At 46.2% G+C, this 72,089-nt stretch overlaps 1 long non-coding RNA gene and 1 pseudogene across 1 annotated transcript; both read right to left on the bottom strand.

The window, feature by feature from the left end:
• Positions 1-34,478: 34,478 nt before the first annotated feature.
• Positions 34,479-41,960, bottom strand: LOC142558277 (uncharacterized; annotated as a pseudogene).
• An 8,764-nt stretch (positions 41,961-50,724) lies between these two features.
• Positions 50,725-55,615, bottom strand: LOC142592546 (uncharacterized). The gene is made up of 3 exons (XR_012830718.1): positions 53,928-55,615; positions 53,481-53,743; positions 50,725-52,510 (listed from the first exon to the last, which is right to left on the bottom strand). It is a non-coding gene; the product is annotated as an uncharacterized LOC142592546 (long non-coding RNA).
• Positions 55,616-72,089: the final 16,474 nt, after the last annotated feature.

Consider the following 72,089-nt stretch of genomic DNA (forward strand, 5'->3'; position numbering starts at 1 on the left):
CCGCGAGCGGAGCGAAACGTAAACCCGCTGAGCTAAAACTCTCTACTAAAGGCCACGCTGCCTGCCGGCACACAGTGCGATGAGAGCACTCCCCGTCCAAGAGAGAAATATGCGAGGCTCGGAAAAAAAAAGCAAGCGCAGACCAACAGTGACGTTTGCGCTTCGCACATAAGAGGGAAGTCAAGTTGGCAGGCTTTTTTGCACATTGTTAAGATCGACGAATTCGGACCTTGGGAGGATTCTTAGATCAACGTAAAGGCGGATGAGTCGGAATTCGAGACATAATTCGACACGCAGCTGCGAGGAATGGCGTTCGCGGAAGCAGCGGCGACAATAGCGTCGTCAGGTAGCCGAGTCAGGAGACGATACCCCCTATTCCTGACAATGTGGCGAGAAAAAGAAAGCAATGAATATGGCGGCATTGAAACTTATATGAATCCGCCGCGATGGCTCAGTGGTTGGAGTAAGCTACTTCAGCCATTTCTATGAAGGCAAAATTCTAGAGGCCCGTGTACTGTGCAGTGTCTGTGCACGTTGAAGAACGCCAGGTGGTCGAAATTTCCAGAGCCCTTCACATTGGCGTCCCTCATAGCCCGAGTCGCTTTGGGACGTTAAACCCCCATAAACCATAAACCATTCCGTTAACCTTCGCATTAACTAAATTCTCTACCAGCACTTAACTTCGGCATGGACTATGAGACATGCTAGAAATTGACCGAAATACGACCTTCGGCATTTCAGACCGCAACATCTGTCATTTCCCTGTCATACCTTTCAGGAACGAGTGATTGGACCTTTGATGTTTCTATGGTTCGAATTTTTCTATGAAAACTCCGTTCACGTGTGAACTTATTGGCTGACATGTAGATAAATCATTTGCTTTTTGTTTTCTTTCTTTTCGGTGAATCGTTGAACAAGAAGCAGCGGAAAAACAGCACGAAACCAGGCGATCAGCGCCCGCCGCCGCAGAAACAGGCGGGCAGAGAGCGGTTCCTAGCAACAGGTTCGTCGCGCCCCTGGCGGCGGCGAAAGGCGTAACTCTTGGAGAAAAAACTCCCATTGCTTCCGCGGCGAATGCGAAGGCCGTAAGAAGGAAAGCGCGCGCTCCCCTAGAGACCGGCCGTGACACGTCACGCCTAGTTTCAACTCCATCCGTTAGTTGACGCGAACATCAGAAAAAAAGGATGTGAAATAAACTTCCAGACAACGTTTTCTTTTATTCTTTCCCAGTAAAAGTGAACAAGTTTCGCGTGTAAAAGAACTTATACTTTGCAACTTATTTTTGTTGCGTTGCTTAGCAACAAGCTAGCGGCACGCCAGACGCGCATGCATACGTCATGCGCCAGACAAGCCGCAGGAGTGAGCGAGGCCCGCTGCGCATGCGAAGCTCGCGTGCTCGGCGACCCGTCTTTTTGATGTAACCCGTTTTTTGGGCTCCCGGGGTTCTCTTGTGTTCCGTCTGCATTTAGAAACGGTACCGCTGCACTACTGGAACACAGCAAGGTGAGGAATTTTGTTTGACAGTCTGCGACGCACTTCAAGCCCATTTAGGATTACTGCACAAAACTGAACCTATATAATGACGCAGTTATCGAAAAACAGCTCCACAATGCAAGCCTCGTTAATATGAGTTAATTACTCGTACTGGGAGATGTTTGCGACGCTTTCTATGAGCCCAAGCATAATAACTTATTTCGGTAGTTTTTGGGCACGCTCGCCGCACCTGGCTTTCTGACGACAAGCACCTTGGCCGTGTGACGCAGTTTCGCGTGTATTGAATCCTACTGGTAGAAGTTCGTGACGCATTCTCTGACCCGAAAAAGTAATGTAATGTATTTGGTAGCATTTTGGGATATCTTGAGGCACGCTCGCCGCGCCTGGGGTTGTGAAGCTGTTAGCAAAAAAGCAAGCCGGCGATAGTGAGTTAGTTTTGCGTGTACTGAATTTTAGTGGGACAAGTTTGTGAGGCATTTTATAGCCCTGCAACAACATATACCTTATTTCGGTACTCACGCTTGTCGAAAACGCGACGAGCGATTGCCGAGAGTGATAACACGGGAGTGTTGCATGCGCCGGCAGGACGCGTAAAAGATAACACGGAGGAGCTCAAGAACATGACATTTATGTATTCTGAGCGACTGAAAGCAGGCTTTGCACCCACGAATCTGTGTTGAGTGCGACTAGAAGGCATTCTGCGAGCGTGTAACATGGTCTGGCTGAGCCTGTGTTGTAGCCACCTCTGTGTACTTGGCGTACCATTGCGTCGACTGAGGCCAAGTTGTTTTGGAAACGCGCAGTCACCCGTGTATTTGTGCACTTGAAGTGCCGGAAATAATGCCTCGGAAGGGAGGGGCGCTTGAAAATCGGATGTTCTGTTAAGGTTTTATGGCATTGTTTGGGAGGAGTCTTTGCTGCGAAATGTACCTAAAAGTGAATTTATCTGTAATGCCGCTCATTCACCACTGACGCACGAAGTTTCGCCTCCACATGCAATACTCCTGTTAGGTCAATATACCAAAATAATACATGCTTGTAATTTACTTTCTTTCAGCTGATGGCATCCGGTGGAGCTTCGAACGGCAACGACTGCTGCTTACCTGGTGCCCCAAGATTGGATGAATGTAGAAGAAGCCCGGAACGAGTATTTATATAGAGCAAAATAAACATTTCATCATTTCAGAAGACGACTTGCGTTTTCTTTATGAAATTGCACCTGATGGATTCGGCGGAGTCTTCTAAAGGTCGTTCGCAATCATTTTTACTAAATAATGAAACGATTCCACGCCAAGGCCACACGGGGTTCAGCAGAAGCGAAAAGAAAAAAAAAAATGCCGCGCCGAACAGCGGAGCCGGCGCGGCATGTACCAACTGATGTTGAAAACGCGCGCGCCCAAAACCGATACCGGAAGGAGTTAATACCATCCGGTTGGTGTGCTAGAGTCAATTCGGCGCTGGGCTCTATGGGAGTGTCCGCTCTTGTTGAAATTTCTTTCTCTATGGAAATAGATTCATTCCTTGTCTGGTCCCCGACTGAAGCAGTCCGGCTCTTCCTTGCGGCGCTGCGCGCCTCGGCCGTCCGATTTACGCTCGAGCCGCCCATCGCCGCAAGCCAAAAGCCTGTTTCAAGCCTGTTTCACATGATGCGATTTTCGTCGCACCGGAAGTGCGATTTCCGTCGTTTGCGAAGAAAATCGCAGTCGCAGTGCCGACCCCGCGATTTTCGGCTGCGACCAACCGGTTGCGATTTTCCGTCGAAATTGCGCGGAGAGCTGTCAACGGAGCTATTTCGCCGGTTCGTTTTGGAAAATGGCGTCTCGCACGACAAGTGCAATGGGCGGAGACGTGGATCGTCGAATTCGGTACGTACGCGAAGGGAGAATAAAAAACTTGTACCACAGATTGCATTCTCCGTTTGCTATGCGTTTGTTGACAGGCTACACAGCAAATGAAGTGCATTTTCACGTTTGCTTCGTACGCCTTTGGGAGTTGTCAGTGTTAGGAGGTGTTCGATACCCAGCAGACGACGAGGTCGTCACAATTTTCTTTTGTTGAGTAGCATGCAAAAATCGCGCTTACGAAGCAGCTTGAATTATTTCAACCTCGGCAAGGGCAAATGAAAAGACAGCAAAGTACCCGAAGTTTCAACGTTGCGCTGAACACGGTACCGTTCAGTTGCATTTTCTTGTCGCTTTTCAAGCACGAATTTCCCCATGCATCTTGAAAGCTTATCTTGCCTCTTATTAAATTTGACAGAGCAGAAGTGTAGGCTATCGTAATGAATTTGCTACGATAGCATTAAATCCGTGGTTTGTATAAAATATTACATGCATGTTAAGTTGCACCTCTTCTCTGGAGAATTTTTTTTTTCTTGCACAGAAACCAATAAACATTGACTATGTTGCGGACTTTGTATCCTTACTGCATCTGTATGAACACTTGCTCTGCAAGGTAATTAACTGTACAGCTAGTAGATTAAGTAAATTGCTTGCTATATATAGTGGCACAGTGACAACGTACCCTCCTGCACAATTGTGTAGAACTCGTGCAACAATGCGAAAAGCAGGCAAACGGCCTGTTATTGTGGGGATAAAACAGTATAAAACGACACGCTGAAGAAAAGTAAATCAAAACTGTGCAGTGAAGTCAGCCAGTACAAGCAGTTCTTGCACGTTCACAGCTGATCAAGTGTGCAGAAACATTCATGCCTTGCATGTTTCTACTAAGTTTCTAATAAGTTTGTGATCACATATATTAGTGTGTCAACCCATATAACGATATCCGCTGCGATTTATAAGTATTACTTATAAGTAATACTTACGATGACTTTATAATCGTAAGTATTAATACGATTACTTTATAAGTAATGAAATACCATGCTACTTGCAAGAACATATACCACCTGAGGATTTAGAACAAATTTCTGCATTTCAACTATACACAATATGTGTTTTATTCAATAAAAGACCACAAACTGGGCTTTTTTGCAATGACAAACTTATTCCAAACTTTACTTACATACAGGCTAGAAAAAAAATTATAGACAGAGATATTGTTCTTCAATTTGTTCACCTGCCACTGTGGCTATAGCATTCTGCTGCTAACACAAGGCGAGGGGTTGATTTGCCAGCCATGGAAGTCGCATTTCCCTGGGAGTCATAGGTGAGAAAAAAAGCTCTTGCACTTAGATTTAGTTCATCACCTTTTCTTGAACCCTTACACTTCAATGTACTATTGCATAGGGGGGCATGCTTATGCAAAATCTAACACCAATAGAAAGCAAAGGGCAGAATGGTAAAACTACCATCTTTCGTGATAATTCGAGTGTGTAAATATTCATTGCATCAATATGTATTGTTCAACAGCACTGCACAAATAAGCATGATCAGGTATAGCAAGTACTCTGTCAGGAAGCTGGTTCTACAGATGTATAAATGTCAAGGCATGAATGCTCATACTACGTCGCACACATAGCACAAAGAAAACCTTTTTCAAGAGTTGTCCCTTCTGGCAGATATGAGTGGGCAATAAGCAGCAGAAACATTATTGCAGGACATTGTGTAATACCGCTTATGAAAGAATGAAGAGAGTGAAGAGGCTTTTAACAGCAGTACCTCATGCTGCTCTAATGAGAGGAACGATGAGCAAAAACATTTCTGGTAGAGCACTTAAACAGTAACTTTCTGAAAGACAGAAAATTCCAGGTGAGAGTTGGTGGTACATTTGGCCCACACACACCAACAACACAGGCATACAAGAAACACTACAGCCTATGGTGTATTGCAGTCTATGGGAAAGCTATCTTATACAGAAATCAAGAATGATGCAACAAGCACTCGACAACACTGCAGACTTTCTTGGCCAGTCTGGCCTCTCGCTTTCTGATAAGTCAGCTTATATCGACGTCGGCAAAAAAAGAAAGGCTAGAATCAAGAACTACCCCAGATTGCACATTGTGATCCACATAGCTGGACAAATATACCCGCAAGTCAACATCCACAAATCCTCAGCTAGTGTAAGCCCATGACGGCAGAGCCAGCACGTGGGTGAAACAATTATGCAATGCCTGGACGCAACTTCCACACCTGGTGAAAAGAATAATCTCGAAATAATGGGGTTGGACGAGTGGATACTATAGAAAATCGCAGATGCTGTGCTTGTGTCCAAGGTATGATACGGTATGAATTACCAGCAGCACACAAAAAAGATAACTCATCGAATACAGGCATCGTGTAGTAATAACAGGTATTTCCAAATGTACCATGCTTGAAGACCTCTATGCGAAAGAGCTAACGAACAAGCACCTAGACAGAGTAGAGTTGCAGCCTGCAACACAAATTCTTTGTCTCAAGAGCTCAGAACTTCGTCCCAAGATACTATGCCAGCTAGCATATGAGATGCAAAGACGACTACCCCTCCCTTCAGAAACACAACCTCGGGAGTACCTGAACTTGAAACACAACAGGCCCATACCGTGGAATATGGGGGCAAACAATTAGGCCAGGAGACTATATGCAACTGCCAAACACACAGAGGAGGTTGCTAATCATGAAGATGCAAGCAAACATAAGGCACATATAGTACACTGATCTAGCAATAGCAGTGTAACAGTAGTATGACACTGCATAAAACTAAACCCCATTTAAGTGAGTACCATTCCAGGTCATCCTACACCTAGAATAGCTGAACTGAAAGCAATCAAAGCAGCACTTGTAGTACAGATTACACCCTGCACAACACCCTGCATGGCTTCACCAGAAACTGTCTGGGCCTGCACATCAAACAAGATTGTCAGCAAAATCAGGAGATTGACACGCGACTTGTAAGCACATGGCCAGAAATTAAATTACAGGATACATAGCCGTTCAGATATTCTAGGACACAAGCGGGCTTATAAGCCTGACATAACTGAAAACTGCATGAGTTGGTGTGTATTCATTATTAACTAAAGTGTAACAGAGAGACAACAGACAAGAACGAAGCGCTCTGTGTGTTCACTTCGTTCCTGTCCATTGCATTTCTGTGGCACTATAGTTAATAAATTCATAAGGCTGCACAGGAAAAGAATGATACCTCTGCCCAAGGGCCCGATCTCACATCCAAATCCACGCGTGTGCACACACACACACACACACACACACACACACACACACACACACACACACACACACACACACACACACACACACACACACACACACACACACACACACACACACACAAATGTTGCAAGAGTGCATAGCATGAAGCAGTATCAACAGGATGACACTAGATATGGATGAGGACTAACTTTCAACTGAGGTTCATTTGTAAAAATGTGGCGAGTTATATAAATTACCAGAAAAAAAAGCACGATGAGCAAAACGAGAACAAGGTGAAAGCAGGAACCAACGTTTCGACAAGTGGACTTGTCTTCTTCAAGGTCCACCTGTGGAAACGTTGGCTCCTACTTACACCTTGTTCTCATGTTGCTCATCGTCTGGAATTTCCATCTCCTGCCTTGCCCGAGTTTTCCCCAGTAAAAGAAAGACATCTTTGAAGGATAGATAAAAATTGGTGCTTGATGCAGCCAAACATAAATAAAAATGCTACAGAAAGAAAATAGAGAAAAATTCCAAGTGCAGGAAAAAATCATTACAATTGCCAATCCTGCATGCCAGCGCCTTTCAAGAAACACTGTTGTTATTCCAATAGACAGACTGACAGCTTGCTTATGCAAGCACATTCTTCCAGTTCCATGCCATTGGGAAAAAAATGAGTTTCCTGGAAGGCAGCCACATGCACACTTGGTGATTACAATGTTTTTTTCCCTGAACTTGTATATCTATATGTATTTTCTCCCTTTCCTACTTTTATGTTTGGTTTCATCAAGCACTAGTCTTTATCAGGTTTTATTGCTGTACTACTTTGTGGTAACCTTTATAGATCACTGCATTATCACAATAAACCTTTTAATTAGAATTAGCATACCCTCTTCTTACTGCTTCACACTGTACATTCTTGCTACATTGGCCAAATAAAAGATTTTATAAGGTATCATGAGGACCATTAAAGCGACTTGTTGCAGTCTAAAAAAAGCGAATAGCCTGGCTGCAAATGGCACAAGAGAACACATAAGACAAACAAGAAAACCGAGATGATCTAACAACCACACCGTAAATGTACACACCGAGTAAATGCTCGCTGACAAGCAATAGACTGAACATACACAAAAAGGAGAAGCAAAAATTCATGTGCGTTTCCTGACAGGAAATGCGTCCATTTCTAACGGAGGCCGTGCTGACAAGATTAACCCAGCATTTTTAGATCTACAGCTTCCGTAATTTCTCTAGGCAGCCGATCTGCACAGGATGCTAGCTTCTTCCTCTACAATGCACGCTCAGATGTGGAGATTGCATTGTAGAGGAAGAAGTTAGCATTCTGTGGAGATCGGCTGCCTAGAGAAATTATGGATGCTGTAGTGCAAATACACTGGGACAATCTTGTGTCAGCATGGCTGCTGTTACACTTTCAGAAATGGATGCGTTTCCTGTTGGGATCTGTATGGACACACATCAGATCTTGCTTCTGTTTTTGTGCAAATTCGATTTATTGCTTGTAGAACAGCATTTACTCGGCATGTTCAATAAACTTTCATTTGTTAATACACATCATGATTGTCTTGATCTCTAGCAGAAAGGTGTTCGTTCTTTTTACAGTGAAGCTGTATATGCCTAGGCGAAACACACATGGTCCGATCCCAAAAACCCTAGTGTAGGGGTATGAGCCATTGTTTAAGGGGGTGTGAGCCATTGCATTCGTCTTGCATGATGGACGGAGACATTTCTTGTTGGGTAGACATAGAAATGCTTATGCATTTCAAACATACATTTATCTGCGTATTATTGCAGGGAAGGGACACAGAGGGGGACGGGGTTAGGACAAGATCATGATGTCATTATTATCTCACAGCAAAGGTGTGGTGGGCCATTGGCTAGCGCGATAGTGACGTCGTTTCTCTCTGGCAGCAGAGCGCGCGTGCAGCAGTCTCTCTCCGACTTCCCAATAGGTTTGAAAATGTGTCCCTGTATTTAATTAAATGAAATGTGCAGCCCCGGTGTGTCACTTCGTAACTACAGTGCATAACTGAGTCTTAGACATTATTATTAACGCATTACAAAACACAAGTGCGTAACGTAATTCATAAAGACTTTGATGGACCCGCTGGATTAACACAATGAACCACTCATTGCACTTTCCATGATGGTGATCTTGCAAAATGCAATATGTGGCATTCCAAATAAACAATGTGATAAACCCAAGCCAAACAAGTGCATAACCTCATTAAGAAACACAGACATGACCAATTATATAGAAAGACTTGAATAAACCATTGGAATTAACCCAGTGATAAACACCGGGGCTGCACATTTCAGCTTCGCTGGTTTACCGTCTGTACAGCGTGCATGGGCAGTAACTTTTTCAGTTATTGTTTGTTAAGTATTGCATAATGTTGTGCCAGTAAAACACGTTGGGTTAGTTGGTGCAATGTATTGGTACTGCTTTCTTTGCTGGGTTTTTTCTTAATGTTGTGCCCTTCTTCCTTTTGTAACAACTTTTTTATTCCCCCTTGCATAATACTCCAACCTTGCAGCCTGCGAGGTATATAAATAAATAAGTACATAAGCACGTCACTCATTCATCTGCATACACCTCGCACCATTCCTTGCTCAACAAACGTCACTGCGTGGATGTCTCGCAGGGTGCATCTACATTAACTGCCGTTTGCGTTTCTGTATGGTTTGTGAACAGTGCAGTGCATAAACATTACATGACATTAAGGCAGTGCATAAGCAAACCTTGCAAAAGATGACATGTTAGATTGTTGAAAATAAGACAAATTGTATATATCGCAGTTACTTTAACAGCAGTTAATTGACCACTTGGCAAAAACTTCACTTCGCATAGATTCCAACACGTACACTGAATCTGCAGTTCTGTTTTCGCTTATTAATGTAGTCGTTACTGCATGGCCACATTGTAGGTTTGAAAACAAAGCTAAGTAAATTTGTTTGTTGCAATATAACAATGTGTGTAGATCACTGCGATTGCAACACCAGAACTTGATACAAACATGCACACTATAGGATGCAGACAAATGCTCAGGACAAACTCCAGAATGTTTGCATCCTGATACTTATGAAAGTGAACGGTTTCATTCCATGGCTGTCAATGAGAGGTAGAGAGAAAACTTAATTGTGTTCGTGGAACAAAAACGCATTGATAAGCTTAGACATATAGTTATTGCTTAACACTTTCGAAATGAATAATTATAGTTTGCTATCGACATTGAAGCAGCCTTTCCACAGCAAGAAAAGGAATAAATTTTTCCAGCTCTGAACATTGAATTGCAGGAAATGCAAGCAGGCATAAAATTCTGCCAATATAATCCGTTTAGGAATACCAAATTGGAATAAACATTGAGGCTTGCATTTGTACTTCCTCTGGCTGAGCAATCTAGTTTGAAATGACTCCCATAAGCATGTCGTAACAATGTTGATCTAATACAGGTTAAATGCATGACTAGCTTAAGAAATCTGGATGATTGCTATAAATTACAGTGAAGAAACTATAATATCTAATAGCATTAAGAATATAATAATAATATTTATTTCCACAAGACAGGTTAACCGTGAGAGGCGTGCGAGGCTGAGCAGAAAACTGAAAAAGTCTACGGCAAGTGCGCCTGCCGTGGGCCTACGATCCTGTATTATGAATAGCGCGTATTGCTATGGTCTCCTTGTTAGAAGTTCCGAGTATACTACCAGCGCGAGACACGGGACAACAAAGTGGACGAGAAGCGTGTCTTTTAGAATGCTATGTTAGAACGTACAGGTTTCTACAAAAGTGACGGTAACTGCTCGAAACATTTGATGCGTCGGCTTTTGCGCCTTTAGAAATATTTAGAGAGGGCTCCCATATATCTATACGCAGCGCAAGCACGGCGATGGACAAACCAGGCAAGCGCTAAGGTTGAATTTCACAACAGAATTTTCATTCTACGTCGTAATCACACAGATCATTTGAGGCTTCGTCCAGGGGCACACGCGAACTCTCGGGTTCGTGCTTCTTGTTGCGTTTGGCGTAAGAATATGGCTAGGAGCAGGCACCACATATGCGCAATGACGGGCAATATACACGCATCATTTCTCTAGAAGCTGACGTCGAGCACGGGTAGCGCGAGGATCTTGTTGGGCTGACACGACGACTTCGTGGCAGCCGAATTCCGAATACTACATATGCGGTGAGGGCAGCTATATGAACTTGTCGATAGGTCATCTTGTAGATTGTTTTAGCGCACGCAAAACGAAACGGTTATAGAAGGTAGATGAGACAACACACAGCGCTGAACCATAGAATAAAGAACCGCTGAACCACCTGCGAACAGCTGTTTACGTGCGCGACGTCGCACTGAACTACAGAAACCGCCGTCGCGCACTCCAAGACAAATCTTAACTAACGTTTTTAAATTAGTAAACGTACATATTATTTGCTCATAATCAAGATAAGTCAATAGTATTATAGCGTAAACGTTTTATTCACTACACTAAAATAATTATGCAGCGTGTGCCACGAAACCTGGCAGTAAGCAACCCTGGGCGTCGCACCAGTCGCATTGTTGAAATCGCAATCATGTGAAATGAGCCCTCTAAAAATCGCATTGCGACGCGTGCGACAGCAACGATTTTCGTCGTTGCAGTCGCAGCATGTGAAACAGCCTTCACGCGTGCGGTCGCGCGAAAAATTGCACGTATCAAACACTTGTGTATCAAACACTTGTGCACAAATTTCGGTTTACAATGTGTAAGGTATACACTGTGCACACAGTGTAAATGGTAATTTGTGCACAAGTGCTGGATACGTGCAATTTTTAGCGCGACCGCAAGCGTGCGGTGCGGCGTGGGCGGCTCGAGCGTAAATCGGTCCTTAGGCCTCATGCCGTAAATCCTCCGTCCGGCCGCCCCGTCGAAGCTACAACTGGCGACGAGGTAAACCGCTCACTTTACTTTTTACGTCCCCTTGCTTTTCTACTTCTGCTGCTCCTCTGCTTCCGGCATGCAAGACGCTACGTCCACTTCGACGTCGTCCACCGCAACTCCCCCGCCTTTGTTCTCGGTGCCCACCATGGCGTTCGCACCCCCCCCCCCATGCCGCCTTTCCTTGCATTACCCGATACTCCTTCGGTACCGTGGCTCACATGGAAACGTTCTTTTTGCACGTCTCTCCAGGCGACCGGATGCGAAGCACAAGACGAGAGGAAGAAAGCCATTTTACCGAGTAATTTAGGCTTTGAGGGGCAGCGTCTCTACTATGACCTCGCGTCGCAAACGGACCAGACGGCTACTACGTTCGAAGACATTCTTGACGTTCGTCTCCGACCTTCGCACAACCAGTCTCAGCAAAACTGCGTCCTCTACCTCTGGTTCTCAGGGGGCAAGTCTCCGCCAAGCTGCAACGCCTGGAATCAGATGATGTCATCGAACGAGTGACTGCGTCCGAGTGGATTTCTCCGCTCGTCGTCGTTCGAAAGAAGGTCAATTCCATTCGACTTTGCGTCGATGTGCGTGGCCACAACAAGGCTATCATCATCGACACCTTTCCACTACCGAGAGCTGACGAACTGTTGCATTGACTCGCTGGTGCTACTGCCTTTAGTAAGTTGGACTTGCAGTCAGCTTATCATCAGGTTTTATTGTCCGAGAAAAGCCGTGAGCTTACCACTGCCTTTAGTAAGTTGGACTTGCAGTCCGCTTATCATCAGGTTTTATTGTCCGAGAAAAGCCGTGAGCTTACCACTTTTATAACTCATGACGGTCTTTTCCGCTTCAAGCGTGTGTGTTTCGGTTTGGCATTTGCGCCATCCGCTTTCCAGCAGATCATGTCATCTGTTTTGAAAGACTGTCCAGGCACCTTGTGCTACCTTGATGATGTGCTTGCATGGGGTCACACTCAACGTAACCACGACAGAAATTTGCGAACAGTCCTGTTTAAGATAAGTAATGCAGGCATGCAGCTTAACCACAAGTGCGTATTCAGTGTCCCAGAATTTACTTTCCTAGGATATAAAATTTCCGCAAACGGCATTTCGCCGATGGATAGTAAAATTCAGGCAATCGTGGAGGCACCACAGCCTAAGGACAAAAAGGCTATACATTCATTTCTGGGCCTCACGGGATATTATGCTAAATTTATCCCGCAATATGCCGACGTAGTGGAACCGCTAAGGAAACTCCTAAGGCAAGGACAAGCCTTTGTCTGGGATCGGGATACTGAATGCATCTTTCAGGCTATTAAAGACATACTTGCACCATGCCCGGTGCTACGCATGTTTCAACCGCATCTGCCTATTGTTGTGACGGTTGATGCTTCTGACGTTGGCATAGGAGCCGTCCTACAGCAAAAATGCAGAAATGAGCTCTTTACAGTAGCTTTGGCTTCTCGTACGTTATCTTCCGCAGAACGACGGTACTCCGTAGGCGAACGGGAAGCATTGGTATGTCTGCTTGCGTGTGAACACTGGCATGTCTACTTGTGGGGTCGACAGTTCACTCTGCGAACTGATCACCAAGCCCTAGTCGCATTGCTATCTTCAAAGGGTCCTGGACAGCAACCATTAAGAATTTCAAGGTGGAATGCAAGATTGCTATATTACAATTTCTCCATTCAGTACTGTAAAGGTGACCAAAATGTCATTGTGGACGCATTGTCGCGCCTACCTGTCCCTCCCGAATGTGAACCAGCACTAGATGAGGAAATAGTGTCTTTAGTTTTATCTTGTATTACAAAGGAGGAATTCCAAGCAGCCACACAGGCAGATCCAGTGTGCCAAGCATTAAAAGACAAAATAGTAAAAGGATGGAGAACTGTGGCGGACCTTCCGCCAGAGTTACATGCGTATGCTGCTGTACAGTCTGAATTGTCCTACATGGATAATCTGCTTCTCCGAGGTGAACGTATCGTTCCTCCTGCTTCCTTGCGTCAGACACTCCTGTCTATTGCTCATGAAGGTCACTTAGGCATCACAAAAACCAAGCTCAGATTGAGAGGCATCTACTGGTGGCCTCACATAGATAGGCAAGTTGAGGAACTTGTGGGAAACTGCTTTGTGTGCCAACAAGCAGATAAATCTGCCAAACCATCTTTTGCCCCATTACAACTTGTCGAATGGCCATTAAGACCATGGGAAAAGTTAGCCATAGACATAATAGGCCCTCTTGATCGTGCTCCACGGTATGCACGTTTTGTTTTGGTCATGGTTGGCTGTCGTTCCAAGTGGACCGAAGTTGCTTTTATGCCTTCCATCACATCGGAAGCCATCATGCACAGTCTCATGTCCATATTCAGTAGAGAAGGATTTCCTGATGCTATAGTGTCCGACAATGGACCACAGTTTGCTTCTACACAGTTTGAAAACTTCCTGAAGGAAAGAGGCATTAGGCATTTCTTCTATCTTTACTACCCACAGGCCAATGGCCAGGTAGAAAGATTTAACCGTGTCCTTAAAGAATTCATACAGATTTCTATTTTGGAACAGCAAGACCTCAGACTTGCGGTCTTAGAATACTTGGCAATTTACAAGTTTACTCTACATATGACTACCGGTGTGTCTCCAGCTATGCTGCTGCATAGTCGACAACCACGAACTCGGCTGGACGTTGCAAACATGCCTCCAATTCATCCTAAATTTGCTTCTCCAAATTTGCGCCAGGAAGTGCAGAGCATACGTGAAAAACAGGAAAATACTAAAAAGTATGTGGATCGTCGTCGCGCAACCAAATGTCCTCAGTTTCAGCCAGGCGATCTGGTTAGGGTACGTACTTCACGGAAATTTGGTCCTAAATACGCCGGTCCGTTCAAGCTTTATCGCAAAGTAGGTCGAAGTACTTTCCAGCTTGAAAATGGCAAGCGTTGGAATGCGTCTAAACTGGTGAAGTACTCGGTACGTCAGGGTGAAACAAATGAAAGGACTCATTTCAATGACGGGACATCCTTTAACGATAGTTTTCCACCTTTTCTTCCAGCTTCTACTGGTACTCATTTTCCTGGTGCAACCCCTTCTTTGCAACCACCTGTCTCACCACCACCACCACCGGGTTCACCCCGTGCAGAAAAGTCTCCTGAACGTCCGTGTGACACTCCTCCCCAAGACACTGCCCCTGAAGGCACTCGGGTCTCTGACACACCTTCCAGTCCCGGTACGAGTAACACTTCTGCGGTTGCTCCTCTACAACCTGAACCAGTCCTCCGTAGGTCTACACGCCATAGACAACCTTTCGAACGGTTTAAGGATTATATTTCCAAGTAGCTTTTTGCCTTGGGTTACTGTCTACAGAGGTTTCAACCCTCCCATGCGAATTGGGCTCTTAACGCCAAAAGTATTTCCTTTCATGTTTGTTAGGTAAATAGGACATAAGTAGTACCCTTAATTCAAATGGGGGGATTTCTGGCAGCATAAAGGGTGCTATGCGCACGCTGTACTTACTGCTATACTGTAGATTTATCAGTGGATCCTAGTGGTAGGAACACTTTTCTTCATTTCTTAGCATCCCTGCAGAAGGGATACCATACATTTCTTGTATATAACGTTTCTTGCAGCATAAATGTGTAGCATGCACATTTTCACTAAGGTAGTAGCCGCCATACTAATTTGTCTTTCATGCCAGAAAGCTTTTTAACATTAAAAATCGTTAGCATTCTTACGGGGGGACTATGGAGTGTAAAGTGCTTTTACGCACAATGTCCAATCCACGACAGCCACAGAGACTGTCTTGAGTCAGGCTGAGGGCGAATGAGCCACTCATCAGTGCTGTCCCAGGGGGCACACTGATGTTTGCACTCTCTACTTTTGCACTGATTTTTTTTCATGCGTGACCAGTGTGTGCAAGCCTGCATCTCATCGCCTTCCCAAGAGGGGTACTGAAACTGCAGAACTGGAGTGCAATCATGTTCATTTTCAGTTTTCATGTGCGTTTTTCTTAAAATCGGGAAGCCAAGATGTCATTTTCTATTGTGTAAAGATGTCACTAAACACGTGTGCTACATTGCTAACATGTGTTCTTCTGTGACTCATGACTTACTTTTGTTTCAAGGGAGAGGTGACATCGTATCCTGTGTTGGTTTCTGGTTTCGGTTTTGGATCGTTTACGTCAGGGCGCCAATGAGCGCCAAACGCTGTAAGTTGCCTCCTGTGTCTCCTCGCAGAAATAAAGATTCATTCCTTGTCTGGTCCCAGACTGAAGCAGTCCGGCTCTTTCTTGCGGCGCTGCGTGCCCCGGCCGTTTAGGCCTCATGCCGTAAATCCTTCGTACGGCCGCCCCGTCGAAGCTACAACCTCTCAAATGAACACAACAATCAAACCCCGGCCCTCAGTCCGCAGCAGCTGCGAAGCAACTGACCACGGCGGCGATCAGACCTGCGACGCAGCAGAGGGTGCTAAGAATCCCTGGCTCCGAACAGGCCGCCATCGGAATATGAACCTGGTAATGTTTAACACTAGAACGTTATCTAGTGAGGCGAGTCTAGCAGTGCTATTGGAGGAATTAGAGCGCAGTAAATGGGATATAATAGGGCTCAGTGAAGTTAGGAGGACAAAAGAAGCATATACAATGCTAAAAAGCGGGCACGTCCTGTGCTACCGGGGCTTAGCGGAGAGACGAGAACTAGGAGTCGGATTCCTGATTAATAATATAGCTGGTAAAATACAGGAATTCTATAGCATTAACGAGAGGGTGGCAGGGCTTGTTGTGAAACTTCATAAGAGGTACAAAATGAAGGTTGTACAGGTCTACGCCCCTACATCCAGTCATGATGACCAGGAAGTCGAAAGCTTCTATGAAGACGTCGAATCGGCGATGGGTAGAGTAAAAACAAAATACGCTATACTGATGGGTGTCTTCAATGCCAAGGTAGGCAAGAAGCAGGCTGGAGACAAGGCAGTGGGGGAATATGGCATAGGCACTAAGAATAGCAGGGGAGAGTTATTAGCAGAGTTTGCGGATAATGAATACCTTCTTCCGCAAGCGGGATAGCCGAAAGTGGACGTGGAGGAGCCCGAACGGCAAGACTACAAATGAAATGGACCTCATACTCAGCGCTAACCCTGGCATCATACAAGATGTGGACTTGCTCAGCAAGGTGTGCTGCAGTGACCATAGGATGGTAAGAACTCGAATTAGCCTAACCCTGAGAAGGGAACGGAAGAAACTGGTACATAAGAAGCCGACCAATGAGTTAGCGGTAAGAGGGAAAATAAAGGAATCCCAGATCAAGCTACAGAACAGGTATTCGGCTTTAACTCAGGAAGAGGACCTTAGTGTTGAAGTAATGAACGACAATCTTGTGGGCATCATGAAGGAGTGTGCAAAAGAAGCCGGTGGTAACTCCGTTAGGATACCAGTAAGCTATCGCAGGAGACGGAAGATCTGATCAAGAAACGCCAATGTATGAAAGCCTCTAACCCTACAGCTAGAATAGGACTGGCAGAACTTTCGAAGTTAATCAACAAGCGTAAGACAGCTGACATAAGGAAGTACAATATGGATAGAATTGAACATGCTCTCAGGAACGGAGGAAGCCTAAAAGCAGTGAAGAAAAAACTAGGAATTGGCAAGAATCAGATGTATGCGTTATGAGACAAAGCCGGCAATATCATTACTAATATGGATGAGATACTTCAAGTGGCTGAGGAGTTCTATAATGATTTATACAGTACCAGTGGCACCCACGACGATAATGGAAGACTAGCCTAGAGGAATTCGAAATCCCACAGGTAACGCCGGAAGAAGTAAAGAAAGCCTTGGGAGCTATGCAAAGGGGGAAGGCAGCTGTGGAGGATCAGGTAACAGCAGATTTGTTGAAGGATGGTGGGCAGATTGTTCTAGAGAAACTGGCCACCCTGTGTACGCAATGCCTCATGACCTCGAGCGTACCGGAATCTTGGAAGAACGCTAACATAATCCTAATCCATAAGAAAGGGGACGCCAAAGACTTGAAAAATTATAGACCGATCAGCTTACTGTCAGCTGCCTACAAACTATTTACTAAGGTAATCGCAAATAGAATCACGAACACCTTAGACTTCTGTCAAGCAAAGGACCAGGCAGGATTCCGTAAAGGCTACTCAACAATAGACCATATTCACACTATCAATCAAGTGGTAGAGAAATGTGCGGAATGTAACCAACCCTTATATATAGCTTTCATTGATTACGAGAAAGCGTTTGATTCTGTCGAAACCTCAGCAGTCATGGAGGCATTATGGAATCAGGGTGTAGACGAGCCATATGTAGAAATACTGAAAGATATCTATAGCAGCTCCACAGCCACCGTAGTCCTTCATAATGAAAGCAACAAAATCCCAATAAAGAAAGGCGTCAGGCAGGGAGATACGATCTCCCCTATGCTATTCACAGCGTGTTTACAGGAGGTATTCAGAGACCTGGATTGGGAAGAATTGGGGATAAAAGTTAATGGAGAATACATTAGTAACTTGCGATTCGCTGATGAAATAGCCTTGCTTAGTAACTCAGCGGACCAATTGTAACGCATGCTCACTCACCTGGAGAGGCAAAGCAGAAGAGTGGGTCTAAAAATTAATCTGCAGAAAACCAATGTTTAACAGTCTCGGAAGAGAACAGCAATTTACAATAGGTAGCGAGGCACTTATAATTAATACTCAATACTCAAGCACTTAATACTCAACTACAGAGCAGAAACCTGGAGGCTTACGAAAAGGGTTCTACTTAAATTGAGGACGACGCAACGAGTTATGGAAAGAAGAATGATGGGTGTAACGTTATAGGATAAGAAAAGAGCAGATTGGGCGAGGGAACAAACGCGACTTAATGACATCCTAGTTGAAATCAAGAATAAATGGGCATGGGCAGGACATGCATGAGGAGGGAAGATAACCGATGGTCATTAAGGGTTACGGATTGGATTCCAAGGGAAGGGAAGCGTAGCAGGGGGCGGCAGAAAGTTAGGTGGGCGGATGAGATTAAGAAGTTTGCAGGGACGACGTGGCCACAATTAGTACATGACCGGGGTTGTTGGAAAAGTATGGGAGAGGCCTTTGCCCTGCAGTGGGCGTAACCAGGCTGATGATGATGAAAAAGCAAATGAATAGCGTTTCGAAGATATACTGCTGCGTAACATGCATAGTTGGTTATATGCAAAAAGATACTACGTACAGTCTCGCCACACATTTCTGGTGAACACAGGTTGTCGCCATTGAATGAAGAAACACATCTGACCACATAATGCCGTCGCACGCTGGTATGCTGCTAAAGTTCCTCCACTTTTGTAGCTGAAGATGTCAAGTCACTTCGCACACAATATTCATAAACTGCAACTTGATTTGAGCCAGTGCTTCCTGTTTGAGCGAAAACACGTAGCTTTCACAAGGGTGAATTCTGTCGCGACAGTTTGACTTCTGGTCGAGAATGCCTGCTCTCTCGCAGTTCACCATTTGAGAAGTCACGTTATAAAAATTTTCAGCATTTAAGCCAAATTTGTTTCCAAAGGTTTATAATTTCAGATAGAAATAGTTTATTGTACGTGCTGGTTTGATGAGTTGCAAATAAAGTTTGCATAATAAAGGCTTAGCTGGCGTTTTGATTACCGCTGCCAGTGGTGCGCTGTCGTCGTTTCGATGGCGGTGCCACCCCAAGGCTTGGACGCGAAACACGCCACATGCCACAGACTTGCTAGCGCCACCACTGATAGGCCAGATGTATTCCCAATGGGCGCACCGAACGCAGCAGCAACTAGACAGAGGAGGCACAAGAGCAAGCCGCCATGTTGGCTGTCTGCATGTTTAGTCAATAAACGCTATTATTCACATTATGACAACTGGCGACGAGGAATAATCAAGTTTGGAGCTGGGCGGTGAGAGGCGACCAGTCGCGACGGCGAAGTTGGAGCCATTTACAGGGGAAGGACACGAATGGGAGGAGTACGTGGAAGCGCTGGAGCAGCATTTCATCGCCAACAGCATCGCAGTAGACAAGCAGCGTGCAGTTTTTTTGAGTTCGTGTGGAAAATGACGTACTCGTTGCTGCGACTATTACTGGCACCTCGACGACCAAGTGATGTTCCGCTCATGGAAAGTCTGCAGCTGCTTACCAATCATTACACGCCGAAGGCGTCAGCGATTGTAGTACAACGGTATTATTTTCATTGCCAGACACAAAGGGATGGCGAAGCAGTCAAGGGCTTCGTTGCGGAGCTGCGTAAGTTGGCGGACCCTTGTGCGTTCGGCGGGGAATCAGAAAACAACCTGAGGCACCGAATCGTACATGGTATTCGGGACGAGGCAATGAGACGGCGCCTGCTAGAAGAGTCTGAGCTAACACTGGACCGCGCTGTCAAGATCATTACCAGCATGGAAGCCGCCGTTTCTGGCGCCAAAATAATGACTGGCCAGCCGGATGGGGTGGCCATTAACCAAGTGTCGAGGACTGGCGAGGTTGTCGGTGATTGTTATCGCTGGCGACGGACGGCACCACGAGCGGTCATGTAGGTTCAGGAATCTGCGGTGTTTTTGTTGTCAGAAGAGAGGCCATGCAGCAAAGAAATGCGCAAGTAGACAAGAAACGGGAACAAGTCTGCAGGGCACGGAACATAAAGATGGACGGCAGGGAGTCGGACTGGCCAGATCTCAACCTGCGTGCGGTGATGGTCGTGGACCCGGTAGACGCGGCATCCGACGAAGGAATCGGAGAGACAGACGTTGGTAATTTGTGGTCGCTAGAGGGTGGTTAGACGAATGCCGCTGTTCCAGTCTTGCGTTGTGAATGTTCTGGAGCCAAAGGTGCCCCCTATTTTCGCCACGGTACTTGTGGAAGGTCAGTCGCTACGCATGGAAGTTGATTCAGGGGCCGTCTACCCGGTGATTGGTGAGGCGGAGTTCACGAGGCTGTTTCCGGGGATGGCGCTCTAAAATTCCGACCTCAAACTGAGCGGCTACTTCGGCCATCAATCAGCGGTCGTGGGGAAGGCGACAGTGATTGCCAAATTCGGAGGAAAGCACGCTCGACTGCCGTCGTTCGTCGTCAAGGGCAGCTCGCGGGCCTTGCTGGGGAGGAACTGGACAAAAGCTTTTGGTATGCCGCTCGACAGTCTGCTGAATGTGCACTCAGTCAATGATGTGAAGGACCTGGTAAGCCGATTTCCTGATGTGTTTTCAGAAGGTCTCGGTAACTTTGCCGGAGTGAAAGCCAAGATAAGAATGCCAGAGGACACGACACCACGTTTTTTCAGGCCGAGACCAGTACCATTTGCTCTGCAGGACATGGTGGCACAGGAACTACAGCGGTTGCAGCAAGAAGGTATCCTCAGGCCAGTGCGGACTGCGGAATGGGCAGCACCGTTGGTTCCAGTTTTGAAGAAAGACGGGAAAATCAGATTGTGCGGAGACTTCAAAGTCACAGTAAACCGGGCAGCAGATATCGAGACGTACCCGGTGCCACGGATCGAAGAAATCTAGGCACAGCTGGCGGGAGGCGTGACGTTCTCAAAGTTGGACCTTCGGGATGCATACAAGCAAGTGGAGTTGGATGAGGAGTCTAAGAAATTGGTGACTATCAACACACAGCAGGGACTATTTCAGTACAACCGATTGCCATTCGGAGTGACATCGGCACCTGCAATTTTCCAGCGCGAAATGGAGAGTCTGCTTCGCGGTTGCCGCCAGACTGTCGTGTATTTTGACGATATACTTGTGTCTGGGGTCTCCGAAGAGGACCATCGCAACAATCTGAAGTGCTGCGGCAACTGAGTGGCGCAGGGTTAAGGTTGAAGCTCCAAAAATGCGTGTTCGAGGCAACAAGCGTGGAGTACCTGGGATATGTCATTGACAAGCGTGGTCTGCACCCAGCACCTGAGAAGGTCAAGGTCATCGTACGAGCACCTGCCACATCTGACACACGGGAGTTGCAGAGCTACCTTGGGCTCCTCAATTTTTACCGAAGATTTCTGCCAAACTTGTCAGCGGTGCTGCATCCATTGCACGTTTTGTTTAAGAAAGGCACGTCATGGCACTGGGGGGCCAAACAGGAAGCAGCATTTGCTGAAAGTAAGCAGTTACTGACATCTGCAGAGGTGTTAGTTTATTATGACCCCAAGTTACCTCTATTACTGTGTTGTGATGCATCGCCTTATGGCATTGGAGTTGTGCTGGCACATCGGCTGCAGTCCGGAGAGAAGCCTGTAGTATTTGCATCAAGATGACTAACATCAGATGAAAAGAACTACAGCCAGTTAGATAAGGAGGCGCTGGCAGTGGTGTTCGTTGTGCTAAAGTTCCACCAGTTGGTGTGGGGAAGGTCATTTGAAATTTTCACCGACCACAAACCGTTACTGGAACTTTTCGGCCATGACAGCCGCATACCCCATCAGAGTTCACCAAGTGTGCTGAGGTGGGCTCTGACACTGAGCGGCTACAACTACCGATTATGCTACGGACCAGGAGCGAGCTTGGGAAACGCATACGCTTTGAGTCGGCTGCCGCTTGCTAGGGCACCGCCGGAGGATTCCAGGATTCAGGATGTGTTCATGTTGGAAGGTGTATACCCAGGTGTCCTCTCAGCAGCTGTGGTGGAGTCTGCAACCGATCAGGACCCAGTGTTAGCTCCCTTGCGTGTGGCGTTGTGGTCTGGAGAACACTTGCCACCAGGGCAAGAGTGGCGGCCTTTTGCAAACCGAATGGAGGAATTCTTGGTGATGGAGGGCTGTGTGCTACAAGGGAGCCGGGTGGTTGTTCCAGTATCACTAAGGGCGGCAGTGTAGGACCTTTTGCATGAGAGCCATCCTGGAGTTGAAAAAATGAAGTTGGTGGCCCGTAGTCATGGGTGGTGGCCGGGCATTGATGAGGACATCGCTACGAAGGTGGGCAGGTGCATCGGAAAGCTTCCAGGGCAATTCAGCAGGCGCCATGCCCATTCCCAGAGCGAGCGTGGTCTCGTCTAGATGTTGATTTTGGTTGGCCGTTTCAAGGTGTGTACTTCTTAGTACTCGTGGATGCATACTCTAAATGGGTGGAAGTGGTCAGAGTGGCATCACCGTCGGCAGAGGCAACCACTGCATGCCTCAGCACCATCTTTGCTAGCCATGGATTACCGGACGTCGTCGTGAGCGACAATGGACCCGCCTTCACAAGTGCAACCTACAAGTCATTCTTGGCTCGCAATGGGGTGTATTGTATTTTGATCCCTCATCCAATGGGGCCGCTGAAAGGGTCGTACAAACTGTAAAAGACAAGCTGAAGAAGACGCAGCCTGGGGATTTTGAATGTGAAATTGCTAGAATTCTGTTAGCATACAGAAGCACACCCCATGCCCTCACCGGTCGTTCCCAGGCTGAACTATTGATGGGTCGACACCTGAAGACAGCGTTAGATTTGCTGAAACCAGACTTGCGCAGCAAGATGCAATTCCGAGAATTGCAGCAGAAGGTGCACAGTGATTTTGCTGCTAGAAGGGAACCAGTTTCCCAGGTTGGTGACACTGTCTGGGCGAAGAACTTCAGGTCCGGACCCAGGTGGGTGACTGCAGTTGTCGGAGCAGCCACCAGTTCATCATCAACTGAGGTGCAGATGGCACAGTGTGGAACCGACATGCAGACCACCTGCGGCGTCGCATCAGAGGCACAGAGGAGTGGCCTATATCTGGAAGGGGCGGCGGCGACGAGCAGCAGACCCAAGCGTTCATGCAGCCATTATTGGACGACAAAGAAGCAACGACGCCAGTGCGTTCCGCCACTGTGGGATGTGACGCGCAAACAAGTGTGCTACCTTGGCCGGTAGAACCGAGTGACCAAGCAAGTGCCAGTCCTTCTGGCGCTCCAACTATTCCGCAGACACCGGTGGTTCGGCGGTCGATCAGAGCACGCCAACTCTTGCAACGGTATTCACCGTAGCTCGAACTTGGAACGGAAGGGGTGTTGTGACGGAAACTAGCGCCACCACTGATAGACCAGATGTACTCCCAGGCGGCGCACCGAACGCAGCAGCGACTAGGCAAAGGAGGCACAAGAGCAAGCCGCCATGCTGGCTGTCTGTACGTTTAGCCAATAAACGCTATTATTCACAGTATGACAGATACTACACGATCAATCAGCCCCTGATGCCGCCGGCTGCCATCCTAGTGGCAAAAGAGATAACTGTGGTCGAGCATGCCCTGCCAGTATCGGACGCCGAACACTTGACGGTCGAGGTTGTGCCCAACAAGCGCGGCCGTGCAAGCACCTTTATCATAAATGTCTACAAGACCCCCAAGCCTAGGAAAGGGGACTTCATAGATCTACTATTGGCTGCCTCTCACAAAGAGCAGTGTAATCAGCTCGTGATCGTAGGAGATTTGAACGCGCCCCACGGAGAGTGGGGGTATTGCGATAACACGGCAAGAGGTCAGTCTATAGTGAAAGCTATACGCACGATAGGATTGGAACTCCTAACCAACCCTGCCTTTCCCACACAAGAGGAAAACCGTGTGACTAGAGACTCCTGTCCTGACCTCACCATGGTCAAGAACGTAAGCCACACGAAGTGGACCAACCTAATCGAAACATTGGGGAGCGACCACTGCATCCTAAGCACCTCTATCACTTCATCCAAAACCCGGAGACGCATTGGACCAGCCAGAATAACGGACTGGCCAAAATTTAGCAACTCAGAATTCCCCACGAGACATATAGAATTTATCCAGGATTGGAGCACGGCCCTTCGCCTGGCTCACAGCACCGTCACCGAAGTCGTACAGCGCAAAAACGAGGCACCTGAAGTAGACAGGCACCTCCTCAAATTATGGGATCAGCGCGCGAAGCTCGTTCGCTGAAGACCCAAAAGCTGAACCGACAACTTCGAACCCGTATAGTGGAGCTCACGGAAGAGGCACAAACGTACGCCACGCAACTCTCGCATCAGAACTGGCAATTGAGTGATTGATGGATAGTGTTTCTTGGCGCAAGGGCCAGAAATTGCCAAAGAGTGCCATGACATTTGGTGATGAGTGGCAGTGAGTATCGATGAATATGGCGGTAATCGAGTGGCTGTATATTGGCCTAAAATATTCGCTATAAATGGTGTAACATATGTATCTATTAAAATAATGTCAATGAAAAGCGAGTCCTGTGGTTGTAAAAGTACGTTGTGAAGGATTAGATACTAAAACTTGTTAATTTATAGCAGCACCAGTGCCTCTGCATAGCCCTTCAACGCAAGGGCTGCGAGGCATGTGCTCTGTAAGTGATTTCATTGCAGCTACAGCCTCTAAGCAGAGGCTGTGCTACAAATAGCCTGGCCAAATGATTTCTATGGTATTAGTTTCTTCTAAGAACTTGAGTGCTGATTTAAAATTAAATGCAGGGTCATTGCCTAAAAAGAAGACTGGGTGCAGAGGTATATCGTGACGGTATAAGGAAGGGAAGAACTTTTTTCTCTCCTCTTCCAATAATGAACACTGAACGAGAACATGAAGGACTGTAAGTCTACTTCCACACCTAGTGCATGTCGGAGGGTTAGTTCGTTAGAATATACGAGTGAGTGCTATAGGTGTGCCCAATTCTTAACCTGCTTAGCAGTACTTCCTGATGTCTTGTTGTTTTCTCAGAGATCCAGTTTCCTATTTTCGGTTTGATTAGGTGCAGTTTGTTGGATACCTCAGTGTCCCATTGCCGTAACCAATATTTCCGTAGTTTATGCTGTAAAAATGGCTTAAGGTCTGTGTAAGGTACAGGTATATTTATGTTTGCATCACAAAACGGTACGGATGTAGCCCTTTCGTTAGCAGCTACGTCGCCCTCTAGGCCTCTATGGCCAGGCACCCAAAAAAGAACAATCATTTGGTTAGACATGTATGCTGAACATGGAAGGTTGTAGACTCATTAAGGATAGAGCTTTTGTGTTTTCGTAGACTTGATATGCAACTAACAACGCTTAACGAGTCTGTGAATATGACAGCCTTTGTTATACCTGTTTGTTTTATATGTTTCACAGCAGAGAGGATCGCGTATGCCTCCGCGGTGAAAATGCTGGTGTTTGAATTTAACGCACCGGACGTTGAAAATGAAGGTCCGAGCGCTGCATAAGCTACACCATAAGTAGACTCTGAAGCGTCTGTGTAAAACTCCGCGCAGGAGTACTTCGCCTGGAGTTCGAGAAAGTGTGAATGTATATGCACCTCAGGCGCATGTTTTGTTATTGCGACGAGAGACATATCACATTGGATAGTCTGCCATTCCCAAGGTGGCGCAAGGTTAGTGGGAGTCATTAGGACTGTTTCTCGATGTTGAATACCGGTTTCATTAGCCAGTTGTCTAAGCGCAGAGACAGAGTAGGTCGAACAGATGGGTGGTTACGGTGAAGTCTTGCAGAAGACATGTCAAGTATAGTTGAGTAACACGAATGTTCGTTAATCGACTTACATTTTAAAAACTAGCAGAAGCTTAGATATGTTCTGCGTAGGTGTAAGAACCATTCGTTCGCTTCGACATACAGACTTCCCACAGGGCTTGTCCTAAATGCGCCTGTTGCCAGCCGTATACCTAGATTGTGGACTGGGTCGAGAATTTTGAGAGCACTGACCGATGCGGATTGGTACACCACGGCTCCGTAGTTGAGGCGTGATTGTACAAGGCTCTTATAAATGCTAAGCAAACACTTCCTGTCATTGCCCCAGTTTGTTCGAGAAAGTAGCTTCAGCAGGTTCCTAGTCTTCAGGCACTTCGCTTTAAGATATTTCAAGTGGGGAATGAAGTTAAGTTCTGTGTCCAAAACAATACCTAAAAATTTATGTTCAAGGCTGACCGATAGCCGTTCTCCGTTAAAGTCAATGGCGGGTTCCGGTGACATGCCTCTCTTGTTTGAGAAGAGAACACATGTGCTTTTCTGGGGGTTAAATTTAAAACCATTTTCTTCTGACCACCTTGAGAGTTTGTTTAGGCCAAGCTGTAGCTGTCTCTCACAGATGCCAAGATTGCACGACCTAAAAGCTATCTGTACATCGTCCACATAGACCGAGTAAAAGAGTGTGCGAGGTATGATGGTATACGCAAGGAGTTCATTTTCACAATAAAGAGTGTACAGCTCAGCACTCCACCCTGCGGTACACGTGTCTCCTGTGAGAATGATCGAGACTGCACATTGCCAACTCTAACGCGAAATGTTCTGTCAGACAGGTAGCTCTCAATAATGGTCAGCAAGCTGCCGCGTATATCCATTCCAGAAAGATACCGAAGGATCCCAAAGCGCCACGTAGTGTCATATGCCTTTTCCATATCAAGGAATACAGATACAAGTTGTTTGTGGATAAAGGCTTCACGTATGTACATTTCCATGCGGACAAGATGGTCTGTCGCCGACATAACTTCCCTGAAACCGCATTGGTATGGGTCTAATATTTTGTTGGTTTCAAGATAGTGGAGCAAGCGTTTATTCGCCATCTTTTCAAAGAGTTTGCATAGGCAGCTTGTCAACGCTATCGGCCTATAACTCTTTGCCAAGGAAGGGTCCTTACTCTGTTTCAGAATGGTAATTATAATGGCCTCTTTCCAGACAGTGGGAATCTGGCCGGAAGACCATATAGCATTGTAAAGAAACAGAAGGGTATTTTTGTGTTTCAGATGGCAAGTGCTTTAGCATTTCATATATTATGCGGTCAGAGCCTGGGGCAGATTTGTTGCAGCCGTTTAGTGCTGCTTGAAGCTCTGCTATGCCAAATGGTCTTTTGTATACCTCACATTTTGCACTTTTTCGTACTAATGGCTGCCGTTCTATTCGTGTTTTTTGTCTTTGAAATGTGTCAGAGTAGTGCGACGAACTGGATATGCGTTCAAAATGTGCGCCTAGAAAGTTCGCCTAGTCTTCCATACTATCTCCCTGTGTATTTACTAACGGTAGCGAGTAAGGTTGTCGACCTTTTATTCTGTGCACTCTATTCCAGGCCTTTGTCTCATCCGTGTAAGAGTTAATTCCTGATATATATTTTTGCCAACTCTCTCTTCTAGCTTGTCGGCGCGTTCTCCTTCCCTGAGATTTGACATGCTTGAAATTAACAAGGTTTTCTGCAGTCGGAGAATCGCGGAGCAACCCCCATGCTTTGTCCTGCTTTTTACGCGCGTTACGACACTCCTCGTTCCACCACGGAACACGGCGCTTTTTAGATGATCCCTTTGTTTCTGGGATACATTTGGTCGCAGCATCAATCAGAAAAAAGGTGAAGTATTCAACCACAGCGTCAAGACTTAAAGCAGAAATGTCAGCCCACGATATGTAATTTTTCGGAATTGTTCCCAGTCGGCTGAATCAGTTTTCCACCGAGGAAACTGCGGGGGACATTCATTCATCTTCGGTGTAGACAGCACGATTGGGAAATGGTTGCTCCCGTATGGATTTCTAATAACGTTCCATTTATGATCAGGTAAAAAGGTGGGAGATGCAATACTGAGGTCTATAGAGGAATAGGTTTTATGTGTAGTATTATAATATGTAGGTGCCTTACTATTCAAGACATGCACCAGATGAAAAGAGTAACTGTTCAATCAGTCGACCACGCACATCGCAATGGGAGTCACCCCATAGGTTGCTGTGTGCATTTAAATCTCCTAGAACCAAATAGGGTTGGGGTAATTGATCTATTAATGTATGCAATTTATGTTTATGGAGCTGATAATGCGGGGGTTTGTATAGAGAGCAGACGGTAATAAGTTTGTTTATAAGTATGGCTCGAACGGCCACTGCCTCTAGGGGCGTTTGTAGTTGTATATGTTGACACGCTATACCTTTGTCGAGTATAATGGCTCACTGCCCGATGATGCGATTGCATCGTCGCGATCTATGAGAAAAGTAACATACTGTCGAAAAAAGCTTGTGCATTTTGGCTTTAAGTGTGTTTCCTGTAAACACAGCACTTTTGGATTGTGTTTGTGGATGAGTTCTTGAACATCATCAAGGTTTCTAAGGAGACCTCTGACGTTACATTGAATAATTTCTGTATCCATTGAAAGTAAATGGGTGCTGTGTGTACGGAAACGGAAGTGATACCTTAGATTACAGAGCTCTTTTGAGGCCCTGTAATCGGGGTTTTGCCCTTTCTGAAGCGTTCGACGGAGCCTCGCCGCTCCTTAGGTGTTTGGTGCGCCTTAAGGACAGGTGTAGTGTCCATTGCCTCTAGTGAGGCTCCGGATACGTGCTCTTGCGAGCGAGAGGTTACCAGAGAGAGTCCCGCCTTGGATGGCAAGACCTCTGCGCCCACCAGCCCGGAGGTCGATGGGGCTCCCTGAGGGATTTGGCTGCACCGGCTGTTGCCAGCGCTGGAAGGGGCCGGGGAGGTTGGGGCAGCCTCGGCTCCGCCCACCTTCGGGGTCGATGGTCCCTTCTGCTCGGTTGGCGGAGCAGCGCTAGCTGCAACCACCGTGGGGGCAGATGGCGTAACTGCCGACTCACTGCTTGTGGGTCGGACAGCCGCTGGAGACCGTTGTGGCGCTGCGCCCTGACGCGCCACTTCGGCAAATGTGTTTGTGGGCAGGTAGGATACCCGCCTGCGTGCCTCCTTGAAAGTTATGTTTTCCTTTACTTTGATCGTGATAATTTCTTTCTCTTTTTTCCAGGATGGGCACGACCGCGAGTATGTGGCGTGCTCCCCTTCACAGTTTACACAATGGAGAATGTTCTCGCAAGCTTCAGAAGTATGTTCGTGGGCACTGCACTTCGCACAGGTTTGACGGCCTCGGTAGCTCTGTGAACTGGAGTCGAAACGTTGGCATTTGAAACATCTGAGGGGATTTGGCACATATGGCCTAACACGGAGCTTGATGTACCCAGCTTCTACAGACTCGGGCAGAATACTTGAGCCGAAAGTCAATATAAGGTGTTTGGTCTTGATTTCTTTGCTGTCACGCCAGATCTTTATTCCTTTAACATTGATAACATTCTCGTCACTAAAGCCCTCCAAGAGTTCATCCTCAGTGAGCTCCAGCAAGTCATCATCCGAGACAACACCGCAGCTTGTGTTCATCATACGGTGTAGGGTTACAATTACTTGGGTTTCCCCAAATGACACTAGTTTTGTCAATTTTTCATAATGTTTCCGATCGCCGAGCTCCAAGGGGAGATCACCGCTTGCCATCCTCGACGCCTTATAACCTGGACCAAAGACTTCAGTCAGTGTCTTATAAACAAGGAATGGTGAGATTGTTCGCACTGGTTTAGCTGGTTTTTCAGAATGGATCACGTGAAAACGAGGGAAGGATTTTTTTTGCCGACCAAAAAACTGGAATACTTCATCGGTGCGCCCTCTTCTCTGAGGGCGATCAGGAAGCGGATGGAAGGAGGTTGCCATAAAGGAATTGAATTTTCGGCAATAACGCCAGCCACCGACCGTGGAGCCCTACAAGGGGACGTCACAGGGACTGTAAAAACAGGTCCTGCAAACGCCAGCTGTACGTTATCACTATAACCAAATATGAGATAACCTAGGTTGGTTATTTACACAAGGTTAACCCTTGCTGCCTTTAAAAATTGGGAGTAAGCGGAAGCTAGAAGACAGAATACATGAAAAGTAAGAGAAATACGAACATTGGAGGTAGAGAGAAGCAGGAAAAGGCAACTACCGATTTCCTCCAGGTGGGTCAGTCCCGGGGTGCTGTCTACGTGAAGCAGAGGCCGAAGAGGTGTGTTGCCTCCGCCGGGGAGCCTTAAAGGTCCAAACACCCGGCATCGGCTCAACCCCCAGGACCCCCTTTCCCCGGACACGGCTAAGCTACGCACGGTTAGACGCGGGAGGGTCGAACCCTCGTGTGCTGGGGTACGTGGTGTCGCAACGCACCAAACGCCTGCTGATGCAGACGCCCCTGCGGGGTCAGAACTGGCAAGTTCTGCGAGGCACTTTGGCCACGCCTCGGACATGGGCAATTCTCAGAAACTTGATAAGAACCAAGTCCATGTCCGAAGCGACCCGTACACTCAATCGGATTTCCCACGTGTTCCCAGGTGACGACGCAGCTCTTCTTGCAGCGCTCCGCGACAGATACATAGGAACTGCGACCACAACACCTAGCACGATGACCTACCTGGGCACCACAAATCGAGCTTTGGATGCCCCCATAACGACAACAGAAGTATACGCTACGGCGCGACCCTGCGCTCGTAATACAGCGTCAGGTGCGGATAAAATCACCAATGCAATAATACGCAACATCGGCAAGGACCAAATTCAGGATCTAACTCAGTACTTTAACGATGAGCTCTGGGAAAAAAATATCATCCTTCAAGAGTGGAAACACTTCGAAATCATCGTGATCCCAAAGCCGGCGAAGCTGCCCACACTTGAGGCGCTCCGCCCCATTTCGCTCACGTGGGCAAGCTATACGAGAGGGTTATCCAAACTCGTCTGCAGGACTATATCAAAGAAGACAACAGCCTCTTCCCTCCTTCCATGATCAGCTTCCGATCCGGGCTATCTGCCCAAGATGCCTTTCTTCTACTCAAGCAGGAGGTACTGTCGCACATTCCAAGCGGAGGGGAGCACCTTGTGATGGCCCTTGATCTCAAAGGTGCCTTCAACAACATGTCTCACGATGCCATCCTCACAGAACTGAACAACCTAAATTGTGGGAAACGTGTCTTTCACTACGTCCAAAATTTCCCATCCAACAAAACAGCTACGATTGGCATAGGAGGTACACGCCCGGACCCCCAGGACATGCCGCACAAAGGCACGCCTCATGGTTCGATTATCTCCCCTCTCCTTTTCAACACTGCGATGGTAGGCGTGGCCCGAAGCCTTCAAACAGTACCGAGCATCGGATTTACATTGTACGCCGACGACATAACTATCTGGGCTACCAAAGGCTCTCTGGCTACCAAAAAAGAAACTCTGCAACAAGCTGCCACCTGCGTCGAGGACGCGGTCTCTTAGTACGTACTATGCTGTGCGCCGGAACAGTCAGAGATCATCCACAGAGAAGGACGTAACAAGTCTCCAGGAGACATTCAGGTCCTCCTACACGGCGTCCCCGTCCGGGAGACCCGACAGATACACATCCTTGGCTTATGGCTCCAGAGTTATCGAAAAGTCACCCACGCTATCAAGCTGCTATCCACCACAACACAGCAAGTCGCCAAAATGATCAGAAGAGTGGCACGCAATCGGACAGGCATGCACGAGGAGCACACGCTACGCCTCGTCCAAGCACTTGTGAGCCGCATTTCCTACGGCCTACCGTACATGTAATTAACTCGATAAGAACTCACCAAAGTCAATGCCATGTTACGTACTGGGTACAAACACGCGCTGGGCATTCTTATCTACACTTCAAACGCCAAACTAGAGGCCCTCAGCCTCTCCAACTCATTCGAGGAGATCCAGGAGGATGTTCTCTCGCAATGTGCATGCCTCCTTCGTAAGGACACCGGTAGGCAAGCTCTGGAGCGGGTAGGCTACCCGGAAGACGTCCAGATAATACAAAGCATGACCAACCTCCCAACAACATATCGCTCGTGGATGCACGTCTCCCCGATTTCCAAAAACATGTCAAGCAGAGCCGGGTCGGGCAGACGCTCGGCCAGAATAGATTACTTGAAGCGGACGGCGGCATGCAGCCCCCACACGGTGTACGTCGACGCAGCAACACACAGCGAGGTCACGCGGGCGATGGCAGTTGCGGTGAACTCTTCCAACAACGAGGTTGTCAGCGCCTCCTTGGAACACACTACAATCACGGAAGCAGAGGTGGCAGCAATCCTGCTGGCGATCCAGTACGGCGACGCCCGTAACCAGGGTGTACACGCTATGAGACTCCCAAACAGCCTGTCGGCTCCTACCTACTTGCAGGCAGAATACCTAAAATGCTGTTGGGCATAGTAACCAACTCTATGAGCGCCAATTCCTCCCTAAAGCATCAGATAACGTGGTTGCCTGGTCACGCGGGATTAGAGGGCAACGAGGTCGCAGACGCACTAGCTCGAGGACATACCAACCGAGCGGGCTCCAACCCCGACTCAAGCTTCCTTCCCGAAGTTCCCGTCACCTATAACATACGACTCCACTTCCTAAGAACACAACGACAGCACTTTCCCCCTCCACATAAGAAGCTTAACGCTCAGGAAGCTCGGGACTGGAGGCAACTCCAGACCGATACATTCCCCAATCTTTACAAATACATCATTTTCCCTGAGCGCTGAACGCCCGTGGTGCGAAGTCCGTCCCGATGCATACCACATTACATGGGGATGTAAGGGCCCGAAACCCCCGGACATCACAACACATAGAACGAAGGAGCAATGGGAGACCTCTCTGCTCAGCTCGGAGCTTGATCAGCAGCACACACTCGTTGAGCAGGCTAGAGCGGCGGCCAAGGCCAGTGGAGTCTTGAAATAAAAACACCAACCACTGTATATTTCTCCTAGTCTTTCATTTTCCTTGTCAATAAAGTTTTCTACTACTACTACTCAGAGGAGTGTGTCACAGATGATGACATTGCTGCTGTTATTCGGAATGATAATAATACTGTCACACTTGCATCCAACTCTTGGAGTGGGTCAGTGATCTGAAGTGAAGCGATGGAACCAACAAAAGAAATAGCATGTCTTTGTACACCAGCCAGAAATTACAGAAAATACAATGAGTCAATGGGTGGTGTTCACAAGCTGGATATTCTGCTTTTGTACTCCACGGAAACTCGTTCGAAAAAGTGGACCCTAGGAGTGCTTTTTCACTTTGTGGACGTGGCTGTCTGCAATTCTTGGCTGGAATACCTATGCAACAATCGAAGGCTGCCTAAGCTAAGCTCCTAGATTTGACAAATTCTAGTGAAAATCCTGAACTGGGAACTCAAGTGGTTACAACTGGTACTAAGTAGTTTCATCTGGTAATCAATTGGTCCCAGTTGAAATACAACTGGTGCTCTACTGGGCGCCTACTGGGAAGCAAGTGGTCCCAGTCGGAGGCACAGTGGTAACCAACTGGTTCCAGTTGAAGGCTAAGTGGAAGTGAACTGGTTTCAGCTATGAGCCAACTGGGAATGTTATTTCCAGGTATAGACCAGTTGGCCAGCAACTGGTCCCAGTTGGAGGCTGAGTAGAAATCAACTGGCTCGACAGTTGGGCGCCAACTGGCCATGAAATTTTCAGGTAAGTACCAGATGAGCAGTAAATGTTCGCAGTTGGGAGCCAAATGGGCGTATTGTAGCACAGTTTACATGAAGCAGTTAACCTGCAACTTCACTTTATGAATCTCAAAATGGGTAGTTCTTGTTTCTATAATGATAGTAGTATTCTACATGCATCTAGATGGAACTGACACATGCACTATGAAAGTTGCCATTGAATGATCTTAGCATATTCAAATTGAGAAAAAGTGCATATTATTTTATTGTGAAACATAAACCGCGCATTCAAGAATGCAACTTAAGTTGGAGCCAATGCTTGACTTTGACACCTGGCATGAACGTGCCCAGGATGGTCATTGCGTTTCCTCCGGTGCATTCAATACAGACATCAATTAAATCAAGTCAAACATGGGCTTCAACTTAAGTTGCGTTCTTGAATAGAGGGGCAAGAGGGTGCGAGGTGATGTACTAATATTTGCAGATGAACCCGCATTGTCAAGGCCCCTGTATGCAGTTTTTCTTCTGCGGGAGCAAGCAAAATAATGGTACAGGGGGCGCAAATATTTTTTCAGTATAATCGAAGGCTAGGTATCTGTCAAATTTCGGAAAGGGCCAGCCCCGTCTCAAGACACACGCCTATGTGTCTATCCTTGTATGTGTGCCAACATATCTTTGGTTAGTACCATAATTACAATCTATATGTACAATTCATAAATAGCAATTCCTTCAGTGATTTATATTAGATCATTTTGTGAGGTTTATATGGAAGCTGTCTACACATTGAGATCAGATGCTTCAGGCTCTTTATTTCATGTTTGAAAGGAAAAAAGCATGTGATGTTTTAGATGAACAGCCTAACATATTTATTTATGTGACTACATTTATCCAAAGGCACATGAGCAGGGGTTACATGATTAAATCCATACAAAAATATACAATGCAAAAGAGACTGCCTAAATACTGTTCATACATAAAGAACAGATTACCAAAACACTGCTTGTTCAATGCAAACATAATATGCCAAAGAATAAACACTGACAAAAAAAGAAACTTGAAAGCAAAGAAAAAGAAAATGTTCGAGAAGTGTTTTAGATGGTGTTCTACACAAATATTCATGTCACTGGTTGCAGTACGAGGTTTCTGAATACTTCAGGGAACACATTAACAGGGGCACAAACATCGCCTCAGGACGCTTGTTTTATTTGTTTATTCCTCCGAGAGAAAAAGCACTATCTTTAATAAGTACAGCACTGACATTACCATGAAATACATGTGGGCAGCTTTAGATATGTTCACTTTTCAGAATCAGAATCATGTTTTACTGAGTTACTAATATGTGTAATAAAATTGAAGATATAGAAGGAGTTCCCTGAGCATAAAGCTGTAGAGGGACATCCTCTCAGGTAGTAGACAAAACAAATTATATTACGCGGCCAGGACAGGAACCAAAAACAAAAGAAACAATAATACATGAAATATCAAACAATGCAAAATACTGCCGTGAATACACAAATAATACAAAATAATGCCAACAAAGCAAACATGATCATGCAAAATAAAGTAGACTCTTGTACAAAAGAAGAAAAAATGAATAAACAATAACAGATAATGCAAGTTCTAGGAGGACATAATATAGGACAACCAGGAATCCTGTATTTTCACACAAGATTCAATCGAAGAGATATCCTGGAAAAAGTACAGTGACCTTTGAAAAGGTCCTGACAATAAGACATTCTTTTACATGCAAGTAACAAAGCGGTTCTGAATAGCTTCCAGTTAACAAGTTTATTAGTTTTCAAGTTCTATGCCGTAGTGGCATACTCGAGGTAAAAGAGTCGAAACATATAAATTGCAATTCATTTTCTAAGCGTGCAGCATGGTTTTAAGGTCACTGATTTTACAATCTTATTCTAGGTTAATCCTAATGATAGAATTTTATTTCACATTTATGGTCAGCGAAATATTCATGTTGTAGGCAGTAATCGCACCAATAATTATTCAGTTTTCTATGTTGAGACCTCCTAAGCCACAGTAACATGTCTGAAATAAAGTTGAAAAGCGAAATCTCTTCAGCATGCCACCTGATAACTGCATCTGGCAAACAGCCTGGCAACAAAGTAGTATCGTCTCCCATCATGCCCTATGCACAAACATACCGATCGGTATTGTCAACAGAGCTCGGGGGACATCACAGGAAGCCCCAAAGCCACAGAACTTGTCAAGTTGATGACATCAATGTCAAAAGGTGCTACAGTGTGGAGATGAAGCTTGCCAAGGTTGATGACTGGGCATGTTGGTATGGCCTATTAGAGGTTGGATTGCGCAACATTTTGACGAGACACACACCACAGAGCGCTACTTGCAACTATCGTTTTATTCCCTTGTCAGTGGAATAAATACAGAAAGATACTCAGGGGGGGGGGAGGGCGGTAGCGACAAAAAACAAATAAACGAAAAACAAAAATAGTTTTGACAAACATTGACATCTACCAATGCCAAGTCGGCTTCGTCATGTGATCGTTTTTGCTGCACTTGACATCACACAAAAAAGTCCAGGATACGAAATTTCAGATTAGCGCATGAGGAAATCTAATTCCTTTGCACTAAGGGATACTGAGGGCGTGCTCACGCACATACTTCCCAAACACGCAATCTCAGCGGCTTCGATTATCTCCCGCGTTATTTGGCCGCCATATTTGCTCACAATCTTACAATTCTGAAAGAAAGGCCGACATCCGCAATCTCTACAATGTATCCCAAGGTGTCCGGCGACTGTTCTTGAAACGTTATAATCATGTTCCTTTAATCTTTCGTTTAAACATCGTCCAGTCTGTCCGATGTACTGTCTGCCGCACTGAAGTGGAATGGAATATACCACTCCCTCAATGCAGTCAACGAACTTCTTTCTGTGTTGTGTTTCGCAGCCTCTTTTCTGTGTGCCACCTGGGTTAACCTTTGCACACATGCTCAGCAATTTCTCCGGTGCAGAAAACACCACTTTTACCTCGCATCTTTTACAAATTTTCTTTACTCGGTGCGCGATCGAATGAATGTACGGCATCACCACAATTTTTTTTCTCGTGTGCTTGGACCGCAAGGCTCCTTCCCAGATAACGGTGCCCTGGTTCCGATTTCCTTTAGCAAACATTGTACCACTGATACTAATAAATGGAAAGGATAACCTGCCTCCGTGAGCCTGCACGTTTGCTCCCGAAAGCTGTCAGCAATGCTATGATGGCTCGATTTTTGCAGCGCGTTTCTGTAACATGACTTAACTATGCCTCGTTTTACGATTTTCGAATGCGCAGGTTCGAAGGGCAAAAGAGGCTTATTTGCACGCGGTTCGTATTGCCAACGACTGGCGCCCAGACGTAGTTTTAAGTCAAGAAACCTAATTGCTCCACCGTCTGGCTCTTCACTTGTGACCACCAATGGCTCTAGCCCCTCTCTGAAAATTCCTTCAAGGTGTGTCAACAGCGACTGATTTTTGTTATCAACGTTGTCCAGTAAAACTAAATAATCATCCAAAAAACCTGAACACAGAAGCAACCCGTGAATTCATGAGGCAGACAGCTAGGGTTCTGTCAATTTTGGCTAGGAACAGGTCACTCAGAATCGGTGCGATAGACGAACCTACACATATTCCTTGTTTTTGAAGGAAAATGTCTCCATTCCAAGACACGTAGGTGGATTTTAAATACATGGACAACAACTCTAAAAAGGCTTCAACATGCATCTGTGAATCATTTTGAAAGGCAACGTTTCCGTATTTGTCAATACATTGTTCAATGCACAGCAAGAGCTCTTTGTGAGGAATAGAGTAAAATAAGTTTTTGACGTCAAAAGAGTAAGCCAAATACCCCTTGTCAGAATTTTCACGTAGGAACGCAATAGCTTCCTCAGAGTTTTTTATTAAAAAGAGGTCGTCAACTTCCAGTAATTTTAACCTGCTCTGCAGGAAGGAGGCTACCGGCAACTGCCAGGTGTCTTTAGCAGTGACAATTAACCCTAAGCGGGCAGTCCACCTTGTGGGTCTTTGCTGTGAAGAACATTTGTAAGCTTAATTTTCTCTTTTTATCATGAGACTTATTCAGATTATCCAGTTTCCATTTGGCGCACAACTTCCTAGCTTCATTTTTTACTTTAGACAAGTAGACACTGGTGCGGCAGTCAAAAGTCCCTCTGATGGCTTCTGCTGCTTTAGATAAATACAATTCCTTAGGTAACACCAAGAAGCCTCCTTCTTTATCCGCGGGAAGTAAAGCCAGCGAATGCTCCTTTAGGAAGGACACTGCTTTTTTGACAGGAACAACGTTCATAGGTGTCTTGCATCTCACCAAAACGTCGATGCTTTCGGACAAACAGTGATCAGTTTCTTTCCGGAACCGACTTGGAGACGCGCTTGACGATACCCAGAAGAGCTGGCGGTGAGAGCTTAGGTTGGACGGCAAACTTTGGTCCCTTCGAGAGAACGTCCTTGATGGGTTCCGGCTCTGTGATGTGTCTCTTCTGTGTGTCTCGTCAAAATGTTGCGCAATCCAACCTCTAATACAGTGTGGAGTTGCCAGCCGCATGGTCTTTAGCGTTGTACTAAAGGATGTTTTCGGAAACTTTTATTAGTAACATTCAAAGATACCAGAGGAAGTAACACTCATTTGTTATTAACATTCAACAATTTATCCAGAGGAACTGAACAACACAAACATTTTAAGCTTTAAATGGGATGCTGTAGCTAGTTTAAACTTTGCTGAATACTAATTTCCTGAAAACCATGACATTAAATGTTCTAAGCATCACCTCCAACGACCGGCGGCAGAGGTGAAGCAGGCATTAAGCACTCCCCATATGTGGGCCGATGCTGAAGATAGTGCAATGCCGGGCCGACCCGCGGCGGAGGTGCAGTTTGCCATTAAGGGGCCCACATACACAGCTTCGCTGGTGACCCTTCTTCACAGAGTGCAAAGGCACTTCCGATTTTGTTCTGTAACAATATGTATACAGCTCATAGCAAGCGTACTCACAAATTGTGCTTATATTTAAAGTTATTTCATAAAAAAACTGAATGTAAACAAAAGTTAAGTACAAGATTCATTACTGGAAACGATTGACGAGATTGCAAAAAAATTGCATTCCATCACATTCAATCCAAAGGCATGCAGCTGTTTTCAACCTCTGTGACCTTCTCTGCCACCCACTTTTGAATGCTTGAAATGTGTGTTGTGCCAAAAGAGAGAGAACATAGTTCTTCGATACGAAGTAAATTGTCTTTCTGTCGCTGCACCTCACCGAGACAATATGCTGTACCTTTGCATGCATATTGTTTGGCAGTCGTACAGCTGTGCAGTCGGTTCTGTCAGGCCTTTGGTATTGTTCACTGTGGAACACATGCTCAGAGATACGAACTCTGTCATGTTCCTCAACAGCGCCAGTAATCTGCTGAGGGACCTGTGCCTCGATTAATCTACGAAGAGGCACACTGACAAGCCTTGGTTTGCCTAAAAGGGCAAGCGATTTGTCCTTGCACATATCATAGCACACAAAATCTTTAACAAGGCGACTTGCAGTTGCTTTGTATGCACCAACTCTGCAGAAGTAATGAATTTTTTAATCTTGCCTATTCCTGCTTCAAAAACAAAGCAAGAGTGTGCCCAATGTGGCCCTTGCATTGTAGTACTTTTAGCAAGGTGTAGCAATAAATGCACGTTTGATGTCCTTTCTTTTTTCAAATAAAGGAATTGAACGTTAACAACAAATTGCACAAGGCATTCTGTGCTCTGCCTTATGTCTTCAGCTGATACAGTATCTGCAAGTAGAACGTACATTGCTTTTACCAGCAGGCTGAAGTGCTTCATGTACTTGCCTGGCAACATTCCATCAACACACAAGGGTGAAATATAAAAGCCACTGCTGCCACTCACTTGCCTTCCAAAACTTTCTCAGTTGAACAGATCTCGGCAAGCGTGTGATGCACTGTGGTGGCTTTATGGCACACAGCCTTTGATTAATTGTCCTAACACATTGATGTGATCCAATGTAATACGGAGCCCCAACACCAGACAACCACAACTCCATAAACTGGCGTGTCGCTCCAAGCAAAACACAGTGCATGTAGTCAGGGGTGAAGCCCCACGCAGTATCAAATCCAAACAAATTTACCAGTGGGGATGGCCCCTTCACTCCCCGAACATTCACTCCACTTCTGTGAGCTTAAGCCATGTGTTCAATCATTCCTTCTTTAGTCCTGTCGGGCACAGCTGTGGCGCCGACAGGATACTTGACTGTTCTCGCCGAATAAATATAAAGGAAATAAATTAAGTACAAAACTAACCGGTAGGCTAATAAACCTTTGCTGCAATAAATAATTGATATTCCAACTTGTATTAATATCCCTGAATACATGTGACACTCCCAACAGCTGCGTCAGTGCATGCTGATGTGAAGTTCCCATTAAGCTTTCAAAAAGTTTGTACAAGCAAAAAAAAGAAAGAAAAGAAAGGCTGGTATTTACGAATGCACACTGACCTTTACTTGAGGTAAAACTACTTTGCAAAAACAATGCTCAAAACACAAATTTGTGTTGAGGAAATAAGAATGCGTAAACCAAATTACAGTGGCAAAATAGTGATGGTAAAGCCCATACACGGATTGAAATGCAGTCAGCTAAATGTTTTTGTATAAAAGTGAGTTTGCTTACCTTCAATGCACTTGCCAGGGTATAAACACCAGCCACACCCAAAGTATCCATTATACTGGACCGTGTTCTACATCAGAGCCCTGGCTGGGGCATCAGCCATACCAGTGAAACAGTAGACCTGTAAAGACGGAAAAAGGAAAATGAGGTCTTTCATGTAAAAACGGGAAGTTGTCATATGGTTTTCAAATGGTGCACTTTCAGTTGCGATCGAGCCCAGTTGGGATAGAATTTCTCGGTCCAGATCGGCTCCTTCGCGCAAGCTGCGCGAGGGTGCCAACTGTGGTCCAGAATTTCTACCCGAATCGGGCTCAATGGCGATTGCAAGTGGCCGTGTAAAACTGGTACATTACACTTCGCTCAAAAGCTTATGTGTTGACAATTGGTCTTCTGACAACAATAACATTATTCTTTGGAATAACGTGACTAAAAAAAAGAATTGCAATTCAATTTTGCAACTCACTTTAAAAATAAAGTTATTTTGCAGGTTGGTTAGTTTTTGACATGCTATACAGCAGTCAAAATCAGATTACACAAATGGCGCTTCCAAAAAGAAAACGAAAAGCTTTTTAAATGTGTTTCTTCATTTTTTGGTTGTGGAATTGTGTGGAGGGATAGATGATGTACCTTTACATTTTCTAGATGAAAATTACCAAAACAAATAGAAGGAATTGCTCACTTTTGAGTGAAAGGGCTCTCCGTTACACGTCCAGTTGATCCCAGTCTCGGCGAGAGTCCATTTTCTTGGCAAATGCCTCCAGCACCAATGTCATATCTGGATGGCACTGGCCGTACTAGAGCATGGCAACTGTAAAATTTTTGGACTGCAATCCTGGAGGCAACTCATTAACTATCATCTGAATGGGCCATATTGAAAACTTTGACGAGTTGAAAACCGGACTTCCATCAGAGTTTATCGTCATGATCAAGTCCATAGCACTGAGACCGAGATCCTTGCGTTGCTGCTGATAGAAACTCCCGTCTGTAATGTCTGTCATGAAGGCGGCCTCTGAACGATGTGACAAACGATGTGACAGTACATCTAAAGAGCTTTTCAGCGCCCTGGAAATTTTTTCAGATGATAGAATTGAAGCGATCTGCTGCCCCATGGGAAGACTCAGAAATAAACTTCCTTGCACCGTAAGGGTATCTCCTGTACACGTTGCGCACATGTTGCTTTCATTTCTTTCCTTTTCTTGAAGTCTGCGTCACATTCGCCAAGAAGGCACACACACTCAGGACAGTAGAAATGAAAGACCATGCTTTCACTCGAGATCCCCGCAAGCTTCTTGAAAAGGAACTTTGTGTCTGGGAAATGGTTTCTTTTCAGTAAAAAACTGACTAGCTTCATCAAGTGCGCTACTTGTGTCCACGATAAATCAAAGCTGACCGCAAAGTCCATGACTAGGGTCACGATGTCTTCTGCCGAGAAATCAGAGCTTAGACTAGGAAATGGCTCGAAGCCGCTATCTTCACCTTCACGATTTTCATTTGCGTTCTGTGCATGGCGTTCCTTGTGGACGCTCTGCCCAAAATTTTCGCACTCGTCGACTTCCTCATTTGACCAGTCGTTCATGCAAACTCTTGAATTTCCAGAGGGTTCGTCAGCAGCAGGAACACCGTCCGACATCACGCTTTGCTCTTCGCTGGTGTTCGCCACGGGGCGAGACGCCCTGTACCTCGTTGATCTCGGCAGCTCGTTCCCTTCAAAGAATGGCTCTAAATAGAGCTTGCGCCGCTTAGACGTGACGGCGGAACAGGCTACAATTCGCACTGCGATATAAACATTTCGAACTAATTAAAAAAAGAGACGAAGTGTACGCTTGAGCTAAAATATTTGAGGCCACAAAGTGCAAACCCGGGCAAACATAGGCGCAAATGTTTTAAGATCTGGATTGCGTCGGCTATGAAGCAGCTAAATTACAAAAGCGACTAAAAAGCATTATATGTTTTTATTTTGATACCCAGCAACAATTCTGTGTTAAAAATTTTCACTCACTTAGGCCACCTCTTTGATAATGTTATTAATTAAATTATGGGGTTTTACGTGCCAAAACCACTTTCTGATTATGAGGCACGCCGTAGTGGAGGACTCCGGAAATTTCGACCACCTGGGGTTCTTTAACGTGCGCCTAAATCTAAGTACACGGGTGTTTTCGCATTTCGCCTCCATCGAAATGCGGCCGCCGTGGCCGGGATTCGATCCCGCGACTTCGTGCTCAGCAGCCCAACACCATAGCCACTGAGCAACCACGGCGGGTTGATAATGTTATCACTGCATATTCAGTTTGTGCGCATAAACAAATTCAGGTCTGGCCAGGAAGCCTTGACTGCTTGGTCGGATGGCTGTGCGTGGCTGAGCTGGGCCATCCACAATCCACGCCGTTCTAGTCTTGACAGTCGGTAGTCTGTGCAGCAATCATTTTAGCGCGTTGTATACATGCGATTTGTTTTGCAATGTATGCCTTAGTTCGGTTTCTCGATCACGACCATATGCATGACACTCGCTGGTATTTTGTTTGAGTGGATGACATCCGCGATTTTCATCCGGAGCACGAGACGGATTTCGACAGCAAAACAGTGTATGTTGTACATTGGGAGGACCAAGTTGACAGCGACAACACTGGAGATTATCGGGCGCAAATACTTCGACTTGGAGGTAAGTGGAATCGTCTGCCCTGATTGATGAGTTAGTCTAATATTCGCACCTACACTTTCAGCTACAGAGAAAGAAACTCGGGAAGCACCGAAAAGAATCCCCATCCCTAAAATGATCATTGATGAGGTCTTTGATGATGAAGAAGCTGTGCCTAAAAAGGCCACTGTAAGTGCACGTGTTCGATCGCAAGCCTTTTGTCCCGTCTTAATTTTCTTTTTCTTTTAACTGCTGATTTATGAAATAGATATTATCTAAATGTTTGGAGCATGTGTATTCTAAATTTGCAGGGAGCAAAAAACAACAAAACAGTTGTCAACCGGACTGCAGCAAAGAAAGACCGGTATGAGCAGATACTAAACAAGCAGATGGATCAGGCTTTCCGAAAAAATCTCGGAACAAACTGTGAGCATACTAGCAAATACCTGTTAACTCAAACTTTTTTTTTCCACTTTGAAGCTTCAGTGAAGCACCAAAAAATTTTTTTATGCAGCGGAAAAGGAGGGCGAGTTCGTCAAGCTCAGATGACTCTCTCATATCCAAGGCAGAATTAATAGAAACGAAAAAAAACTAATTTTTGGAAAGAAAGGTGCAAGGAGCTCCGACAAGACAATATGCTCCTACAAGAACAAGTGAGATCGCAGCAGGTGCTGCTCAATTCAAAATTTTTTAGGTGTAAGTACAACATTTATATATAGTCTTCCTTGTTAGTACATAAACTCAGAAAGTTATATATATGTGTATGTCAGCCTGTTCATTCAAATGATGTATGTCTGTTGAATATTTTTTAAACATTTTAACAGTTGATGACCTGCAGCACAGCAGACAGCCTGAAACCTCAGCTGTAGAAACTGTACAAGCCATAAAGAAGACAACGAAGGCCAAGACTAACCTCGGTGCATATTGATTTCTTCTGCCCATATATATATATATATATATATATATATATATATATATATATATATATATATATATATATATATATGGAGGGTTTTTTTTAGACTATACAGAATTGACAGTCACCTGAGGTAGGTAGCGCAATTGCAGTTCTCCTTGAACTAGATTAACTGAAGCGGCAGACATTACTTGCATGAAAAATCAAAGCGGACAATACATTACTTAACAATAATAACTAATTAACTTTTAAAATTTACTTAAAAACACAGCAATTTATTAATTGTAGCCACTAAGTAAGCAAAGAATATCCATCCACTTGGAAAAAAATTGTAAGGATCACGCATATTTCAACATGTGTGCCATGAAACTTGTGCTAAGAATACACTGTTCTACTTTCTTAACAAATGTCATTTTACGCAATAAAACAAAAGTAAATGAGGCATGCATGTACTTTGTCACACTTTGGGAGCGAATATGTCGAAACTGACAACATCCTGAAAATTCGTTTCAAGGAGATGCATCTTATGAACTACCAGCTGCAATTCATAAATTTCAATACGCATCATAATAGTAATCAATTAGACAATTTGATTGGTAACATTTTGTTAATTGGCTGAATGTTAATGTCATTTCAATTTCTCATGCAAGAAATGTTCAGACTTTTTTACTAGTCCAGCTCAATCACTAGAATTATGTCACCTGCCACAAGTAATTTTTAGCAATTATTTGTAATAAAGAAAAGGCACCCGGTATGACTATCAAGAGAAAGGTTTATTCAAGTTTTGGTGCTTTTCTTCGTATTTTCTTGGAGTACTAGTGGCAAAAAGAAATAAGGGTTCTCTATCTTAAGGTTGTAAATTTGTATGAAAACCATGCCTTGCAAATAGATCTTATTTAATTTTGCATGCTTACATGAAGTGGAATGTTGCATGTGAATGAAATTGAAATAGGCTACACCATTTTCTTAATACAGCCCTTGGAGCTGATTTGCCCGCTGACAAAGATGAAGAAATGGCCATGCGAAGTGCGACACCCTTGGCACAAAGTAAGTTGAAGGATGTATGTGTTGCTATGGGCATGACAGCTAAATTCTGGCATTTCCATACCTAATTAGAGCTACTGACAATCTGCACTCAAAAAGGCCCATTGAGGGTAAGGTTTCATTTGTGTTGCATTTCTTACATGTAATAACAATATGAATTATTCACTTACAGCCCTCATAGAGGAACCAGCTTCAGTGATAACTGGCGAGTTACTGGCATGCTCATGTGCAGCATTTGTTGTAAAACATGAACTTTTCCTCTTTCTGTATGCACAGCAAGTGGACCTGGTGACGAACCATCTATGACAGGTAGCCATGTCTGCATGTTTCAATTGTAGGAAAGTTAAAGTTTTAGCACAGCACCCTTCACAAATGTAAGTATTTTTCAGGGGAGGACTTCGCGTATTTGCGTGATGGCTCTGTAAGTATTTTGCATCTAATCTGGGAAGTTCTAGCACCCTATGATCAAAACAAGCAGGTTATGTTTGAAAGTAATGAATGCAAGTGGGCAAACAGTAAATGTTATAATATCCAATCTGTAGATGCCAATATGATTAGTAGCATGTTATGTGTTAACACCCGCAATTATGGAAGCCCAGATGGTTAAAAAAGTTCACAGGACAATTATTAATGTGTAACGTGACTGTTTAAGCATAAGCTGTGGTGTAAGAGCAAAGCCTGTTTCACAGACATGTTCAGTTAAGCAGATTTAGTAATGTCCCACTTGCTACTCTACCAAACCTCCTTTACGTCCAGCTTAAGAGCACGTTTTGTCACAGTACTTGTTTACTCTTAATGACAAGGTGTTATTATTTTTGTGAGATATACCTGTTCGCTAATGAAACAGGTGTAGTAATGTCGTCAAAGCAGGTGCCTGCAGAACATCTCTAAGCTGCACCTATCACTTTTCGGTGTGCAGCATCTTGGCATGCTGCCAATGAACATGGCACAAAACTGAGAAACAAGTAAGTTTGTGAAATGTGCTGTAAAATAAATGCAGCTATACAGTACATGTAATATGCTGACTTGTAGAGAGTGCAGGCCGCTTGTATTGGAACACTTGCATCTATCATTTTTAGTAGCTAGACATATTACGAACACACCTTGGTGTAATGTACTTGCAACAAGCTTAAAGATAACTAAATTCTATGTTACTAGTGCCAAGTTGCACTTTTTGCATAGTGTCTGCCAATAGCAGTATCATAGAAAGATGTTGCTTCACTCTTCATTGATTTTCACAGTTTCAGCTTCAGAGATGCATTTGCCTGACGTCAATACAGGCTAAAAGAATACTGAATCATAAGAAGCCCACATTTGTGGTGAAGGAAACAGCCAAGGCCATATGGTCGCAAAAGGTTTTGGTGGCATGCAGTGTGAAAGGGGGCGTAGCTCCAAGAAAAAAGAACCTTGGCGAGCTTCCAAAGCATGCATTGACACCCGAGAAAGTCAACATTATTGAAGGTTTGTCTGCGGTGTATATCTCACATAAATTGATATGGCTGTTATGAAACACGCATGTAACGATTGTTATATTGCAGCAACCCTGTCCCATTGGTCACGGGTAAATGACATTGATACATCAGCGGCAGCTGGAAACTTGACTAACATACTGTCAGAAAAAATACAAGATTGTATAAAAGCAGAGAGACAAAGAGGTCTCTCTGAAACAATGACGACCTTGCTACTTCAAGGCAGAGCACAGATGCCCTAGTCACTTAATTGTGATATTAATAAAGTTGTTTATTCTACGTGGAGTCCTTTAGAGTGTTTGAAGTGCTAGGATGACCATTATTTGCAAGTTCAAGATCATTTGAGCTAGCTGGAGTACATGGACATTCTGGCACAGAGGGGGGCTGGTTCTGGGAGTACGACCAGCTGGCAACTGGTCCCAGATCCCAACTGGTCCCAGATCCCAACTGGTCCCAGATCCCAACTGGTCGCAGATCCCAACTGGTCCCAGGTCACAACTGGTCGCAGATCACAAATGGTCCCAGTTACTGACTGGGAATGTGTTCCTTAAACCAGTTGAACTGGAAACAGTTGCACGCCAGTTAAATACCAGTTAGAAATTTTCACCTGGGAACTTTTGTTTGGAAGTTGCCGAAGTACTAATTACAAACATGCATTATACGATATTGTTTCGGAAGTGTCTGATCGAACCATTTTACTAGCGGGAGATCTTAATTTACCAGACTTGAAATAGGAAAGTGGTACATGTGAGATTGTAAATGCAAGCCGTATTATTGTAGAAATGAAAAACATGGTTGACAGTTTCGGCTTGATACAGTATGTCCTGGAACCCACTAGACTGTATCTTCTGTTTTGTAACTCACCTAATTAAATTATTAATGTAGATATCATTCCAGGAATTAGTGATCATCAGGTTGTCATTGCAGGTATTAAAACAAAAACTCAGCGCACAAAAAGAAACGCACCAGTAGAAAAGTATTCTTCTTTGATAAAGGTGACTATTCATAAATTTCCCGTAAACTATTTGACTGTTTTTGAATGCTTAGTAGAGGAACAACACGATGCAGGTTACTTGTAAAGCAGATTTAGCAATACATGGGTTGCACGTTACGTCAGTTCCGGCTTACAGAGCGAGCGCCATATTTAAGAAGATGAAGTCGGGCTATAGTCGACTTCACACCTGTCTTTGAAGCCGAGCTTTTAGCAATTCTTTTAGCGCTTCGGAAACTCCCGTCGAACTCAATAAGTGCGGTTATTATGACAGATTCCCTTTCGGTCTGTACTTCGCTTACGGCTTCACCCAATTCGCCACCACTAAAGACGTTTCTAACATTAGTTCCTCCACAGTTGAATTCTCTAAAACTATTATGGGTACCTGGACATTGTGGCTTACATTCAAATGAAATGGCAGACGCATTAGCGCGAGCATCCCTGAGTGGACCTGTAATGCCCGTTCTTCCTTTGGTGGCTCACATAACAGCAATCAGATATAGAAAATATTCATATCATAGAGATATCATTGAATCAATAACAACATGGACAGAATATCAGCACCTCAAATTTCCGTGGAAAATCCAGTGGTGTCCATCAAGACAATCAGAAGTAGCAATCACGAGATTACGCTGCCGTGTCCCTCCATTAAACCTATATTTACACAGGACTGGTCTGACGCTATCACCTCTGTGTGCATACTGCCAAGAAACAGAATCACTAGATCATTATTTTTTGGTATGTCGACGATACAAATTGTTAAGAAAAAGACATCTAGAACTTCCGTTCGCAAAATTAGGGTTAATGTTATCAACAGAAATTATACTATCTTTCGGTGCGTCAGTTATAGGGGGCAGCCACAGGGACGTTTTTGATGCCGTTTGCAGTTACATCCAGTCAACAAAACGAATAACTTTTTAACTTTGTCTTGTATTTTGTTTGTTTTTGTATGTTTCTTCTCTCTTTCGTTAAATTTTTTTTCTCATCGAATAAGTGGCACTTCAAAAGAATAGGTGAACGTTTCAGCACCCAATTCTTGGCCAATCCCCCAGTGTGGGTATGAGCCATAACATGAGGCCATCATCATCATCATCATCATCGGGCTGCTGCGTGCTGCGTGCACTGCTTACCGCCACGCCTGAGCTTCTTGTCGACATGGCGAAAGAAAATGTGCATGCGCTTTGCCTTCGTACTTTCAAGAGCTCGTGGGACTGAACCGGGTGCATTACCGAGCGAAAATTGAAATGTGCGATTGCATCGACCCCTACGAACTGCGCATCGGTGAGGACGCTGCACCGAACATCGACCTGCTGCCTGCCATGACAGACGGCGACATCGTCAATTATTTGGTGCTTTCGACGAGCCATGTCACTCTGCAGCAGATGAAGGCCTACAAGTCACTGAACAGCCACAACTACTTCACCGGCGGATGGGTAAAGAGCGTAGCACCAAACCAGCTTGCATCGCAGCATGTCATTGTTCTAAGCGAGGTTAGTTGACGCTTTTTCATGTTACGGCCGAAGTAAATGTGCATTTTTCCGACGCCGCTGCAGTTGTGCTCGTTTGGTTCCTGTAGAGAATGCCTGGTTTGTTTTCCTTTTGTGCGCTATGGTTTTGTTGCTTACGACGACCACACGCGGCAGTGGTCAGAAAAAAAATGCATAAATTGTGAGGATATGACCAGTCAGATGTCGGTAACATTAAATGAAAGCTAGAGCTGAATGCTAATTTCTGGAGGCTACTTCTGAGCTTGCCTGAAACTAGTAATGCACAAGTAAAATCAAAATCACCTAGCTCCTGTAAAATTTTAAGCATGTTCGTTGATAAAGCAGCATGGAACCACACAGCCAGTTCTGTTGTATTCGGCAAATTCAAGCTGTCATTTGAAAAACAGTACTTACTAAGATTTCAATCAACCTTTCAAGTCAACCACTCCCACCACCTACGAGAGTCACTGCTGAAAGTGTGGATTTTGGCCAGAACAGATGGCACTGTTATTACCACTCATTGCACTTGCATGGCAGGTGTAAGGGAAGCGTGTTCACATGTTGCCGCGACACTTTGCCATTGAAACTGCTGTGAGGCTGAGGGACTCTGTTACTTGCACAGAAAACAAAAATCCAAAAATCAATGGCTACCACCCCATATTCGAAATGCTGAATTCAAGAGGCTAAGGGAGATTGACTTCTCATCAGCGAAAATGGACAAGAGGAAAATGAACAGCATTACAAACAGCAGTTATGCTGAAGAAGCCCCATCTCCACAACCAATCCCAGCTCCAACGAAGGCAGATACTGAGCAGTTTTGCAGCGATAGCAAAAGCAGGGGCCATGCCATCGTTATTCATACTACATGAATATACCGCACTTTACCAGCGACCACAAAAGAAAGAACCTGTGATCCCCCGTAACCTTACGTGTGAAGAGGCCACCTCCAAGGATTTGTCTGCCTTGGTGCGCCGGGGTGAAGTGTTTTTAAAAGACATGGTCATAACAAATGAGATGATGCAGCATGTGGAAGCCACAAGAGAGCAGTTTAAATGTGCCAAGTGGCTTGCATGTAGTGCACGTCGGGTAACTGCTTCTGTTATGAAGTGTGTGTGCAGCACAAGTCTGAGCCAGCCGCCAATTAGTTTATTAAAAAAATATGTTACCCAGAGAAAAAGAAGTTTTCTTCTGCAGCAACAGAATGGGGACGTAAGCATGAAGGCACCGCCATCTCCACCTACCAGAAACAAGCAGCGCAACACCACACCAATACGACACTGAGAAGAGTTGGTGTTTGTTTAAATCAAAGTACCTTGCTGCATCCCCAGATGCTCTTGTCAGCTGTTTGCGTTGTGGCGAAGGCATTGTTGAGGTCAAGTGCCCCTACTGTGTGGTAGAGTCTAGGATAGAAGCTGCGTTAGGAAGCAAATATTTCTGCCTGGAGACTAGTACAGATGGACTTCGCTTGAAGAGAACTCATGGCTACTTTTATCAAGTGCAGATACAACTGGCAGTGTGTAGTGCAAAGTACTGTGACTTTGTTGTTTGGACACCTCGTTCAGTGCATATTGGAAGGATAATGGAAGACAATGCATTCTTTCATAGAATTGAGGGATCTGCAACGCAGTATTTCACACATGTTGTCCTACCGGAGCTGTTTGCAGGGTATTTCACCCGAAAAGATGCACCGGAGGCTGGCACTAGCAACCAAAAACCTGTCTACTGTTACTGTCAAGGCCCAGAGACAGGGAAAATGGTGGCATGTGATGGGGAACTCTGCCGATACAAATGGTTACACTACACCTGCATTGGACTAAACTGAGCACCGAAGCAGAAACTGGTTTCGTGCAGATTGTGAGCCACTAAAGAAAGCATAGGAGAGTCCCAATGGCAGGCGTTTAGGTTTTCAGTGGACACAAACAATTACTAGTACTATCCATTCATTTGTCGCTCCACATGAATCTCCACCATCTTGCCTAAATTTCCGTGTTGCATTGCACAAATCCACACTGGGCTCAAGTGAGAAAGTGCTGCATATTTTGTGTATCAAACGAGCTTTTAGCATTTGTAAAGTAGGAGAGAGTAGAGAAAAACTGATCTTTGTTACGACAGAAAAATTGATGATGAACGCAAAGTAACAAAGTATACAAAAAGCAAGACAACATTTAATGCACGATGAAAGCATCAAATATACAGAATAAAACTCTGCAATGATGAGGAGTGCTAGCTCATATATCAGACAAGTGGAAAAAATATAGGCTTTTAATGCGCACTTGATTTAATTTATGCATGAAGTACTTACTGGCAGCAAATAGCAATTGAAGTGTTTGAAGAAAAAATAAAAACATCACACTAGTCTCTGAACAGTCATCATTAAGTTGTGGCTTCAACTACAATTGTTTTTATCACTCAACATGTGACAATAAAAGGATGTTATTTGGAAGTCTTCTAATTTCTTCTGTACATTTTTATGTAATTAAACAGAGTGTGCAAGTAAATATGAAGAAATATTTTCTGCGAGCAGTCAAAATGGCCAGAATTACAGACAACTTTAATGAATGCATGCAAGTACTGCCATCTGCAAACTAACACGAATGTGTCGCAAACTTAGCCACGGGGTTTTGGATTAGCAGGAACTAGAAACTGGCAGAAATTAGTCAGTGCACAGCACACGACAGCAATCTTGTCGAGTGGAGTGAACTGGTGTGTCGCTTTGCGAGTCGCATAATCCAGTGGCAGGACTGACTTCATCATAACAGACTTGTTCCTAACCAGGCCGACTACCTTTTCAATATGTATTCTAACATTGGCAAGTTTCCTTGTCTGCACATCTACTGCCGAGAGTTGCCTTTTGCCCTTTGTGGATGCAGGAATGTGCAGCCTTGCACATTACACACCTACAGTGTCTGCAATGTTGAAGCCTCGATCAGCCAGCACCACCTCCCCTTGTGACAAATGGTCAAGAATGCCACTGAATTCGGTAATGTGCTTGTAAGGGGTCTTTCCTCCCTAGTCCTCAGAAATAAAAGTGATTACCCCCTGGGGACATATTCCTATGAGGTACTTGGCTGTATTACTGCCCTTATACTGAGATCAAGTCTCACTCCTTGGCTTTAGAGATGACAGCCACACAAGTTTGATTTCAAAGCAATAGAGTATTACAGCTACCTTTTCTCCAAAAGAATCAAAAAAGGCCTGTGGCATTGTCCTATTTATAGCATGCCTTGAGGGCCATGCTATTAGGGGCTGAAGTCTAGCAAATGAAACATGCAGCCATTTGTCGAATATTCGACTTACAGTTGATTCAGACGCACTGAAACGGTAAGCAAGGTCTTGGAATGGCAGATTCAACCTCAGCTTCATCAGGAACACCAAAAATTCCTGGAACATTCCCAATGAGTTCTGCGGTGTGTGCTTGACAAACACCTGCACATGGTTGAACACTGACAGAAGGACCGCAAAATTCGGAAGTCCTGTGTAAAAGGCCACCTTCTCGGGCTGTTCACGAAGGGATACTTCTGACATTAACGCAGACTGTTTCTGGCTTTTCAAAGTGGCCAACTTGGTGGTTACTTTCTGGTAGTCCTCTTGCAGCGCTTGAAGATTTTGGCACGTGAGGTCGGCTTGCACTTCAACTTCTGCAAAAGGTAATGAAATTAGTCAGAAGTGCCTATCAGCGTGAACCCCAGGCATAGAAGAGGAAAGCCTTAAACAGTAAAAAGTACAAAAAGTACGGTGATTGTGATTTGTAGTAAGGGAATGATACAGAGGAAAGAAAGCAGTGATGTTAACCAGTCAGGAGTCCAGTTGGCTACGCTATGCTAGGGGAAGGGAGATAGAGAGGCAGGTTAAACGTGCACGGACACGGACGCTATGTCTATTGTGAGCAAAATAACCAGAAGGTTGCATCAGTACAAGGGTAGGCAGCATACAGCATTTTATTTTATAATTTATTTGATAAATTATAGAATATATTTACATACCATTGTTCGCCCGAGCATTACAGGCAGCGGTGTAACGAAAAATTGCTACAGTACCTGAATATAAAGCCAAGAAAACACTTCATGGGCAACTTGATGCCGTTCACTTTGTATTTGGCATTTCTGCGTTTCGTTTCATGGGAAATTGCTTTGTACTCTAAACCAAGGCATTGAATGATTACCATACAGTCGCATTGGTTGGTTATGATAAGGGTAGGTAAGATAGGTTGCCTGCTGCAAATAATTTTGGGGTCAGAAAATAACGATGCCCTCCCAGAAATTCATGAGCTCTCACCTTTCTCTCTTTTTTTTTTGACGCGCTTTCAAGACCATGGCAGGGATGAAATTATTACGTTGTGATTTGTGGTAAGGAAGAGATGCTACTTTCTGCAGCCCTTGTAGGGAGCACTACTCAGCGTCTTCGGGTGAAGGTGGAAGGGAATGAAAGAGTGGAAAGAATAAGAAGGCCGCAGTGGAGGGCTCAGGAAACATTTGACCACCTGGGTATTTTAATGTGCAACCAATCTAAGTACACGGGCCTTTAGCATTTCACCTCCATCGAAATGCGGCCGGGATTCCATCCCGCGACTGTCGGATCTGCAGCCAGTCAAGTGCCATAACCACTTACCTGATTTGGACTCCAGAACGGGGCCTACTGGAGAGGGCTCATCGCGCTCTGGTTCTGTGTCCATGGCAGGCAGAACAAGTGATGTTCCAGGCTCCGTGGACGGTCTGCTCGCTGCAACAGCCTCCAGCTTGCTTTTCCAGCACTGTTCACAGTGGTGAAAACACACGGTTGCTCCGGCAGTGTCAGGTCATAACGGCCGTGGCCTAGTCGTAGACTCGGCGCCCAGTCAGGGTTTGTGTCATCCATTAAATTTGCAGGTTTTCCTTTTGAAAGAGGACACGTACACGTATGTTGCACAGTTAAGCCATAGTTAACAATTCAAGGCACGTTTATTCAAGGGGAAAAGCTAGTCTGAATGCCGCTATGAATCTCGGCAGCAATGGGAGAAGCGACACAAGTGGGCCAGTAAACGTGTTAAACTTGGGCATAACTTGAAAATACCCTTACCTGTGATGAAGTGAAAACTGCAGACACGGATGTATTTCTCGTTTTTCAAGCCTTCTCTGTTAACGCGCGCCAGCCAAGCGCTCCGGCACTGTTCGGACAACAGCCTTGTTCGTGTACACTGATTTGTGATAATTGCTGGCAAACTAAACATTCTAAGGCTTGGCTGTGCCTTGCCTTTAGAACAAGCTCCACTTCTTGTTCTGCAGCCGAAAATAGCGCGAATCGTCATGATGAAGCCAGAGACGTCCGCAGAACAGATCTTGTTGTTGCGAACCTCCCCACTATGATTCCAAACAGTTGCAAGTGTTATCAAACATGGCGGCTTCTAGTCCTCTAGTTCCCGGATGTGGCATCCGTGCAACCCATATATAGGTTACTTGAACTTACAGGAGAGTTCATACCAAGTATTGATTCTGCTTGGCTTAAAAACGTAAAAAACCATGGATCACCTTTCGTATATTGAGGCTAATTAAAAGAAGGCGCGTTTTTGAAAGATAAAAAACGAAAGGACACATTCATATTAAAAATCGCCAGGAATTTAGACGAGATATTGAAAAATGTGAAAGAACAATATTTCAAATGACTAAATGATAAAATGAGAATAAACCCTAAACCTTTCTGGTAGTACTTGAAGGGAAGTGGTTCTGATCCTGTTGGGACAAATGAAATTATTAGCAATGGGTGCACTCTTTCTGACGATGTGGAAAAAGCAATGTGCTTAACCTCTCAGCGTAAGTGTACACAATTGTGTAGGCTAAATTTAACAGCTTCGGGTATGTCACGATGTTTTTTTCAGTACACCGAGGCGCTGCATACTCATTTTTGGATGCTTGGCGAATGGACAACCGGCGCCATCTGTATTCAGAAGTGGCAACTTGAACGTAAACGTTCACTAAAGAAGGACGTCTCCAGCTTCTACGGCCATGTACGTAAGTGTCCTCTTCGTTTCTGCTCATCGATAATATGCACGAGCATCCATTGAAGCTTTTTGCTATTCAATGAACACGCATGCTGCCTGCGGAAAACTACTGCATGCAGCTTTACCGAAGACAAGCATGCACATTTGTGTACAGGGCGCCTCAAAGCGCGCATTGTAACCAATCAGTACTTTGTTGATTTTTACCAGTGTGCGGTGGCTTGTTGCGTTCTAATACGTTGATATTGTGCTTCATAAGCTTTGATGAACATTCCAGTCGTCGTCTGAGAAGCTCTACTGTGTCAGCCAAAGCACTGCTGACCAAGATAGCTGATGGCAATGTCTCAGACGGAGATTTTCCTGATGATGAGGTTGACGACACGCTAAAGATTCTAGTGAGTAGTACTTCTAAAACCCTCGCGAGTTTTTGGCTGCTGTGGCTGACTTTATTTTTCATTCCCCCGTAGCCTGCATCGAATGGAAATGGAAAAGCTGAGGATTGTCCCGCTAGCAGTAGTGAGGATGAAGAGGAAGACTGAAGTAAAGTGGGTCAAAAAGGACTTCACACTTGTTGACACCGAATGCCACGTTACTCAAGGCCGACATCGGTAAGGCCACGAAAACATTCAGCGCGGATATGCCAACCGAGAAGATGGACAGCCGCCTGGCCCACTTGCTCGAGGCCAAACTATCTCCACTGATACGATAGAAGAGCCAGCGTCTCAACTGCAGGCTCCGCAAATGCATTGCAGAACTGAACAAGACCATAACAGAACACTGCAGCACCCTATCCAAACAGCAATGGGGCGAGGTCTGTAACTCGGTCGACGGACAGGTCCGCAACGGGAAGACGTGGAACCTCCTCAAACACCTGCTCGACTCCAACACCCGCATGAACCAGCGCCACTCACTCACCAAAGTCGTTCACCAGGCCAAAGGCACCGCTTCACCGGATGACGTCGTTGAGACCCTTGTGCATAAGTACCTGTCGATAGCCACAGGCCCGCTGACCCTACATCCCGATTACACAGGCATTGACAACACCCTCCTTGACGCCGAATTTTCTGTCGAAGAGGTATGCTGGGCTCTCCACGAACTGAATGGTTGTTCTGCCCTAGGCCCTGATGGCATAACCAACAAGCTCCTGCGAAACCTAGACGACCCCTCGGTCGTGTCCCTCACGGGCGCCATCAATGACGTGTGGGGGCGGGGCGAGTTACCTGATGCCTGGAAACTCGCTCAGACGATCCTCATTCCGAAACCGGGCAAGGCACCTGATGTCGATAACCTTCGCCCAATCTCGCTCACGTCGTGCGTGAGTAAGGTGGCCGAGCATGTCGTACTTAACAGTCCGCCGGTATCTCGAAGACCAAGACTTTCACGCACCACATGATCGGCTTTCGACCCGGGCTCTCAACGCAGGATATCATGCTTCTCCTGAAACACCAGATCGTAGATGCCGGGGCCACTTGGGGCACCTGTGCCAGACTCGGCTTCGACCTGGAGAAGGCGTTCGATAACATCGACCATTCGGCAATATTTAAGGTGATTGCGGACCTAGGGCTTGGGCACCGGTTCTACGAGTTTGTCCGCTCATTCTTAACCTGTTGCAATGCCTTGCTTCATGCTGGAGACCTCACGTAAGAAGAAGTCAAGCTTGAACAGCATGGCACCCCCAGGGCTCCGTCCCCTCGGCGACGCTGTTCAACCTGGCGATGATTGGGCTCTCCGAACGCCTCTTGAAGATAAAAGGCCTCAACCATACGGTATACGCGGATGACATCACCATCTGGTGCTCCGCGGGGTTGGACGGCTTCATCCGCTCTGCAAGTAGCAGTCGAAACCGCCGAGTCCTACCTCAACCACACAGGCCTCAAGTGCTCTTCTGCCAAATCGGAGCTGTTGTACTGTCCAAAACGACAAGGAAAAAGACCTAAAAGGTGGAAACCCCCGACCGAACAACACATCACCGTCCACACCAGACGCGGTCGCCCAATCCCCAGGGTCAACTCCATCCGAGTACTGGGAATGATAATCGAGGCGGGCGGATCAAACATCCAAACAGTCCACAAGCTGACGACAAAGACGGACAGCGCAATACGACTCATATGGAGAGTGGCAAACCATCACCACGGCCTCAAAGAAGACAATCTGCTGCGTCTCATACACGCGGTCGTCCTATGTCACTTTACCTACGTCACAGTAATGCAGAAGTGGAAACAATAGGAGCTTCACAAGCTCAATACACTCATCCGAAAAATAGTGAAGCGGGCCCCTTGGGCTCCCGATCACCACAACAATGTATCGGCTCCTCGAGCTCGGGGTGTACAATACGCTCGAAAAGATAGCTGAGGCTCAGGAGAGAGCGCAGATGATACGACTGACGATGACCAAAACTGGCTGTCACATCTTGCGCGAGCGCGGCTACTTCCCACCGAACACCCAGGATCCACCTGAGTTTACACCAGCTCCCCGTGAGCTCCGCGACCTGATCACGATTGCACCCATTCTGTGAAACGTACATCCGGAACACAATCGAGGCAGGCGCCTAGCCCGGGCAACCACATTCCTCAAACGCATAAACAAGAAAGGAGACGACATCTCTTTTGTGGATACCAGCGCGTACCGTTGCAACCGAGCCTTCGCCGCGGTAGCGGTATCGTCCCTGCAGCAGACCCTAAATGCCGCCACGGTACTCACACGCAACCCCAAGGTGGCAGAGCAAGTGGCCATAGCCCTGGCAATGTACGATGACAAGCGAAAGAGAATATTCAGCGACTCGAGACCGGTCATCAAAGCGTTCGAGAGAGGAGTAGTCTCCGACCAGGCGTTATGCGTCCTCCGCGACGCTGATCTGAGCACCCTCAAACAACACACCGGCATCTGGTTTCCCACCCACCTGGGTCGGATCCCGGGCGCCCCGCCCAACCTCAACGAGACAGCCCACGACGCTGCATGCGCACTTACCGACCGCACCGTCCACCCGGGGCAACCTCGTCTCGATGAGTTGGAGGCGAACAGGGACGCGCCAGTAACGTACAATGAAATCACCAAACACTTTTACTTAGGACAACATCTCTTTCCGCCCCCGCACCCCAAACTAAACAGGCCGCAGGCGCTAACACTATGCTTGTTACAAACACATACCTATCTCAACCCCGCCACCTTACACATCATCTACCCGGACGTCTACACCGACGATGCGTGCCCCTTGTGTGCGGTCACGGCGACACTCGCACACGTGCTCCGGGAGTGCAGAAACGCTCCGCCCGACTCTACCTCCGACAAATGGAAGAAGACCCTACGAAGCCCCCTCCTACAAAACCAGCAATGGGCCGTCCAGCAGGCTCGCGCAGTGGCCGCCAGGTACTCCCTGTCGGTTCCTGCGTGGGAAACGCCCACTGCGTGCTGACGTGCGTCCTGCAGGACCTTTATTAAAGTTTGTTCAATCCAAATCCTCCTACAAGATCACCTCCTTTAGAACTGTTGGAATACTTCAGACGGTACTTTCCCGATAAAATATTTGTTGACCTGGCATATTACATGAATGTGTACGCGTTGCAAGCAGAAGCCCTTGAGCTTGGAGCAACGCCAGCAGAAATCAAGGCATTTTTAAAATTTTGCTACGCATGGCTATCTTGAGAATGCCGCGTATTTGGATGTACTACTGGTAAGACACCAGAATTACCGGCATAGCAGATTCAATGACGAACAAGCGTTTCTTCAAACTAACGGCGATGCAACATATCACCGACTCGAATAGTCAGTTGAACACTACAAACAAGTTCTGGAAAGTTGCACCAGTCATTGATGCAGTCAGAAAAAGATGTCTCAAGCTTGAACCTCTGCAGCACAGCAGTGTGGATGAGCTTATGATTCCATTTACGGGCCGAGTTGTTGCTAAAAAGTTCATACGAAACAAGCCGCACCCTGAAGTGACTAAAGTCTTTGTGGGATGCAGTACAGATGGCATGGCACTACTTTGAGCTTTATCAAGGTAAAGGGACTGGAGTAAGCACTGAGCATTTCTACATGGGCCTCGGCGGTTCAGTTGTGATGTGTCTCATAGAGCATCTCCCACACCATGTGAATGCCACGTGCTACATAGACAATTATTTCTCTGTAACTTTGTTTCGAGAGCTTAAGCTCCTGGGCATACTTACTTGCATCAGGGATTATTTGGTGTAATCGGCTTCTTGGGTGCCAGCTTAAGTCAGGCAAGGAGCTGAAAAAAGAAGGGCGCGGAAGCTTTGACAGTAAAGTCACCAAAGAGGGACATGTGGTCATTGTACGTTGGCATGATAATGGCCCTGTAAACATGTCTTCTACGCTTGTGGGTCTGGGAAACACTCAAAAAGTCCGCAAGCGGAGCGAAGCATTAAAGGAGCATGTGACGATTGAGTGCCCTGAGCTTATGGTAGACTACAACAAGTACATGGGGGGCATCGACAAGCTCGACTTTTTAATTTCTCTCTACCCCTTGTATACTACAACAAGAAAGTGGCCCATAGGGGTTATTTATAATTTATATCATATCATATATCATATATCAGAGATGCTAACGCAGTGGGCTTTGAAAAGCGAGAAGTAAAAGAGGTGATAGCTTTTCAGTCAGATGTTGCACGGAGCTTGATCGCACGCAACAAGATTGAACCCAAAAGAGGCCGACCTAGCTCCAGCACTCCCAAGCCTGTGAGGCAAGCCCACAATGCTACTCCTATGCCAATAAATTCCACAAGGTTTGGACGGAACAAGCTTTTGGCTGAAGCACATTGACGCAAACTTTGCAAAGAGGCGCAGAAAGCCAGGTTGCCATTCAAGGTCCCGGATTTTGTGTCAGAAATGTGATGTGTTCCTGTGCCTGAGTGGTTCAAGAGGCTGCTATCTTGAGTTCCATCAAAGGAAGCAGTATAATGGGTTTCCGTTGTCCTTGAAATGTGCCTTGACAAGTTTTAAGCTACCAACAGAAGGAATAAAGAGTCAAGAAGGGCTTAGATTCTCATCATTACGCAACCACCACAAGTGCTTGCCTTCGGGTGCCATGTACACAATTGTGTACAAATCCAAAATTTTTATTACTGTGAAGAAACATGTTTTTGAACACTTTCTTGGTATCTGCACACCTAATATAGTATTTTCAGCTAGGAATGACAATTTTCTCTGCTTTGAATCATAATTCGCAGCTGAAGGGGTTAAACATTTATTTTCAATCAGTTTTTCTAATTCTGCATGCAGCCCACAATTGTCTAATAGCAGCGCTCCTCTTATGCAACCACTCGAACTTGGCGTTAGTGGCATTCAAGCTCTACTTAGGAATCTTGATGCAAGTAAGGCTAATGTCCTCGATGGTATTTCTCCAAGAATTTCAAAACAGTGTGCTCACCCAGTTTCACTTTACCTTCATGTAATATTTGAAAAATCATTATATACTGGTCAGTTGCCACAGGGCTGGAAAGTAGAAAACATAGTCCCAATTTATAAAGGAGGTTCAAGAAAGGACGTTATTAACTATAGCCCTATTTCACTTACATGAATTTCCTACAAGATTATAGAGCACATAATGTACAAAGCTATAATGAAACACCTAATGGACACTACGATGCTAACGAACCATCAGCACGATTTTTCCAAGGGGTTTTCATGTACGACACAACTTCTTCAGTTCTACAAATGACCTAGCATCAGCAATTGATTTGGGCGCGCAAATCGACTGCATTTTTTTAGACCTCAGCAAACCATTTGACAATTGTTTCCGCAAACTATTTGACACTTGTTTCCCATCTTCTGCTTCTTGAAAAACTTCAACTAATTAATATAGATTCAAGTGTTCTTCAATGGATCGAGACCTACTTGTCACAGTGCTGCCAGTGTGTTAAACTTCAACTAATTAATATAGATTCAAGTGTTCTTGTCACAGCGCTGCCAGTGTGTTATCTTCAACGGCATCAAGTCAGATTACCTAGAGGTCAGGGGTCTGTGCTGCGGCCTGTTTTATTTCTTATCTATATTAATGACATTCATTTAGGCATCAGCTCTAATATATGCCTCTTTGCAGATGACTAATAAAAATCGGGCCCCTCGGTTAACCCCCTTTCTTCTTGTTTATTATATAATGAGGGTCTCGAGGTCCAGCGACATTGATGCCTTCAGGTAGCATATGTGGGTTTATTAACCAGTTGCCTTCACCCAAAAAGATCACGTTCTCGTGGCGACTGCGGCAAAAAGGACGTTCCACGTCCGCCGCCAAGGTCTGTGAGTGGTGGCACTGGCTAACACTTCAAGGGTTCTACTAGCACACATAAATACCCAAGAAAGTGGATGGGGAAATAGCGCCATGGTAGCTCAATTGGTAGAGCATCGCACGCGAAATGCGAAGGTTGTGGGTTCGGTTCCCACCTGCAGCAAGTTGTTTTCTCATCCACTTTAATTTCCATTATTTGTCATTTCTTTATTTCATTTATTAAGCACAAGTAATTTCCCCTATGTTGTCCTTCGTGTCAGTGTTTGTTGGCTTCTTATGACATGACTAATAAAAATCGGGCTCCTCGGTTAACCCCTTTTTTTCTCGTTTGCAGATGACTGTATTGTCACGTGGTAGTGACGGTGAAGAAAGAAGCAATACGGTGGAATACAAAACTAGCTTTTATTGGGCGAACCTGTGCCCACAAAAAACAGGCTACACTTATAGCACAACGATAGCGGCGAACACTGTCGGCGATCGTCGGAAAACTGATCAGCGGGTCAAGCGCGTCGGCTTTTATAGATCAGTCGTCGAATTTTCCAGATTAACTGATGGGACCCGCGTGTCTTCCACAAAGTTCTACACCATTCGTGTCACGCGATGAAATCTGATAACACAAGGTTCGGCGACAACAGACACGCGGATAGAAGCGCCGATAACTTTCCAGAAACGTCGGATACATGCAGGCGCGTCCCTCGCTGTGGGATTACAGTTGTTAAGCGGCGAAACGTAGTTGCCCGATAAAGATAAGTACACGTGTCATTACCCCCCTCTTAAAAAGCATCGACCCGATGTTGTAAACAAACGAAAGTAACAAAGAAAAGCACTCGTAGCAAAGAAAACAACAAACTAAAGAAAGTTCATCAGCGTCCGTAAAATGGTTTAAGGCGCACCACGTGGACCACTTCAGATCGTGCGCGGCGCCGCTGTGAGTGCGAAATGCCGTCTGGCACGACCTCATAGTCTAGTGCGCCAATACGTCGGATGACCTTGTAGGGTCCGAAATAGCGTCGCAGCAGCTTCTCACTGAGTCCTCGCCGGCGTATCGGGGTCCATACCCAAACACGGTCGCCGGGCTGGTACTCGACGAAGCGTCGTCGGAGGTTGTAGTGTCGGCTGTCGGTACGCTACTGGGTCTTGATCCGTAGGCGGGCGAGCTGTCGGGCTTCTTCGGCGAGCTGGAGATAGGTAGCGACGTCAAGATTCTCCTCGTCAGTGACGTGCGGCAGCATGGCGTCGAGCGTCGTCGTCGGGTTCCTGCCGTAAACCAACTTGAATGGCGTGATCTGTGTTGTTTCTTGCACCGCCGTGTTGTAGGCGAAGGTTACATACGGCAGGACCGCGTCCCACGTCTTGTGCTCGACGTCGACGTACATTGCTAGCATGTCGGCGAGGGTCTTGTTCAGGCGCTCCGTGAGACCATTCGTCTGCGGATGGTAGGCAGTTGTCCTCCTGTGGCCCGTCTGGCTGTACTGCAGAATGGCTTGGGTAAGCTCTGCTGTAAAAGCCGTTCCTCTGTCGGTGATGAGGACTTCTGGCGCACCATGTCGCAGCAGGATGTTCTCGACGAAAAATTTCGCCACTTCGGCTGCGCCGCCTTTTGGTAGAGCTTTGGTTTCAGCAAAGCGGGTGAGATAGTCCGTCGCCACGATGATCCACTTATTCCTGGATGTTGACATCGGAAACGGCCCCAACAAATCCATCCCAATCTGCTGGAATGGTCGACGAGGAGGTTCGATCGGCTGTAGTAATCCTGCTGGCCTTGTCGGTGGTGTCTTGCGTCGTTGACAGTCTCTGCATGTCTTGACGTAACGGGCGACGTCGGCGGTCAGACGCGGCCAGTAATACTTTTCCTGTATCCTCGACAGCGTCCGGGAGAGTCCGAGGAGCCCAGCGGTTGGATCGTCGTGTAGGGCATGCAGTATTTCTGGACGGAGCGCTGACGGCACCACAAGAAGGTAGCTGGCGTGGACTGGTGAGAAGTTCTTCACGAGCAGGTTGTTTCGTAGCGTGAACGAAGACAACACGCGCTTAAATGCCCTAGGGACAACGTCGGTGTTCCCTTTCAAATACTCGACGAGGCCTTTTAGCTCCGGGTCTGCTCGTTGCTGTTTAGTGAAGTCTTCCGCGCTTATTATCCCAAGGAAGGCGTCGTCGTCCATGTCGTCTTGCGGCGGGGGATCGATTGGGGCGCGTGATAAGCAGTCGGCGTCGGAGTGTTTTCTTCCGGACTTGTATATTACCGTTACGTTATATTCTTGTAGTCTGAGGCTCCACCGCGCCAGCCGTCCTGAAGGGTCCTTTAAGTTAGCTAGCCAACACAACGCGTGGTGGTCGCTGACGACTTTGAATGGCCTGCCATAGAGGTAAGGGCGGAATTTAGCTGTAGCCCAAGTGATGGCGAGGCATTCCTTTTCAGTCGTAGAATAATTGCTTTCCGCTTTTGACAGCGACCGGCTAGCATACGATATCACCCGTTCAAGTCCTTCTTTCCTCTGGACTAGGACGGCACCGAGGCCTAGGCTACTGGCGTCAGTGTGGATTTCAGCATCGGCGTCCTCGTCGAAGTGTGCAAGTACCGGCGGCGACTGCATTCGTCGTTTGAGTTCTTGAAATGCGTCGGCCTGCGGCGTTTCCCAATTGAACTCGACATCAGATTTCGTTAGATGTATTAGCGGCTCCGCGATGCGCGAAAAGTCCTTGACAAAGCGCCTATAGTAGGCACACATGCCAAGGAATCTGCGCACTGCCTACTTGTCGATTGGCTGCGGGAACTTTGCGATGGCAGCTGTCTTCTGCGGGTCGGGGCGCACTCCAGATTTGCTGATGACATGGCCTAGCAATAGAAGCTCATCGTAAGCAAAGCGACACTTTTCCGGCTTCAGGGTGAGCCCTGATGACTTGATGGCCTCTAATACTGTCGCAAGCCGCTTAAGGTGATCGTCGAAATTTCCGGCGAAGACGACGACGTCATCCAAGTAAACAAGACAGGTCTGCCACTTCAATCCTGCTAAAACCGTGTCCATCACGCGCTGGAACGTTGCAGGCGCCGAGCACAGTCCAAATGGCATAACCTTGAATTCATAGAGGCCGTCTGGCGTGATGAAGGCGGTCTTTTCGCGATCCCTTTCGTCGACTTCTATTTGCCAGTAGCCAGACTTGAGGTCCATCGATGAGAAGTATTTAGCATTGCAGAGCCGATCTAATGCGTCGTCTATCCGTGGGAGGGGGTATACGTCTTTCTTCGTGATTTTGTTCAGTCGACGATAATCGACGCAGAAACGTAGGGTTCCGTCCTTTTTCTTCACTAAAACAACTGGAGACGCCCACGGGCTTTTCGACGGCTGGATGATGTCGTCGCGCAGCATTTCGTCGACTTGTTGTCTCATAGCTTCGCGTTCTCGCGTCGAAACTCGGTAAGGGCTCTGGCGTAGTGGTCGAGCGCTCTCTTCGGTGATTATGCGATGCTTTGCGACTGGTGTTTGTCGAATGCTTGATGACGTCGAAAAGCAGTCTTTGTATCGTCGAAGCAGACTTCTGAGCTGTTGCTGCTTAATCACGGGGAGACTTGGATTTATGTTGAAGTCTGGCTCGGGAACTGCGGTCGTCGGGGTAGATGCAACAGAATCAGAGAGGACAAAGGCATCCCTGGTTTCCTGTAGTTCCTCGATGAATGCGATCGTCGTGCCCTTGTTGATGTGCTTGAACTCCTGGCTGAAGTTTGTCAGCAACACTCTCGTGTTTCCTCCATGCAGTCGAGCGATCTCTCTTGCGACGCAAATTTCACGGTCGAGTAGTAGACGTTGGTCGCCTTCGATGACGCCTTCTACGTCAGCGGGTGTTTCGGTGCCGACCGCAATAACGATGCTGGAGCGAGGCGGGATGCTCACTTGATCTTCGAGCACACTCAAGGCGTTGTGACTACAAGGGCTCTCCGATGGTATCGCTTGATCTTCCGACAGCGTTATTGACTGCGACTTCAGGTCGATGATTGCGCCGTGTTGGTTCAGGAAGTCCATGCCGAGAATGACGTCTCGTGAACACTGTTGCAGGATAACGAAAGTGGCAGGGTAAGTACGGTGATGAATGGTAATTCTTGCCGTGCAGATTCCAGTCGGCGTAATGAGGTGCCCTCCAGCGGTCCAAATTTGGGGGCCCTCCCATGCAGTCTTAACCTTCTTCAACTGGGAGGCGATATGTCCACTCATTACGGAATAATCGGCCCCTGTGTCGACTAAGGCAGTGACTGCGTGGCCGTCGAGAAGCACGTCAAGGTCGGTGGTTCTTCGTCTGGCGTTGCAGTTAGGTCGTGGCGTCGGATCACGGCTGCGTCGTGTTGAATTGAAGCTGGAACGTCGCTTATTCAAGTAGTCTTTCGTCGGTGTAGTCTTGGGTTCCTGACTTCGTCGGGACGGCGGCGTGTCGTCATTAGGTCGTCGAGATGGTTTCTTCGTCGTCTTCGTCGGCGGCGGAGGATCTTCGTCAGTTCGACGAACAGCAACCGCACCTCCATCGGTTGCTGCTTTTAGTTTTCCGGATATGGGCTCGCAGAGCGGCCCCGGGCTGGGCCGTTGTATGGTCGGTGCTGCGGCGACAGGTAGCGGCCTGGTGACGGCGAACGGGACGGTCGTCGAGGGCTCCACTAAGTAGCGGCGAGGTAGTCGGCGATGTCACGGGGGCGTTCACCTTCCCTCGGGCGCTGTGCGTTCACGGCGAAGCCTCGCAATCCCAGGTCGCGGTATGGGCATCGGCGGTACACGTGGCCGGCTTCGCCGCAGTGGTAGCAGAGCGGGCGGTGGTCGGGGGCGCGCCAAATGTCCGTCTTCCTCGCGTAGGTGCGCTGGGCGACGGGTGGGCGTGCTGGCGGCGGCGGCTGTGGACGACGGAATTGCGGTGTTACAGGGCCCTGGCGTTGTCGCGGAGGGGGCGCTTGACGGCGTGCGACGGCGGCGTAAGTCATCGCTTCTGGCTGGGGCTGCGGTAATTGTGGTTGCACCTCAGGAACTCCTAGCGATCGGTGCACCTCTTCTTTCACGATGTCGGCGATCGAGGCCACTTGAGGCTGCGACGATGGCAAGACCTTGCGCAGTTCTTCGCGCACGATGGCCCTGATGGTCTCGCATAAATCGTCCGTGGCCAGTGATTGAATTCCGGAGTAGCTTGTTGGCTTGGTGCGTCGGTCAAATTGCCGGTTCCGCAATTCCAGTGTCTTCTCGATGCTCGTCGCCTCACGAAAAAACTCGTCGACGGTCTTCGGTGGGCTTCTTACCATACCGGCGAAAAGTTCCTCCTTGACACCACGCATCAGTAGACGTACTTTCTTCTCCTCGGACATTTCTGGGTCGGCGTGGCGGAACAGACGGCTCATTTCCTCAGTGAAAATCGCGATCGTCTCATTCGGCAGCTGCGCTCTTGTCTCCAGTAGAGCTTGGGCTCGCTCTTTTCGCAGGACGCTTTGAAATGTTTGCAGGAAGCCGCTTCGGAAGAGGTCCCACGTCGTCAAGGTGGCTTCTCGATTCTCGAACCACGTCTTGGCGGCGTCCTCCAGTGCGAAATAGACATGGCGTAGCTTGTCGTCGCTTGCCCAGTTGTTATACGTAGCGACCCTCTCATACGTTTCCAGCCAGGTTTCCGGGTCCTGAAATGTGGAACCGCGGAACGTCGGTGGTTCCCTCGGCTGTTGCAGCACGATGGGGGACGCTGGGGCTGCCATTGCGGTTGCCTTGGCCACAATCTTCTTGGTCTTCTCAGGTAAAAGTCCGTGCTCCGGGGGCAGCTGTTGAAGACGGCGGCTTGCTCGGTGGTCCGGGAATATGTTGGTGTTCTGTTTGCGGTCTGGGCTGGGATCACGGCTTGTCGGGGGCGTCCTGTACATGGACGAAAAGCACCTCCACCAGATGTCACGTGGTAGTGACGGTGAAGAAAGAAGCAATACGGTGGAATACAAAACTAGCTTTTATTGGGCGAACCTGTGCCCACAAAAAACAGGCTACACTTATAGCACAACGATAGCGGCGAACACTGTCGGCGATCGTCGGAAAACTGATCAGCGGGTCAAGCGCGTCGGCTTTTATAGATCAGTCGTCGAATGTTCCAGATTAACTGATGGGACCCGCGTGTCTTCCACAATGTTCTACACCATTCGTGTCACGCGATGAAATCTGATAACACAAGGTTCGGCGAGAACAGACACGCGGATAGAAGCGTCGATAACTTTCCAGAAACGTCGGATACATGCAGGCGCGTCCCTCGCTGTGGGATTACAGTTGTTAAGCGGCGAAATGTAGTTGCCCGATAAAGATAAGTACAGGTGTCAGTATTATATACAGAAAAATTAAAAATGAACATGACGTCCGAGAACTAAAAGCCGATCTTCAACGTATTTGTGAATGGTGTTCCATGTGCAAAATGAATCTGAACACGAATAAGTGCATCCAGGTGTGTTTTACTATAAAATAAAAAATAATTGATGCAAGTTACCATATAATGAACAATATTTTAAGTAAGAAATCAACGAATAAATATTTGGGTGTGCTGCTGTCGGGCTACTGTTTTTGGAATGCTCATGTGGATTATGTGGTTGCCAAGCACATTCATTCGCGAGAAAATATTAAGCTACTCTAGTAGGGTAGGGTAGGGTTGGGGCGACGTGCCCCCATTCGGCGAGCGTAGCAACCAGCCATCGAGAATTCAACCTATTGTTCACTCGCCAGCGCAGGCCGTAAGAGGGTGCGCGTCGTCCCTCTAGCCCAACCGTGCTGTGGCCAAGTTGTGCTCCCGGACACAGAGATGGTGCTAGCCTCGTATGCATGGCGCGCATGCAGAACTGTAGAGAAGGCAAATTTCTGGCACCGGCTGGCGTCACTGGCGTAGTGTATCCGACTTCACTTGCCATGGCCTGGCATGCCGAAAATGCCGGACTATAGCTTGGCCTTGAAGATCGCAAGCGCCTTAGCGGAACCAAACTGCGTGGAGAAGTCTAATGAGGGGGGTCTCAGATTCGTTGTCAATATTGGTGTGGGAGTCTGAGACCACGACTTTAAGCACCGACTATATACTACATACCCGCAACTACTGTGTACAATAGCCGAAGGTTTTTTTTTTTTGAACTCCAAACATTTAGACTTGATGGATATTTTGGACTTTATAAATGCACCAGCAGGGTTCCCATAGAGGTTTTTTGGACTATTTTTCATTCCCCGCGAGGTCCGGAAAATCGGTCGGTGACTGTAAGGACGTGTAATGGGCCACACATTTCTTTCTTTCTTTTTTCAAGACGAAAGGACCAATTTTCGGGGTGCGGCCCATAGATGCAATGAGTAAAAAATTTTTTAAAGTAGATACAGCATACCAATTGGAGCTTTTTGCTTGGTTGGTGCATCTACCAGTGCTTGTAGAAAGAAAGTGCAGGAGCCGTTTGCTTCTCTTTTGTGCTCTATCTGGACACTTGCATGATCGCTGGCAACACGGCCAACCTGCGCTGCTCTCCGTGGCGTTCGCAATCGGCGCACAGGCGGGACACGCTGCACAGTAATGGTGGCAGATACAAACTCTTGTAGGCAAAGTTTTTGCTCCGTTTCTATTAAGGGGAACTTAGCAACGCAAATTTTATTATTATTTTGCATGGAAAATATTATAAGTTAACTGCACTGTACCTATATAATCATAAAATACTGACACGCGAAATGAAAACACGCATAGAGCTGCGCTCAAATTTTCCATTAGGGAGCATTGCAATCATCGGGGAATTTTTTGTTCTACTTTTCATTCTTAGCATAACTTGCAGTTTTCGTATCTTTCTATTTTCTCTGGCTTGTACTGTTGACCTTTAAGGGCACTTTTAGTTGGAACAGCAGGAGGAACTTTAGGGTCAAGATGATGTTGCTGATCAAGTCCTAGGAGCTGCTTGACCAGTTCTAGCTGGAACACAAACTGATCGGAGCAAAAACCTCTCAACAATTCAGGCACTCTCATCACTTCAGGCACTTTGGGATGCTGCCGACGGTGCTCATCAAAGAGAACAAAGCTGTTTGCAACAGCAATGTCTATCCAGTGAAAAAGCAGCGTCTTTCACCAGCACACACACCTCGTCAGCACATTGTAGGTCCCAATGAGCTGGTATGATTTGCCGACACCTAGCACACCCACATTGTACCTGTCAATTAGCATCGGCTTCTTCACAAAGACTTCTGCTCCCCTATTATTCACTTTCAGTCTTCGCTTCGCAAGTATGAATTAGCTGTGCAGGCTGTTGACATTATGTGGACAGCATTCCTCTCCTGCCACTGTAAGTATTGAACGTTCTGATCCTCTAGCCACCGAACATCGCCTCTCATTGCTTTTCTTCCCATTAAGTGTCTTTCAGCTCGCTGGGAAAGCCTTGATGATCCTTAGGCGTGCCACAAGCAAGTGCCTTGCGCTCCAACAGGTGTACAAACAATGTCAACGTGTAGAAGTTGTCCAAATAAATTATGTAGCCTTGATCCAGTACAGGTAGTGCCAGCAACGTCCCAACATCGAATGCTAACCCATGTGTGCTCGGAGTCTCGCGCTTTCCCGTGTGTACACTGAATTGAACAATGTTTCAAACATAAGTTATTGTGGATGCTTTGAGCTTGCTTCTGTTTTTTTTATTTGCCAATATTTTTTTAGCCTTTAAATATTAATTGGGCAGTTTTCTTTCTTCTTGTCTCTCTCTTTTTTCGCATGTGCGGGTGTGTTTCGTGTACATTTGGTTTTGCAGGATAGTCAGAGCGTCTTTCATGTGCTTCAACATGTGCCACCGGGTGGGATGTTAAGTCTTTAGAGCCTTTAAATAGTAGCTTGGAAGTGGCAAGACTAATGGCTATTAGTGATTTTACTGTGTCTTGGTAGGAAAGCGAGAGCGTGGCCGCGTGGTTGAGCACGTGCAAAAATGTGTCATACCTTAAGTCGCTGCGGATTTATTGCTTTTATAACATTGGTGAGAATTACTTTGCGACATTTTAAGGACTTAGATCCCATGCATATCGGTTTTTGCTAGAAGGCACATGCTCTGCATTATTATAGTATTATAGCATTTGTCATACTACAGAAAGTTCCTACAGAACTTGCCAACAATGCTGGCGCCCTGGTACACTTTGCTTCACAAGAACAGTGCCTAGAGGTGGACAGATTGTCAACAATGCTGGCGCCCTGGTACACTTTGCTTCACGAAAACAGTGCCTAGAGGTGGACAGATGAAGAATGAAAAAGCCTTCATCAAAAGCAAGGAAGTCATCATGGAGGCAAAAGTGTTGACACACTATGACCCACCTAAGGAACTGGTGCAGTGCTTTCACGTCAGGAAAAAGGGGTGGAGTACCCACTAGCATTCACATCTCAAACCCTTACATGAGCTAAGCGAAACTATTTGCATCTGGCCATTATATTTGGTGTCAGACGCTTCAGAGACTACTTGCAGTGTTGGAGTTTTGTCCCAATCACTGATCATAAACCATAGGTAGGCATCCTTTATGAAGACGAGGCAATTCCAGCCATGACTGCTTTCCGCATCCAGCATTGGGCACCCATACTCGGAGTCAACACTCATACCATTGAACACCGAACGGGGTGTCTCAATAGAAACGCTGATGCCATAAGCCAGTTACCACTGGCAGTGCTTTATACAGATGCACCTGAACCCACGGAGCTGGTGAATTCAATCTCAAAGCTGGAAAAGCTAACAGTGTCAGTGAAGCAACTGCAACAGCACAACAGCAGTGACTGAACTGTAGGCCAAGTGCTGCAGTGGGCCAAAAATGGGTGGCTGCAAAGCACTCCAACAAAGCTCTTTAGCCATTCAGGCAAAGACAGGACGAGCTCAGCATGTACGTCTCTTGTACGGGGAGAGGGGGGAGGGGAACCTAATTGTCATGCTCCATTTTGCTCAGAAGCACATTTTGGAACTGCCACATGAAACACACCAGGGAATGGTCGTCATGAAAGGTATGGCAAGGTTGTTAAGTTTGGTGGCTAGGGATGGATGCGGAAATAGAAAAATGTGCTCGACAGTGCGCACAGTGTTTTCAGAACTCAGAATTGCCAGCAAAAGCTGAACCAGTGTCATGGCCTGATCCGAATGAGTGCTGGAAATGTGTGAATTTAGATTATGCCGTACCATTTGAAGGGAAAATGCTCCTTATACCTGTGGATGCCAAGTTAAAGTGGCTTGAAGTTGTCATCACGCCAAGTGCCACAGCTGAACAGACTGTAGAGCACTGGAGGGATATTTTAACAAGGTTTGGTCTACCTAGGTGCATTGTAACGGAGAATGAAACACCATTTACGGGCAAAGCTTTTCAGGAATTTGTGCTGGAAAATGATATTAAGCACCTGCGGACAGCTGCCTTTCACCCTGCATCTAATTGCTTAGCCGAGCGTACCGTTCGAACTGTGAAGGAGGGTCTCAAGAAAACCACAGGCAGAGATCTCAAGCTATGTCTTGCAAGATGGCTCCTTATGTACCATAAAGCACCTTGCCTGAGCAGAATGGCACCATCCAAGCGGATGTTGACATACCCAATGAAGGCAATGATGCACCTTTGCAATCCTAGAAAGGGGGAAGAGAGGATGCCAAAATAGTTTAGAACAGAGTCCAGGGGGCATGCTGGGAAGAAGCAAAAGGTGTCAAGGCTCAAGAAGGGAGACAAGGTGGCATTTCGCAATTACAGTAAAGGCCCTAAGTGGTGGTTGGGCGAAGTTGAAGAAACAAACGAAACTTCAATTGTAACCATTTCAACATCTCAAGGGAAAGTTTGCCGTCACAACAACCAAGTGAAAAGACACTTGGTCACCACATCAATTGCTGCAGGTACACTGGTAAACACAGAAAAAAACTGCATAGCCAGCACCCCAGGCACTTTGAAGGCTTCAACAACGCCTTCTTTGAGACATTCCTCTCGAACTATTTGCAAGCCTCTACCTTACCAATAACCTTAACGAGGGAAGAGTGCTGTGTACACGAATGTGGCGCACTCCTGTAGAT

The sequence above is a fragment of the Dermacentor variabilis genome, chromosome 9, assembly GCF_050947875.1.
Source record: "Dermacentor variabilis isolate Ectoservices chromosome 9, ASM5094787v1, whole genome shotgun sequence".
NCBI classification, from domain to species: Eukaryota; Metazoa; Arthropoda; class Arachnida; order Ixodida; family Ixodidae; genus Dermacentor; species Dermacentor variabilis.